The 72,089-nt window shown below is 38.7% G+C and overlaps 1 long non-coding RNA gene across 2 annotated transcripts; it reads right to left on the minus strand.

Annotated features, from left to right (window-relative positions):
* Positions 1 to 7,615: 7,615 nt before the first annotated feature.
* LOC120248284 lies at positions 7,616 to 52,936 on the minus strand. Of its 2 annotated transcripts, none has more exons than XR_005532544.1 (4): positions 52,676 to 52,936; positions 39,228 to 39,323; positions 22,099 to 22,330; positions 7,616 to 7,737 (listed from the first exon to the last, which is right to left on the minus strand). It is a non-coding gene; the product is annotated as an uncharacterized LOC120248284 (long non-coding RNA). The 2 variants fall into 2 exon arrangements; XR_005532545.1 differs by lacking the exon at positions 7,616 to 7,737 and adding an exon at positions 21,753 to 21,824.
* Between the last annotated feature and the right edge of the window lie 19,153 nt (positions 52,937 to 72,089).

The raw sequence follows: 72,089 nt of genomic DNA on the forward strand, positions 1-72,089 counted from the left end.
TAGTCGGTTAAGCGTCCGACTTTCGCTTAGGTCATGATCTCGCGGTTCATGGGTTTCAGCCCCGCGTAGGGCTCTGTGCTGGCTGCCAGCTCAGAGCCTGGAGCCTGTTTCAAGTCTGCGTCTCCCTCTCTCTCTGACCCTCCCTTGCTCACGCTGTCTCTCTCTCTCTCCTAGAAATAAATAAAAATATTAAAAAAAAAAAAAAAAAAAGAGAAGAAGAAGCCCAGAATAGCCCAGGATGTTACTGAAGTTGGTTTCAGCTGAATGCCAATGCTGATTAGCCTGGGCAATTTTTTTTCATTTCTCAAAATAAATGTACAGCCAGTCCACTTGAAGGATGAAACATAAGAAACAGGTCCTAGTCTGAACTCTGTGCTCTCCTTGAGAAGGTGGAAAAGGAAAAGAACCAGCAATAATTCTCCTAGAACAGAGAAGCCACTATGGGAAGCTTTGGCCAAACCTGGGCCAGTTGTGTGGCACCATCTACCCTTGAGGTATTATGAAATGAGACACTTGTTATGGGTTGAATTGTGTCTTCCAAAACGATGTTGAAGTCTTGCTTAACCCCTAGTACCTGTAAATGTGATCTTATTTGCAAATAGGGTCTTTGCAGATGATCAAGTTAATGCAAGGTCATTTGGATGGGCCCTAATCCAATATGACTGGTGTCCTTATAAAACAGGGAAATTCCGACGCAGAGACAAACATTTACAGAGGGAGGATGCTGTGAAGACACAGGGAGAACACCATCAAAAGCTAAGGACCATCTAAGGCCACCAAAAGCTAAGAGAGCAAGCACTGAACAGAGACTCTCTCCTAGCTCTCAGAAGGAACCAACTCAGCTGACACCCTGATTTCTGACTTCTGGCCTCCAGAACCAAGAAAACAAATCCCTGGGGTCTAAGCCACCAGGTTTGTTGTACTTTGTTACAGCAGTCCCAGGAAACTAATACAGTCATCAAAATACAGTATTGGTTTAACACCTGGTGAACCATTCAAAACCAGACCACTAATCCAGAGGACTAGGTAAAAAGAAGCACTGCAAGTGTAATGTCAAAGAAGGCAGGCACTCAACAGAAGTGATTAGAGAAAGTTAAAGGCGTAGAGGAAACAGAACCAGGAGCAATCACAACACCAAAGAGGAAATTAGGTTCACTTCATGAACAGGGATTTAGCACCCATTACAGGCCAGGCACTGCCCCAGGTGCTGGGGATTCAAGAGCAAATAAGGAGTTAGTTGTTATCTGCTAGACTTCTGTAGAGATGGTGTGCCAAGATAGTAAGCAAAGCACTTTGGGATTCAAGGGATGGGGGAGGCTCACAGAGCAACCTGGGATTTGGGGAAGACTTCCTGGAAAACAGGATATCTAAGCTCAATCTTGAAGGATAAGAAATTGGCAGGATGGACCAAAAGATGCCTATTTTCATAGGGAATCCAAGGGCTTCTTGATATTGTGCTGAGAGTGTCTTACAGGGTGTGTTTGTTTTTGTTTTTGTTTTTTTTAAGAGGAAAGAGGCACAATCGTCACATACACATCTGAACATAAAACATCACAAGTTTGTCATCTTCCGAGCTGGGAAACACCCTAAGTAATAACCAGCAGAAACAGTCACCACATTACAGAGCAGAAGAAACTGTGACCAGTGGGTGAAACTGACCTCAGCATGTGGGGGCACGAGAGCAGGAAGAATAAAAGTGCATGTGCCATGCTGTATTTGTTCATAATACACATGAGACACCCCACATCACTGCCACCTTTGAGAACTACCAGAAAAAACATAGAGAATTTTGCAGGGGCTCATGACACCAGGTGGCAGCAAGTCAGAGATACTGCAATAAAAATGAAAATAATAAGGACCCCATAGGGTTGTTGTAAGAAATGAAGAAAGAGTAAGTAATATTTCAAAGCAATTGGGATATACCATCCCCACTCCATCTATCAATGTTTGGTCCTATCTGCAACTGTGTTTATCATCTTATGTTAATTTGTCATCATTATCACTTACCAATATTCATTTTTTAAAAGCAACCTATTTGGGGAATGATGGCTCCATAACACAAACGAGATTGATTTAATGACTGGTGAGTAGCAATCTAATGGGGATCACGGTGGCTGCAAGCTTGAGCACAGACAGCATGGCATGGACCTCCTTTGTGCTGCAGAGCTCAGCTAATTGGGTCTAATGGAGGAGCTGGAGGTATTCTCCTTATGTTTTCCTAATGATATTAATGTCTTCATGAGGTTAATGAAACCGCTAATATGGGCTGACTGTGAATGGTTTCGTGTATAATACAAAGCCATCAGGGGCGCCTGGGTGGCTTAGTTGGTTAAGCGTCCGACTTTCCGACTTTCGCTTAGGTCATAATCTCGCGGTTTGTGGGTTCGAGCCCCGCGTCGGGCTCTGTGCTGACTGCCAGCTCGGAGCCTGGAGCCTGTTTCAGTCTGTAACTCCATCTCTCTCTGACCCTCCCCTGCTCACGCTGTCTCTCTCTCCTAGAAATAAATTAAAAAAAAAAAAATTAAAAAAAAAAAGCCATCTATTCTGAGTCTTATCCAAACAGTAGGAATTACTACTGTTGTGGCTGGTTTTGTCTATAACATCAAGGATGGGACCATTTTTCCTTCTTTTTTCTTCTAAGAGCCAGTATCAAAGACCACCAGGATCTGATCTGATTCAGAGATTCCTAGACTGCTAGGTGGACACCATGGTGGGGAGGTGGGGATTAAAGCTATAGCACTGGTTTGTTCGTATCCTTTATGGTCTCTACTGCCCCCTGCTGGCTAGAAGAGGGAGGAGTGGATCTCCAGCACCCCCACGGGAGATGGAAAGCACCTGAAGACAAGATAAAATATGAACAGCTATTTTTACTATCACTTACTATGTGCTTTCTCATAACATTCCTGTGGGGTAGGTCTTGTTACTGCCATTTTACAGATGAAGAAACCTAGGTTCAAGTAGTAAGCTTGTAAGTGGCAGATCCAGGACAAGGAATAAATCTCTCTGAGTCACAACTGTCCTTACATTCCCACCAAGGCACATAGTACAGTAAAATTACCCATACTTCAAAACCAGATAAATTTGAGTTTTGATTTTAATCCCCCAACTTCAGAGCTGTTTAAGATAAACTTTCAATAAGTTATTAAATCTATTTAAATTTGCTAGGCTTGCTTTCTTCATCTGTAGAATATAAATCGTACCTACCTTGGAGGACTGTTGGGAGAGTTAATAATATAGTAGGCAAAACATAGGACCTAGAGTGCAGTGACTGCCCAACAGATGGTGGGTCTCCCTGGGGCTAGAGCCAGAAGATGGACAAGCACCAGCCTTCCCGTGGCTCAGTGGTTCCTTCATTTGGGTCCCCAGGAGGTGTGCAACTCAAAGCTCAAAAAATACCAGAATGCGCAGGTAATGATGCCAATACACCTGAATGGCTCCTTAATACTTATAAACTACTTTTGTGTATATTTTATTTGATCTTCATAAATATGTACCAATAGGTGCATAAATATGCCACAATTGAGGAAACTCACAATATGCCCAGCATTACACTAAGCATATAAAATACAATGCTGAATTTCATCTTCATAACAATCCCACAGGTTGGTATTATTTTTCCCATTGTCTAGATGCAGAAACTAGGGATCAGAAAAGTCAAGTAACCACCCAAGAATCACACTATACTAAGTAGCTGAGCTAAGACTTGAACACTGGCTAATCTGACCATAGAGCTCATTTCTCATAACCATCAGGATATATACTGCCTTCTTCTAAAGCAGGCAGGGCAAGCATTACATTTTTACTACACACATGGAGATATTCTGATTCGCATTAAGGTAAACAACTTGTTTTAGTATTCACAAGTTGTATTTGTGAAAATTAGGCCTGAATGGTGACCAGGGGGGTCCAGGAGTAAGTTCCTTGTCTCTGAAGATCACAGCAAGGTAAGACAGTCATTTTCCAAGTATAATACAGATAACACTAAGGAATCAAATAAATTCCATGTCTTATTTGGCTGTGAGTTTCCTTTCAAACCTCTAGTCCTATAACCCCATTTCTAACGTAGAGGGACTCAAAGTCTTAAAACTAGAATAATTTTTTATTAAGATACATTTAGAGCAATGTTGGCACAAGAAGGTTCCAGGTGTGTCAGGCTTGCAATTTGACAGCCGGAGAAGAACCTTATGAAACTAGTCATTGTCCAAAAGTATTAACATCCAGATATAAATTCATTATAATGGGAAAAACCAATTATTCATTGAAACTGGAATGAGGAATGAGGTATGAAAAAAAATATATTATCTCTTTGCAAATATGGCCCAGTACTTTTACTATAAATTAAAATCTATGATAAATCACAAATAAATTAGATGGACATCTGCAGCAGAAATTAAACAACCAAAGGAAAACTGCACATTTGGGAAATTTTAAGAACATGGAAACTACCTAAGAGAGATGGCTTTCCTTGCAGATTGTGTAGTGGATTCATTTCCTATTTAAAATCTTTTAGCGGTGCCTGGGTGGCTCAGTTAAGCGTCTGACTTCGGCTCAGGTCATGATCTCGCGGTTTGTGGGTTCGAGCCCTGCGTCGGGCTCTGTGCTGACAGCTCAGAGCCTGGAGCCGGTCTTTGGATTCTGTATCTCCCTCTCTCTCTGACACTACCCTGCTCTCTGTCTCTCAAAAATAAATAAAAAGTATTTTAAAAAAATAAAGCTTAAAAAAAATAAATTAAATAAAATCTTTTAAAGAACAAATATGATGCCTCCCACTCACTAGCTCCTTTTGAATATGAAGGATTTTCTAAGAATGAGACTGTGAGGACAGGAACCTCCAGCAGTAAATCCAGAAAACACCATTTTCATAATGTCAGATACATAAGGACACTGCAACTCAGGGACTATCATACAGAACTATAATGTCTACATACAAATTTATCAAGTTATGAATACAAGTCTGAAACTTATAACCATAACATAGCAAATGAGAATGTAAAGGCAGGCCTTCATAAATATCAACTTCCTCATCTTTAAAAATGGCTTAGGTGTCTACATATATATCTCAAGATCAGCTTCGTATTTGAAATGAACAGTGAAAAGAATGTAAATAATATAAAAATATGAATAAACATTTTGTTTCTTAAAAGTTGTATATAAAGGGAAACACTTGTTAAATTACTGGAGATCTTGCTATTTAAAATAAACCTATGGCTTGTCCCTTTTCTTTTATAAAGTGAAAATAATTTAATGTTCTTTCAGTTCCTATTGTTTTATCTTTAATTTCAACTTAACATTTTTGTTTTATTCTAAATATTTCTATTCAACAAAGGCTTTGAAGTGAAATAAAGTGTATTAACTGAGTAAAGTCTGCCTTAAACACAAACCTTCCTGCTTTGCAAGAAGAATTACCCTTTCTTTGACCACAGCATGAACGAAGACACACTTGAACCTTCAGCAACATTGGGCCAGAAAGTTGCCTACATCTTATAAACCACTCTGAGTCACCACAACATAAGAACAAGACAGAGAAATAGCAAGTGTCCACAGCTAAGAAGGAAATCTCCTATCTACGGTGAGAGATGCTTTCATGTAGGGGGCAAGTAGAGTCCTCTTGCCAACCACTGGACATCCCAAATTCCCAGACCCTCCTCTCTAAACCTGTAGCATCTCCTGACCAATGGAGAAGCATGATTTTATCCCATATGCCTCCCTTCACAGGTTATTTTTTCTGCTCTCTTCCATTCCCATTGATGGTATCATGTGTGTAAGACTTTCTCCTATCCCCAATAGTGAGTCTCCTGGCAAAGCTAAGCGCTTTTCTCTGGTTGTCTCTTGAGACGTATAGAATCTGGGAGTTGGGAGAGCTCTGTTTAGAAGAGCCAAACAGGTGCTCTCCATACCCTGGGTTGGACCATGACCCCTGAAGCAGGCAAATGGGCCCAGAGTGTCAAAACAAATGTGTCAGAACAACGCCTTACCTTTCTCCTAGCAAAGGAGCTTTCAGAACCCAGGCAGTATAATAGCTGTCCACCAGACCAAAGGAAATGTCCAGCTTCAACTTTGTATGCATGTAGGAGGGCAATTTTCACATTTTACTGTGTCCTTTCATCTGAGTGAATAAACTCACTTCTAAAAAAGAAGGCTGGGGGAAATGCTTTTATTTTCAGAAATTCTTAAAGGGTAAAATCCACCCACACAGTCTAGGGAGGGAAATCAATCAATCAGACACCACAGCTAAGATTTCACTGTACAGCGGGTGTGAGCTGGAAGGGAAGCATGGCAGAGATTCACTGGCCCCCTACGTGGTCTCGCTGGGAGCCGACTGCATTCCACAATAGGATACTCCAGGCAGCCCTGTGTTCTGCCTCTGACCCAGGAAGCAAGACACATCATTCTACAGCACCTTCCTTAGCTGTAGTTTATAAAATGAAATTAGTGCTTTTTCTAACTGTATAACGCTGAATAAATGTTCATGAGGATTACTACTATCTGGAATAAATATACTAGAACTTAAAAGGGAAACGTGCCACAGCTGTAAGGTGTGCTGTGAAGACTGCCCCTGTATTCAGAAGACCTGGGCTCTCACCCTACCATACACTACCATGTTCTCAGCGTTCTCTCTGGTTCTCAGATTCCTCATCTATAAAAAGTTGTTTGGCAGCTCTTGGGATGACTGCCCTATTTCTCAAAAAGTTTAATTTAATTATCTTTAAATGGAGCAGATGCTGTCCAGGTGGCCAGAGCCCCATCACTTTTTTTTTTTTTTAAATCTAATATCTGACCCTCCTTTACACATTTATGATAACAACCTAGCCCTGAAGAATTTGGGCTAGAAATGCTAAAATCTCAAAGAGTATTTCCCAGTCTTAAAAAAAAAAAAACAATAAAAACTACAGTGTTTTGACCCAGGCAGCCACAGCTAATATTCCCTTGTCCCTTCCCTATTTGAATATCTCAGCTTGAGCTACATTTTGAAAACAAAGAGATAAAGGCAGTCCAGCAGGAGGAAGTAAAATATTGTAAAGTATGACACTGGGTAGTATCATTCCACATGGTGGAGACGCAAGCAGTCGGCGTGACTATACAGAAGAGTGTAGGAGAAGTAAAAGGAAGAGTAAAATTGAGGTGAGGTGCTTAGCAAGAGGCAAATACTGAAAGGAGTTGTGAGCTAAGCTGAAAACTCTGAGCTCTGTCCCAAAAACTGAAAAGAGATGGGGGGAGGGGGGGGGGGGGGGGGGAGGGGGGAGGGGGAGGGGAGGGGGAGGTCACAGAAGGTTTTTAAACTGTGGGATTTCTATTTTAAGCCTCTCTCCTCTAGAGGCTGCATGGAAGGCAGACAAGTACTTTCCCGACCAGCATAAAGTACTTTCCCCATCAGTAAAATAAGCTGGTGTAGAACAAGGGTTCACACTGATGGCTGCATATTAGAATCACCTGAGAAACTTGAAAAACACTGCTAACCTAGCCTGATGCTAAGAGATTTTTATTTAGTTGAGGGGGTAGAAACAAGTAAGATATTTTTCCTTAAATGTAAAAACCTTAAAGATTCCTTTCACTCTGAAATTTTATCAACTGTGTCAAAGGAGGTTCTTACTATTCAAAGTGAAGCGTGGTAAAAAGCCATTTCCTTTGTATCTTCAGACCCCAAATCTGGAACGATATTTGGAAAGCACCTCTGAACAATTTATATCACTCTTCTTCTTTAAATTGGTTTAATCCTTGAGCATATCAAGCTTCTCTCTGAAAAATCACAGGATTATTTCAGAGAATGATTTCAAACTCCTATTTTAGAATTTCACACTGTTAAATCATTTAGATGTGAAAGAATACCAGCACCTCCCAAATAAATGGAAAACTAAAATGAAATTATAACAAAACCTATTCACATCTCATAAGGGATTGTTTAAAAAAAAAAGTCAATGAGCATATACATAAAACCTAAGTCTGTACTATTTCCCAAAATGAGTTTCTCCAGCATGGTAGGAAAGCAGCTCCCTACTCGTTTTCTGCCTCTTTCTTCCCCTAGCTTGAACTTGAAGACATTTGCTTGTTTGCCGGATTTCAAAGCTATTGAGCACTTCCTATGGGCCAGGCATTGTGCCAAGGACACAAGTATATATCACCATTTTATTAACGTATAAACTGCAGAGAGGAAAAATAACCCCCTCAAGAACACAGAGCTGGTAAGAAGCAATGCCAGAAATTGAACCCAAGTTCATCCTCCCAAATCCATGTGCTCCACCTCACCCTACAGGGTATGGCCATTCCTCCCTACTCTTCAATGACATCTTGCCACCTACCCACACCCCCACACCCTCCCTGACCTGCTGAGCAGGATTCCACTTTTTGAGTTCACTCGAAAAGCATGTGGAGAGGTAAATTAAGAGGAGACACATACAACCCAGATCATCTGGTCCCTGCTCAGGGGGTGATCCCTCAGATTGCTGAAGCAGGGTGCCCTCTTCTGTTAAAGATGATGTAGATATGGGTTAAGACCCGAGGGCCAGGAAGATTCAGAGGGCCTCCTTATAATAGACCAAACCTTATAAACAAACAACTGTACCTCTCACTCACAAAGAAAACACTTCTGCTCCATAGGTCAATCCCTAAAAAAACCTTAAGCAAAAGACTTCCATCTCAGTTTTTAAAATTTTGTTCAATTCAAGGCACAGAATCATTACAGTGGTCCTGAAATTAGTCTCCACCCCTCTGATATGATGTTATTTTCCTGTGTTCACGCTGTTCACATTAAATGGAAGCTTAAACCTCTTTGGCTACTGCCCTCTTCTAAGTGTGATTGTGAGAAGGAATGTCTCCTATATTAGGCATTAAAATGATGCTGAACTTGCTGCTAAGAATCCACAGCCTTAGATGCTTTCATTCTTTACTCAGAAATTATAAAACATTTAGGGGTCCCTGGGGCAAGTTAATCACAAAATATTCAGCAACGTCTGTGCCCTATTATTTACTGACAGACTAAACCTAGAAAACACGGCTCCTGTATCGCTGGCTGCCCTGCACCTCGTGGGTGCGCACGTGGTGGCTGGAAGCTCTGTTCTGCAGTCCTTTGCCTCTTTCCGGCTCAGCCCTTCTCCCCAGCACCTCAGTCATGGGCTACCAGTACAAGCGGAAGATGAGAGTCTCCCCAAGCAAAGCCATTTCTAACAAATGGTCCCCAGTCCTGCGGGGATAGGAATGTGTGCCTCGCTTCAGGAACTTACCCAGGTGAGTGGCAGGAAGATTCGGTCACAGCCTGTGGAGGGAACTGCAGACCACGGTGAGAGTCCCCCCTCCCTCCCTGGAGTCTGTGCACACGCATGCGCACGCTCAAGCTTCAGGCTGCTCTGCCTCAGGAACAATCAACACCTTCTCTGTGCTGGGTGCAGTGTTAGGTAGGCTCTGGCTTCTGGTCCTCACTGTGTCGCCTTGTGACCCTAATACCTTCGTGATCTTCAGTGTAGGTTTCAGGATGGGGGCGGAGGGAACAAGATAGTCACTTTGAGCCAATGTTGTAAACTACATGCCTTCTAATCACCTAATTCTGATAAACAGCTGCCCTCTCTACTGTGCTCTCCTCCTGTTCCCAACTGCATGTTTATCTTGGAAAAAGTTCCTCAAAGTATACAGCCGGTCCCTTCAAGAACTATGAATTAAATCCATTGTAAATATGGGGCGCCTAGGTGGCTCAGTCGGTTAAGCGTCCGACTTCGGCTCAGGTCATGATCTCATGGTTCATGGGTTTGAGCCCCACATCGGACTCTGTGCTAACAGCCAGCTCAGAGACTGGAGCCTGTTTCAGATTCTGTATCTCCCTCTCTCTCTGACCTTTCCCTGCTCATGCGGTCTCTCTCTCTCAGAAATAAAACATTAAAAAAATAAAAAAATCCGTTGTAAGTAATCATACATCCAATTTGTCCAGGACAGTCCCAATTTACACCTGTTCTCCTGGCTACTTTATTAATAACATCCTTTTTCACTCTCAAAGGTGTCCCAGTTTAGGAATGTACATTATATGGCCACCCTTTATAAGGGTCTTTCCAGGTTTAATGTGAGTTTAACACACCCACACCAAAGATTTCAGGGCTTCTAGAAACTTCCCCACAAAAATCTCCCCAACTATTATTCTGAGAGTCCCAACTGAGATGTTTTATCACACTGCGTTTCTATTAGACAGCATTGTTATGGACCCTTGTTGCTCAAAGTGTCTTTCACAGACCAACAACTTAAATATCACCTGGAAGCTATTAGAAAGCAGACTCTCGGGGCGCCCAGGTGGCTTAGTCGGTTAAGCGTCCGGCTTTCACTCAGGTCATGATCTCGCGGTTCGTGGGTTCGAGCCCCGCGTCGGGCTCGGTGCTGACTGCCAGCTCAGAGCCTGGAGCCTCTTTCAGAGTCTGTGACTCCCTCTCTCTCTGACCCTCCCCTGCTCATGCTGTCTCTCTCTCTCTCTCTCCTAGAAATAAATAAAAAACATTAAAAAAAATTAAAAAAAAAAAAAAAGAAAGCAGACTCTCAGGCCCCATCACAGGTCCACTGAGTTAGAATCTGCAGTTAAACTATATCCCCAAGTGATTCATCTCTACACTGAAGTTTGAAAAGTACAGAGGACTGGAATAGACATTTTCCCAAAGAAGACATACAGATGGTCAATAGACACTTGAGCATCTCAACATCACTCATCATCGGAGAAATTCAAGTCAAAACCACAATGAGATATCACCTTACACCTGTCAGAATGAATAGAATCAAAAAGAAATAACATGTGTTGGTGAGAACGGAGAAAAAAGGAGAAAATGGGAGAAAAAGGAACACTCATGCATTGCCGGTGGGAATGTAAATTGGTGCAGCTACTGTGAAAAACAACATGGAGGTTCCTAAAAACTTAAACATAGGAATACCATATGATCCAGAAGTACCATATAATACCAATTCTACTATTTACCCAAAGAAAACAAAAACACTTAATTCCAAAAAAAATATGCAACCCTACCCATATTTATTGTAGCAGTATTTACAATAGCCAAGACATGGAAGCAACTCAAGTGTCCACTGAGAGATGAATGGATACACACACACACCTATTACTCAGCCATTAAAAAGAAAAAAATAGATCTTGCCATTTGCAACAACGTGGATTGACCTAGAGAGTATTATGCTACGTGAAATAAGTCTGACAAATACCATTTCACTTATATATGGAATCTAAAAATCTAAATGCACAAACAAAGCAGAAACAAACCCATAAATACAGAGAACTGACGACTGCCAGAGGAGAGTGAGATGGGAAAAATGGATGAAGGTGAGTGGAAGATACAGGCTTCTAGCTACGGAATGAGAAAGTCATGAGGATGAAGAGTACAGCATAGAGAATATAGTTAGTGGTACTATAATAGCTTTAAATGGTGACAGAAGGTAGCTACATTTATGGTAAGCAAAGCATAATGTTTAGAACTGTCAAAACACTGTGCTGTACACCTGAAACTAACAAAACATCGTGTGTCAACTATACTTCAATAAAAAAATTCTCAGTAAAAAAAAATTTGAAAAGCACCGTTCAGGAATCAAATTTTTTATTTAAAAGGCTGAATTGTGTGGCTTGGGTGGCTCAGTCGGTTAAGTAGCGCACTCTGGATTTCCCCTCAGGTCTGATCTCATGATTCCTTAGTTTGAAGCCCCATGTTGGGCTCTGTGCTCAAAGCCTGCTTCAAATCCTCTGTCTCCCTCTTCTGGAACTCCCCAACCTGCACTGGCGCTCGCGCGCTCTCTCTCTCTCTCTCCCTCTCTCTCTCTTTCTCTCTCTCTCTCTCTTAAAAATAAATAAACGTTAAAAGAAATTTTAAAAATAAATAAAAGACCAGATCGTAAATGATTCAGGCTTTATGGGTAGTAGAGTCTATCACAAATACTAAACTCTGTCATTTTACTATATATAAATGAATGAGTGTGGCTGTGTTCCCTTGAAACTATTTACAAAAACAGGCCATATAGCTTACCATGGGCTAGACCAGTGTTTTCTCAAATGTTAGCATTCATTAGCATCACTCAGGGAATCTGTTAAGACTTGCTTACTGGCCCTGCCCTCAGAGTTTCTGATCAGTAGGTTTAAGAAAGGGTCTGGGAATTTGCATTTCAAGCAAGTTTCCAGGTAATGCCAAAGCTGCTGGACCAGAAACCACAACTTGAGAATCTCAACTCTAGAGTTGTGGTTTTCAACTAGCTGTACAATAGAGTTATTTAGGAGTCTTTTTAAAAATACCCAAGCCTGGGTCTCACTCCAGACCAATCAAATCACAGTCTCTAAGGGTGGGCCCTGGAAGCACCGGTAACGTGTTAAAAGCTCCCTAGGTAATTCAAATGTGCGTCCCAGTACCTCACATTACAAAATTACCTTCTAGCCCCTAAATGACAATGGCAAAGCATTAGGAAGACACAAATGTTAATGAACCAATTTACAATTATCTGTGAAAAACCTACTCCACCTTAACACACAAAAGACAAGAATTTTACAAAGGGATTTCTTAAGACTCTCAAATTGGTAAAACCTATAATGTGACTAAGCACAATTTAAAACTTTGGGCAGTTTTTTTTTTTAATGTTTATTTATTTTGAGGGGGTAGATCATGTGTGATCATGATCATGTGAGATCATGACCTGAGCCGAAATCAAGAGCTGGAGACTCAATGGGCTGAGCCACCCAGCCGCCCCTGGGGAGGAGGTATTTTTAAGTGAACCGAAAGAAACACAGGTTATCAGGATTTGCTTCCCCATGCTGTTTTGGTATTCCATTTCACAAATAAACAACTCAACAGCAAGTACCAACAAGACTGGACTCCTAGTTCAAGGAGTGTATTGTGTGACCTCACCAGCTGTGTGACCTTGGATAAGTCTCTTGAGCTTATGGTTTCTTGACTATAAAATGAAAGGGTTTGGCTTGTGTCCTCTCTAGCTCTCCATGTCTTCGCTTTATGATTTGTATTTTATGAATCATGACTTTCTATAAACATTTCAAGATTTTTCTCTCTGGCGGCTGCAGCAGGTATTTTGTCAATAGGATCAGGCCAAGAATGAAAGCAACTGCCTATACAGAGATGCCCTGTGTGTGATTTTTGTTTATGGGGCAACAGATCCTGAGCACCATGGAATTTGCCATCTTTGTAGACCACTCTTAGAAATCAGAATCATGACCAGGGTCAGTATCAGGTGGAGATTTCGGCTACTGTACCATGTTCTCAGCTTCTTTTGAAGAGCCTAAATAACGCCATTTTAAAATTAAGACCCCCATTAAAAGCAACCTCGGGCTGCACATAGCAGCAGTCTCAGAAAAAAAAATGCAGATTGTTCAAGGCCGAAACCCCTCCCCAATTAGCCAATGAGAGGAGGTTAAAAACATTCCTGCGGGCTGAGACAGGGGCTGCTCCCCCGTGCCTAACTCACCTCATAATTGGTCATTTTCAAAGGAGTCTCAAAAGGCTATAATTGGGCTCCGCCAAAAGTAACGGACACCTCACAGGTACTGAATGGTCAAAACTGTTGCCAGGGATGCTATACAAATGTGATTGGAGTACGACCTGTGTACTGTAACACCCCCATCCCTTACCCCTTAAAAACCCTGCTCACTATTGTTCGGGGCTACCCCCTGCTGTTGCTGCTGTGTCGGTAGGCGGGTGAGACCCTGCTCGAGCTTGTAATAAAGACCCTTTTGTTCTTGCATTGGTATTGGCTTCTGAGGTCACTGGAGACTCGTGATTCAGGCACAACACTTTGAGATGTTGTTTTAAATTTTTTTAACATTTATTTATTTTTGAGAGACAGAGTGCAAGCAGAGGAGGGGCAGGGAGAGAGGGAGAGACACAGAATCTGAAGCAGGCTCCAGGCTCTGAGCTGTCAGCACAGAGCCTAAACCCACGAACGGCAAGACCATGACCTGATCCAAAGTCAGCCACTTTGATGAGCCTGAGCCACCCAGGCACCCCTCAGCTACTCTGAATAGTGATATTAGGGTATGGGAAAAGAGGAGAATAAATACTCTTAACCATGGACAAAGAGAATAAAAACAAAGTTTTAGGATATAGGAGGCTTTATCCTCGGACTGAGGAAAGAACAGATGCAAGAGAAGTCAACAGAGATATCTCAGCAACGGTATGAGAATAGAGGTCCCATGGGAAATGACAATTGCTACATTCAGTGGGAGAGGGAATAAGGACACTCATGTGAACCAGAGGAAAATAGAAGGAAAAGCAGTAGACCTATATATGACTTCCTGCATCTATGTTTCAGGCCTAACTCTCTTGAAAATAGTCCAAATGCCCTTAGAGAGACCTATAAATGTACAGTAATAAGATCAATCCAAATTCCAACCAGCAATGTACAACTACCCATTTTGTATTTTCACCAACACTTAGTGTTTCCAAAGTTTCCCATTTTTACCACACTAATTGTTTCTTATTTCCCTGAGTACTGGTGAAATAAGCATCTTTTCATGTTTTTACTAGCTGTCTGCATTCTTTTTGTGAATTGTCTGTGCACAGGCTTTGCCCATTTTTTAATTAGGTCATTTGCCTTATTCCTATCCATTTATAGGAAGCCTTTGTTTATCAAGCTTCTTAAATTCTTAAATTCTTAAGAAGTCTGTTACAGATGTTGAAATATTTTTTCCTGTTTGCCTTCTATCTTTTGCTTTCATTTATGTTATGTTTAAACATACAAATGTTGATGTTTTTTGAAATTTATATTAGTTTCACATTGTAACTGGGTTTCCTGTTTAGGAAGTTCTCTCTACCCAAGGTTATGAAAATATGCTCCTAAATTTCTTTATTCTATATTTCTACCCTGAAATCTTTATATATGTAAATGTAATTCATAAATTGATAGTACCTGCCTTCAGAGCAATTTGGCAAAGTATCAAATTCTCTTAAAAATACATAAACTTTGGGGTGCCTGGGTAGCTCAGTCTATTAAGCAACATGGCTCAAGTCATGATCTCACCAATCGTGAGTTCAAGTCCCATGTCGGGCTCTGTGCTGACAGTTAGCTCAGAGCCTGGAGGCTGCTTGGGATTGTATATCTCCCTCTCTCTCTACCCCGCCAGTGCTCACACTCTATATGTGTGTGTCTCTCTCAAAAATAAACATTAAAAAAAATATATATACATACATACATAAACCTTAAACTACCAATTTGATTTCTAAGAATTTGTGCTAAGGAAATAACTCATGTGCCCAAATATGTCCTTACAACAATAGTCAGAGGAAAGAAGTAATCTTAAAATGTCCAAAATCAGGAGATAGGTAAAATAAATTGTTCCATTTATAAAAGATTTTATAATGGAATTTTACACATATATCAAAATTTGGTTCATAAATGTATTACAACTCCATTGCTACATATTTGTAATTTATAGTAATATATATATTAAGTGAAAATAAGTATAAAATATCAAATATCATTTGACTACATTTTTGCACAAAGATAAAGTAAAAGATCAGAGGGATATAAACCAAAATGTTCTACTCTTAAAAGAGTGGTTTGCTCCTTGTCCACATTCATTATTTAATCCTCTGCAAAATTTGGGGTTGAGATTATAGGTCATGTTATTTTTCTTGTCTCTGCTTCCTTTTTTCTCTACAATTAGTATATGTTTCTTTTGTACTTAAAAAAAAGAATACAAAAATTTCAAAAATAACAAGAGTGAGCCTCCAAACCCAGTTCCTGTTTTGGTCATATGTTTCTCCTCAATCAGCTTCAAAATAGTTGTATTTCAGTTGATTGCTACTTCTCTTCTCTTTTCCCTAATGCAGATATCATGTGGACACATGGCAGATTTATAATTACTCACCCTCTGCTCAACACGTCTATTATTTTCATCATGACTCTAGTAGGTGTGTGTCATGTGGACAACCACAGAAAAACAATGAAGCAGCTCATCAACACTGCGGCAGTCAAACAGGACATAAAAGGCTAAGTTGAGAAGCATCATTTGTAGCCAGTATATCCAGAATTTGAGCTTTCATGTAGAAAGAAAAATTAGGAGAAAATTGAAATTGCATTTACTGTCCATGTGTCAGAATAAACAAAGAGGACCCATCTGCTCACCTACTCCCTCCCACCGCAATACAATTTGTGCTATCATTTTATACATTTGCTTTGCTTATGCAGAAAATAAAAGGGACATGCTGTTTCTTGTTTCTATGTCAGTAATGTAATTTCAGCCCTATCAACTGTCCCTATTTGACCAGTGCCTAAACCATGAGGATTCTCTTAAACCTTGAGGTAAAAGCACAATCACTAGGATCCATTGCCCTTTCCTGAAGTCAATTATTCTACTGGGAAAGAGTAGTTTGCTCCTAGATCCCATTCACTCTTTAGTCCTCCAAAGTATCACAGCACGTTGGAACTCAAAAGGTCTTTGATAATAATAGCTATCACTTAGAGTGCTCACTACATATTCAGTATTCTGAGAGCCATGCATAAAAATGAACACACTTAACCCTAAACACTCTAAAGCAGGTTCTATCTTCATTACAAAGATCAGAGAGCTGTGGCAGAGAGGATAGGTTAAATTGCCTGTATCACACAAAAAAATATTCTAGGATTGAAACACATGTTGCCTGGCACCAAAATCCCCTTGACTCCCATGCTCTGCCTCCCCATCATCATCTGTACATCAGGTCCTCTTAGAGACAACCAAGTACCATTCTCACTGTGGAAAAATTAGAAAGCATGGATTACAAAAGCAATACATCATTCATGTATCTGTCTTTTCTTTTTATTTATGGTGTTTCTGACATGAGGGAACAATTTACTCTTTATGTACCATATCTTTCCATTTTAAATTTTCTGCCTGTCGTGGCATACTTAGATTTTATGCCTGTACATGATATATGGATATAGGTACAGTCACCTATATGTACTTCAGTTCTTCTACATTTATTTATTTTATATCCTATATATTTCAGTCCTTTTGAAAAATTTGTATCTCTAATTCAAGTGGAATTTATTTTGTCTAGTATGAGGTAACATTTCCAAAACTGTTCAGTGAACATCTAGCCTGATTTATGATTGACTCAATCTTTTCATGCTGATTTTAAATGTAACCTTTATCAGATGAATCTATTTCAGGACTCTTCCTCTATTCCATCACTATGTCTCTCATTAGGACTATTTTTGTCCATTATCTAAATTTTAATACATTTTAATATTTTATTGGGGAACACCCATCTAAATTATCATTCCTTTATAAAATTTTCCTCAATATTTGGAAAATAATTGCCATCACTTAATATAACTTCTCATTCAAGAGGTCTGTGCATGTTTTCAAGCCTCACTTTCACGACCTTCAGAAAGAGCTTATTTAAAGGAACAGTTTTAGGGGAGCCTGGGGGACTCAGTCAGTTGAGTGTCTGACTCATAATTTCAGTTCTGGTCATGATCTCAAGGTTTGTGGGATTGAGCCCCATGTCTGGCTCTATGCTGACAGCATGGAGCCTGCTTAAGATTCTCTCTTTCTTTCTGCCCCTCCCCTGCTTTCACACACACTCTCTCTCTTAAATAAATAAATAAACAATAAATAAAGGACATAGTTATATAGTGTTTTACGGATTATTAGAGTAAACCATTCTTACTATGTTAAAAATCATATACCATATTGAATAAAAGTGGTGGAAGTGGGCAGCCTTGTCTCACACCTGACCATAGGGGGGAAACTCTTAGTTTTTCACCATTGAGTATGATGTTGGCAGTGGATTTATCATATAAGGCCTTTATTATGTTGAGATATGTTCCCGCTGGGCCTACTTTCCAGAGGCTTTTTATCATCAATGGATGTTGTACTTTGTCAAATGCTTTTTTGCATCTATTGAAATGATCATATGGTTTTTATCCTTTCTCATATTGATATGACACACCATATTATTTTGCAAATATATTTTAAATGTTTATTTATTTATTTTCAGAAAGAGAGAAAGTGCAACCAGGGAAGGGACAGAGAGAGAGGGAGAGAGAGAATCCCAAGCAAGCCCCACAACTCTCAGTGAAGACTCTGATGTGAGGCTCTATCTCATGAACCATGAAATCATGACCTGGGCAGAAATCAAGAGTCAGACACTCAACCAACTGAGCCACCCAGTTGCCCTAGATTGTTTTCCAAATATTAAACCCCTTGTATCCTGGGAATAACTCCCATTTCATTGTGATATATGATTTTCTTTAATATATTATTACATGTCTATTCTCACTGCTATTTAACCTAGAACTGAAAGTGCTAGCCACAGCACTGGAATATTATTCAGCCATCAAAAAAGAATGAAATCTTGCCATTTGCAATAACATGGATAGATCTAGAGAGTATAAGGCTGAGCAAAACAAGTCAGTCAGAGAAAGACAAATATGGAATTTAAGACACAAAATCAAACAAATGAAAAGAGAGAGAGAGAGAGGAGACAAACCAAGAAACAAACTAGTAACTATAGAGAATAAACTAATGGTTACCAGAGGGGAATTAGGTCAGGGGATGGAGGAATTAGGGGATGGGAACTAAAGAATACACTTCTCATGATGAAAAAAAAAATTTTTAATCATAAACTGTAAGAAGCACATAGAAGAGAGATAGCCACCCTGGTCTCCCTATGCAGAGATAACCACTGCTTTCATTTTGACAGATAGTCTTCCATTTCTCTTTTCTATGCATATAAACATACTGAAATTACATATTTTATATAGTATGAAATTTATTTTCATTTAATAATACATTTTGAGTTTATTTTTAAAAACTGCATTTATCTAGGTCCAACTTCTAAACAATTAAGTCCTAGTTCCACTGCCCAGTGTTGTCTAAGGCACACATTCTATAATAGTAATAATATAATGACTACATTCTATTCCATTGCATGGATATTCTATACTTTGTTTAACGAATTCCCTATATTGGAGAGTGAGATGACTACCCATTTTTATTACCAAATGTAATTTTGTAATATATACCCTTTATATGCATCTTAGAAAAGGTCTCCAATTCAAAGCAAAACTTTGAATGAATTTGTTAAATGTGGAATTAATGAGTATATATATAGTATAGTGTATATATACTGTTCAGACTCTTTGTGGATATTGCAGGACAATCCTGTAACAGCTGATTCCAAGCTCTACTCCCATGTAAATATTGAGAGTTCCTGTCTCTTTGCAGTCACATCACTAGGCATTAACAGAAGGTATTAAGACTCTTAAATTTTTGCCAATCCAATGGGGAAAATCAAGATTTCACCGTTGCTTTAGTCATTTCTTTTTTTTTTAATATTTTATTTATTTTTGAGAGAGATATAGAGGCAGCATGAGCAGGGGAGGATCAGAGAGAGGGAGGCACAGAATCTGAAGCAGGCTCCAGGCTCTGAGCTAGCTGTCAGCACAGAGCCCAACGCAGGGCTCAAACCCACGAACCGTGAGATCATGACCTGAGCCGAAGTCGGTCACTCAACCGACTGAGCCACCCAGGCGCCCCTGCTTTAGTCATTTCTATCCAGCACATAAAATGCCATGACAGTTAAGGCTTTATTCTAGAAATACTCTTTACAAATAAAATTAACCTTTTTCATCAAATATTTAAATTATCTGATAATATCACAAAGTGTTTTTTATTTTTACTCACAAAGTATTTTTGCCCATCTTTCTTCTTTTAACCTTAATAAGTCAATTTTTAATTGGGTATGTCTGTTGTAGATAGACACAAATAATTAGATTATATTTTTACATGCAATCTGATAGTCTTGGTCTTTAAATTTAAAAAAAAAATAATGTTTATTTTATTTTTGAGGGAGACAGAGCATGAACAGAGGAAGGGAAAAGAAAGAGGGAGACACAGAATCAGAAGCAGGCTCCAGGCTCCGAACTGTCAGCACAGACCCCAACGCAGGGCTCGAACCCATGAACCACTGGATCATGACCTGAACTGAAGTGGGACGCTTAACCAACTGAGCCACCCAGGTGTCCCAAGAATCCTATTCTTTTAATAAGGAGATTTTACTCATTTTTATTTACTATTATAACTGGCATGTGGCTTTACTTTATATTCACTGGTATCTTGGAAGCACTGATCTACTTATAGTTCCATTAAGTTACGCTTACTTTTTTTTTTTTAATGTTTTTTTATTTATTTCTGAGAGACAGAGACAGCGTGAGCAGGGGAGGGTCAGAGAGAGAGGGAGACACAGAATCTGAAGCAGGCTCCAGGCTCTGAGCTAGCTGTCAGCACAGAGTCCAACACGGGGCTCGAACACACAAGCTATGTGTGAGATCATGACGTGAGCCGAAGTCGGATGCCCAACCGACTGAGCCACCGCCCCATGTTACATTTACTTTTCAAAAATATTTTAAATTGACGTTTCTCTAGCTATAAACATTAAAATGAAAAACTATATTTAGAGTCCACCATAACTAAATTAAAAATTTTAGCATAATTTTAATACTACTACTTTTCTAATAATCTAACTTTCCATTCTTTGTATTTTCCATGTTATTATTTTTACCTTAATTTTGGTTTGACGAAAACTACTTTGACATTTGCATTCGGTTTTATAATCTGATTTGCTGTGTTTAATATGTTCCAGTGCTCACTACCAGACTTTGCATACTCCCACAGACATGGGACAGGCATGTTAATCATACAAAGCTGGGTTTGATAAAACTTGCTCAGCAGAACAGAGTTATCACCTAAAAGAGGTCTCAGCAGGGTCTCTAAAGGAAAGAGGAGCTTAGGGAGGAAAGTTTCAAGGTTTTGGAAGCTGGTGTTAGTCACAGTTTCAAGTGGAAGTAAGTATGATGCAGGCAGGAATTGGTCAGGATTTATAACTGAGTAAGTTGCTGGAATAATCAGTGGTCTTATTTTTGGAATACAAGTCTATGTGTAGTTACTGTGAAGACAGTTTGTCTGTGGTCTTATCAGTTTAGCTGTGGGTCTGAATGAACTGGTGTTAAAACACATTGGGCTCAGTCTTGCGCTTGGTGGTTTTATACAGTCAGTTTTGCCAGCCAATTATGTTTTCTGTTTCATTTATTACTGCAAATCACAATTTTTACTTCATCTATTTGCTATTTAGAAAATGCCCTCAAATATTATTTTAAAAGTAAAACATTCTCTGAGTTCATGAATACCTGAGTTTTGTTCTCTTTTGGTTTTTTCTTGGAAGATTGCTTATTTGGGTATAAATTTCTTGGTCACAACCTCTTTCCCACAGAATTCTATAAATGTTATTCCACTGTCTTCTAACATTTAATGATATAGAAAAAGAAACTCTGATGCCAGGGATTTTTCTTTTTTTTTCCTTGAATACTTGAGAATTTATTTCCTTTCATTCAGAAACTTTGTTGTATATATTTACGTATGGATTTCTTTTTCGATCTTGTCTGGAGCACTGGAGCCCTATTTTGTCCACAGACAAAGACATCTTTTCGAATGGGAACATTTTTATCAATTATAACTCTGATAATTGTTTTTGTTCTGTGTATTTATTTTCCCCTTCGGGAATACCTGTAGTTCCTAGGTTTGCTCATCAATCTCTGTTTTCTACATCTTTCCATTCTACTGTTTCTTTCATCCATTCCTTTTTTTTCTCTATATTCTGAATATAGAGAAAATGTTCCCAGGTTTGTCTTCTCATAACCATTTTAGTTATGCTAATTCAGTAGTGCTAATTCTGCTCTCACTCTCCTAGGCAGTAAGGCCCACTAGTTAAGAGCATGCTCTCTGCATCCCTGGATTAGAAATATGGGTTTTTCTAGTAACCAATTCTGTGACTTGAGTTGCATTTCTAATTCTCTCCATACTTTGGTTTTTTCATCTGTAAAATAAAGATAATAATAGGTACTATATCAGAGTTAAGTACAATGAGTTTAATACATTTAAAGCAAAGCTGACACTTAAAAATGATTAACTATTATTATCAATTCTGCTATTGCATTTTTTTACAATTATATCTTAATCAGATCTATTTACCTCTTCATTTTGTCCTCCTATCCTTTCATATCAATCTGTTCTCTATAATTTCTTCTCTTTTTTTTTTTTTTTTTGGTTCACAAATCTTATAAATTCTACAAAAGATATAAAATAAATACCTGGAATCTTCTTGTGAATCCCACCATATTTCACTTTCACGTATGTGCTCTTCTGAGTCTTCATCATCATATTTATTCTCCTCTGTTTTATAATCTTTTTCCAAATGTCCTATGTTGAATTTTGGGATTTTACCCTTAGACACAGTGAGATTTTTTTATGGTGTTTACTCTTTATTTAAGGCTGTTCCACTTTGGGCAAATACCAGGGCTGATTGGATCCTCTGGGCTTTTGCTTTAAAGGGAAATGGAAGAGGAAGAATATGAAGGGTACAATTAAGGGAATGTGACGCTTCTGATAAGTCTGTCTCTTCATTACATGTTTTGTTAGAGGTTCCATAAATACATTTCTATCACGTGTTCTCAAGGACTTTTAACATGGTAACTATCTGGGCAAATTACCATCCTATTTAAATTAAGCATCCTTAAAGAGATCAATCCACTGTCTCCAAGCTAAATTGCATGTAACAATTATTGCCTGAGAGATTTCATGAGAGCTCCCAGGTTTGTCAGTGCTTTGTAATAATGATCTCATCCCAGGACTCAGCATCCAATTTGTATCACATAGCCGGCTGGCTGAAGTTTGAGTTAAAAGAACAAAGATGACATCCAAGGTTGTGTTTGAACTGTCACTATGAATATCTCTGTTCTACAATGCCATTTGTATTTAAGACTTTGGATCCTGATATAAAACAGTTTTTTAGAAAAACATTGTTTCTTCTTGGACTTCTATATCAATGCCTCTCTCCAACAGTAATTTTGTGTGTGTGAGAGAGAGGAATATAGTGAAATAGCCTTTATATTTCATTAAGTCTTTTCAATACAATGATCTCTTTCATGTTATTGGAGGCCTGCCTCTGAAATGAAGGTGTCATCAGACATGATCAATCATTATTCTTATATTTATCCACAATAATCTTTCAGTTAGCAGGTGTTTCCAATATTACTGATTTTTAAAAGTCATTGGAGGGACAATATGGCAAGATCTGCTGTTTAATTAGGAAAGATACAATCCTAGAAAGATAAATTTCCCATGTACTTTTCCATCCAAACCAACCTCTTTAATTTCCCAGGGGCATGTTCACCCTACTGGAATCTTAATGCATGTAGGTTAAAGAACATCCTAGTAAAGAATGAATGGGTCAGCGAGGCAATTAAAGAAGAAATTTTAAAATATATGGAAACAAATGAAAATGAAAACATGACAGTCCAAACCCTTCAGGATGCAGCAAAGGCAGTCCTAAGAGGAAAATACATTGCAATTCAGGTCTATCTCAAGAAACAAGAAAAATCCCAAATACAAAATCTAACAGCACACCTAAAGAAACTAGAAAGAACCCCCAAAGCCAACAGAAGAAGAGAAATAATAAATATTAGAGCAGAAATAAACAATATAGAAGCTAAAAATAAAACCCACAGAACAGATTAATGAATCTCAGAAGTGGTTTTTTGAAAAAATAAACAAAATTGATAAATCCCAAGCCAGAATTCACAAAAAGAAAAGAGAGAGGACCCAAATAAATAAAATCATGAATGAAAGAGGAGAAATCACAACCAACACCACATAAATACAAATAATTATCAGAGAATACAATAAAAATTATATGCCAACAAACTGGACAACCTGGAAGAAACTGACAAATTCCTAAACACCCACACACTACCAAAACTCAAAGGAAGAAATAGAAAATTTGAACAGACCCATAACCAGTGAAAAAATTAAATCAGTTATCAAAAATCTCCCAACAAATAAGAGTCCTGGGCCAGATGGCTTCCCTGGGGAATTCTACCAGACATTTAAAGCAGAGTTAATACCTATCCTTCTCAAGCTGTTCCAAAAAATAGGAATGGAAGGAAAGCTTCCAGACTCATTCTATGAAGCCTGCATTACCTTGATTCCCAAACCAGACAAAGACCCCACTAAAAATGAGAATTACAGGCCAATATCCCTGATGAACAAGGACGCAAAAAATTTTTTTAATTTTTTTTAATGTTTTATTTATTTTTGAGAGAGAGACAGTGTGAACAGGGGAGGGTCAGAGAGAGAGGGAGACACAGAATCTGAAGCAGGCTCCAGGCTCTGAGCTGTCAGCACAGAGCCCGACACGGGGCTCGAAACCATGAACTGTGAGATCATGACCTGAGCCAAAGTCAGATGTTTAACCGACTGAGCCACCAAGGCGGCCCAAGGATGCAAAACTTCTTAACAAGATACTTCAACAGTACCTCAAAAGAACTATTCACTGCAATCAAGTGGGATTTATTTCTGGGCTGCAGAGCTGGTTCGATATTTGCAAATCAATCAATGTGATACGTCACATTAATAGAAGAGAGGATAAGAACCATATGATCCTGTCAATAGATGCAGAAAAAACATAACAAAATACATCATCGTTTCTTAATAAAAACCCTCAAGAAAGTCAGGAGAGAAGGAACATACCTACATCATAAAAGCCATGTATGAAAAGCCCACAGCTAATATCATCCTCAATGGGGAAAAACTGAGAGCTTTCCTCCTGAGATCAGGAACACGACAGGGATGTCCTCTCTCACCACTGTTGTTTAACATAGTGTTGGAAGTCCTACCCTCAGGAATCAGACAATAAGATGAAATAAAAGGCATCCAAATAGCAAAGAAGAAGTCAAACTTTCACTTTTTGCAGATGACATGATACTCTACATGGAAAACCTGAAAGAATTCACCAAAAGCTGCTAGAATTAATACATGTATTCAGCAAAGTCACAGGATACAAAATCAATGTACAGAAATCAGTTGCATTTCTATACACCAAAAATGAAGTAACAGAAAGAGAAATCAAGAAATTGATCCCATTTACAATTACACCAAGAACCATAAAATACCTAGAAATAAGCCTAACCGAAGATGTAAAAGATCTATATGCTGAAAACTATAGAAAAATTATGACAAATCAAAGACACAAAGAAATAGAAAAACATTCCATGCTCATGGATTGGAAGAATAAATACTGTTAAAATGTCAATACTACCCAAAGTAATCTACACATTCTATGCAGTGAGATTTTTTTAAATGACATATTTGCCAAAAATCAGGTAAATCAATTCTCTTGCCCACTTTTTACTTGCTGGAAGGTAGATTATAGGTTAGCAGTGGGTTATACTGTCTCCATCCTGGCTTCTAACAGACAGCTCCACTATTCTGAGATGAGGGGTTCTTCTTGCCTGGATCTCTGACATACTAAACAAATCCAATGAATAAAACCCACTTCCCCCAGCATGAACTACAATAAGCATCTATCTTCAAGTCTCCTCCTTTAACCATAATGCTTTACCTATTGGAATCTATACCTCCTCCTCATCATCATCATCACCATCATCATCATCAACTACTACTACCATGTCTTGAATGCTTACCATGTGCCAACACTGTATAAGACACTTTTTATATCAAATCTATAAGATAAATATTATTGTCTATGTAATATGTCATATTACAGATGTGGAAACAAGCTCCAGAAGAGTAAGTCACATTGCCAAAGCCTCTAGGCTATCAAGTGGAAGAGGTAAGATTCTAACCCTGCTCCCTCTGTTCATTCATTCCTCTATACCAAGCCATGTCCCTGCCAGCACCTACCCCATTCTTCACATTCTGGTGTTTTATACTAACACTTTGTGCTAGTGAATATACAAGGATAGAGAGGTGTAATTTTGTCCTTTTGTCATCTTAGAAATCATTGATTCTGGGGGCGCCTGAGTGGCTTAGTCAGTTAAGCATCTGACTTCGGCTCAAGTTATGGTCTCATGGTTCGTGAGTTTGAGCTCCATGTTGGGCTCTATGCTGACAGTTTGGAGCCTCTTTCAGATTCTGTGTCTCCCTCTCTCTCTTGCCCCCCCCCCCCCGACTCATGCTGTCTCTCTCTCTCTCAAAAATAAATAAAAACATTTAAAAATTTTTTAAATCATTGATTCTGAAGAAAAGAAGATCAGACACTAGATCCTGAAGACAGGACAGACGGTTAATAGGAAACAATCAGTATTTCTCTATCCTTTTTTTTTCAAATGGGTCTGTTCCATAAGGTAAAGTATGGGTGTGCCAGAAAGGGAAGATGAGGAGGTATTTCTTAATCTACCCTCTGCCAATAAACTTTCTTTCTTAAATCTTCTTAGGTGGTATAATATAGTTTTAGGATTTTCTTTGCACCTCATAGACATTTCCATGCAAAGATAGGAAACGCTATGTCTGGGGCGCCTGGGTGGCTCAGTCAGTTAAGTGTCAGACTTCGGCTCAGGTCATGATCTTGCAGTTCGTGGGTTTGAGCCCCGCATCGGATTCTATGCTGGGAGCTCAGAGCCAGGAGCCTGTTTCAGGTTCTGTGTCTCCCTCTCTCTCTCTTCCCCTCCCCCGCTCATCTTCTCTGTCTCAAAAATAAATAACTATAAAAAAATTTTTTTAAAAAAGGAAATGCTATGTCAGAGACAGCTAACCTCATACTATTTTAAACACTGCAATTTTCTATCATTAGGCCCAATTAGAGAGTCTGTGAGAGCCAGTGAAATACATGGCGCACACTGACCTTCCCACTCGTCTCCTACACGAGCCCACTCCAGCGTGATAGAAACACGAACCTGGGAACTCACACAGGTTAAATGCAGAAAATTGGCTACTGGCACTTAGCCACAATTTTTAAAATACCCCATGCATTAGTTTGAGGTTAATTAGGAATATGAGTTTTGTCATAAGGCCAAATACCTCCCCTAACCAGAAGGAATGATTATTCAAAGCATGTCATTCAAGGTGACAGAGAAGACCTAATATCACTCAGTTCTTTTCTGGGTGCTGATTGTAATTATCTTTATACGAGCTTTTTATAATTTTCTACTTGAATCAAGAGAATTTGAAGAAAAACAGAATAACTAGTATTCATGCTCAGCATTCCTTTTCATGTGTGAGTATGTTCCCTAATATTTTTCCTAGAGAAAATATGAATTAAATAAAAAAGAGTGCTGGAAGAGCAGAATATGATCTGGGTTATAAATTAACAACTTATACTATTAAATGATGAGGATCACTTATTAATGAACTAAATGCAACGGACAAAAAAATGCATTTTACTTCTTCCAGGTCATTTGGTGAAATATTAGAGCTTAATTAAGTGTAGCCTGAGAAAGACCATTCTCCAAAAAATTTTTGACTTGATTGTTCAATAACTGAAGGACACTATTTCATTTTCAGTCATCATAAATCTGTCCTTTATGCTCTTGCTATTAACAATTTTGTACTTGTAACTACAAGTTACTAAAAATATTAAAGGAATTAGCACAGGGTAACAACATGCACTGAAAGCTGAAATCCTATGCCCAGAAACTGCTGTTGATTTTGAAACCACCCATCACGGCTGAGTCAGTTGTTCATGTGTATCTCTGCTGGGGCGCAATGATCATTTTGTGCCAAATTTGGCAGGTGTTGTCCTCATATTCCAAAATAGGGAGAGCAGCTCTCTAAAAATATTTTTCTTCCTTTTTCACACAGGCACTGTATTATTCTGGTAATGAACGTGTTACTATCAACAATTGGATATGTATGTATTCATTTATCTTTTGTACCACTCCTTGTTCCAAAAAAAGATTTGTGTTTATGTTATATTTTAGGATGGAGCATCTAACCTGATGCCTGGAACACATTACCCAACAGATGCTGAAGGAATGAATGTTCTAGCAAAGCAACTCAAAATCTCTTTCCCAGGAATTATATTACAAAATATTCAGAGCCCAAAGCAATTGGCTTGTTTTTAACTACCATATATTTCTTGTAAATTTCTATTTGTTTCCATAATGCTCATCTTTATCTAGATATTTGACAGTCATTTATCAAAGTACAGCTTTCTTTGGCAACAGAGCCCCTCGGCTTCTCTCCTTCCAACCTTTGTTCTGTATTTCCCTAGGATCCTTCTCACTCTCTTTGTTCAAGACATTACCTCCTCCTCAGATGACGTTATTACTCACAATAATCTGAATCATTTATGTCCCAACTCAAAATTTGCCTCTTATAAGAATCTCTCCCCAGGACCCCCCCTCCCCACTGATCCTCACCCCTCAGCACACAGACACTAGGTCTGTGCTAGGTGTCCTGGTATCTCCAGTCTCCCCTTTAGTGGTTCTCAAGCTACTCATGGTGAACATATATTTTATCTCTCCTTAATGACGAATGTCTTCAGGAAAGCACCTGTTCCACCTTTTGAGTATCCTTCCTTCCACTGGCCCACTGTTGATTTCCCTACGTCACATCGTGTCATAGACAGTAAGAATTCAATCAGTGATTCACTGTTCAAAGATCACACTTCACAATGTATCAGCCTAAGCTCAGACCAGTTTTGTTCTTAGTAGTTCTTTGGCCAATCCATATGGTCCTTGGATTCTCAGCCTTCGCATCTGGCACTTCATAAATGCACATTTTACTAGGTCACAGGCTATACTCTGGTGATATATTCTAAGTGTGGGTATTCTATAAGGCCATCCTAACAGGACCTCACAACTAATTTTATGTCAAAGAAATCTGTATGGGTATTTCCTTCTATGTCAAGCACTTCCTCCTGATTGTCCAGTGTGACAATAAACCCTTTGAGAGAAAAGGTGTCACTCCATAAAACCATCTCTACTCTGGGAGAAAAATAAATCTTTGTATTTTGTTGTACAGGGTAGAAAATCCACCACTGTCCTCCTCCAAGTTCAAATGATCATGCCATAAGAACTCAGTAAGAGCTCTGTAAGTCAGAGGAGAGTGTTCAGATTTTCTTCTAGTGCATGGTAAGCCACTAGAACGCTTTAATCAGGGTGTGGCTTTCCGAAAGGTCACTAAGGCTGCAGGATGGAGAACAGCTTGTAGGGAAAAGGAGGATTACAAAAGGAAGCCCTAGAATTGTCCCTGTGAGGATGGCTTGGACCATGTCGGTGTTTCCTAAGAGCGTATTGAAAACTGACTGTAAATATATATAAAATGAAGGTGGATAATTACAAATAGGAAATCAAATATATCATTTACAATACCGCCTTGGTAAAAAAACAATAGAGTTGAGTCAACAAGCACAGAAAGCTGGGGCATTCCTTGATTGCTTGTGAGTGAGAAAGCAGAGGGGTGTGCATACAACTCTAAAAGAGCAGATAAGATCACCTATCTGTGCCCTGATGTTTGTCATATGTCACTGCCTTGCATAGGATTCAGGAAAGTCCTCCGTGTACTGAGAAAAGTTGTTGAGAAGTGCTCTTGGCTGCATGCCAATATTTCTCCCAGAGCTATATGAGCTGAGAAGGCTAATTAGAATCTACATAAGATATTTTCATCTCAAGCACCTGCTTACCGTCCACCCTGAAACCAGAGGCGCTGAGCACGTACAAGGACAAGTTCGTGTGTGGCCAAGAACCTAACTTGTCTAAGATTTAACCCAATATATGTGGGAAAACTATTTTTACAAAGGTGATGGGGATGCAAAATAATATTTACTAATCCCCTCTGTGCCAGGCTCCGGTAGCTATTATATATTTTATATTCATTGTCTCATTTATATTTCTTCCATCAAGCCAGCAGCATAGTTATGACCATCTCCAATTTATACAAAAGTAGACTGAAACCCAGAAAAGGCAAGGACATACAGCCACCCAGAAAAGGCAAGGACATACAGCCAATGAGCATAAGGGCTTGGATTTGTTTTCAAAGCTCATATTTTAAGGAAGCCAAGTATATAAGATAGCTTTGGTTTCTCTAAAAGAACAAAGACAAGTTGCTTTTTAAAGTAAACAATTGTGCCTTAAAATAAAATAGCTTTATTTTTGGTTTTGTAAAAGAAATACATCTTCAATGTAAAAGATTTAAATAACATAGAAATGTTTGCTCCTACTTCATGGCAAGAACTTGAGTTCAGGTGGAATTCCCAAAGCTTCGGACTCACTGGAGGTCTGGCTACACTGCTGTGTCCTCTGTGCCCTCTAGCAGGAACTCCCATCCACTCTCCACATTCCCTTCCCTCTCCGGTCAATTTATAAGCATCCTAAAATTCTTGGTCCAAATTTCCTTCAAGGCCTTCCCTGCATCCTTCACTTTATCCCCATGTCCCCCTAACCTTCCCCTAATCAGACAGAATCACTCCCGCCTCTGTCCCCTTCACTATGCCTCTGAAAACACTCCTCCTATAGTTTGCTGATTTTGTAGCTCTCCTTCCCTGAACTTGGGGCTCCAAGAGGGTAGGGGAAAATCATATTCATCTCCGTGCCAAGAGCATAAGTGCCATGGCACAACTGCAGCGTAATCTGGCAGCGGGGAAAAATACATTATCTCCATTGTTCCAGGGAGAAAGAACGCAATGCGGCAGTTAGGAGCAAGAACTCTGAAACCAGACTGCCTGGGTTCAAAATCTGGCTCTGTGCTTGCTAGTTATAATTTTGTACAAGTCAGTTAACCTGTCCCTGCTTTGGTTTTCTCACCTGTAGAATGGGAATTATAATAGCACCCACCTCACAGCGAGATCACAAGGATTAAGTGAAGCAGTATTTGTAAAGAACTTAGAAGAGGACCTGGAACTAAATACACGTTTTAAATATTTGTTTCAAAAATAAATATGATTCATGCCCTACACCTGTGCCACATCGTTCAAAAGAGAATATACAGCTCAAATTCAGACTCTTGAGCCTTTTTTTCCCTTCAGTTGTTTTCACCAAGTCTTTGTACAGTCAGTGCATAGGGACTGGTTAATATTGTTCCGTATGTTAAAAATAGGGATTTGGTACCTGGAATTGATTTTAGAGATGACTGAGCTTCAGCTTCTCATTTTATGGGTGAGGAAACCAAGGTGAAGTGGCTCTCCTAGGGCACAAGGCTCATCATAACGGTGCTTCATTTGCCAGCCCAGTGCTCTTTCCATGCATTCTCAGATAATACCAGAAAGCTTGTGCATTGTTAAAATTATTTGGAAAAACAAAATGTCAGCAAAACTTGCATGAGCACAGGGCCCTTGCTGATTAAGCCGCTGTTCTTATTCCAAATAGAGCTCATTGTCTTCTGACCAAAGTTGGATTCTACTCCTTCCAGAGAACTACTGGGCCCTTCTTCTTGGACAAAATTACCATAAATTTGAGAAAACGTCCCTAATTGCTTACTGAGTGGCAGAAAGAATTACAGAATGTCAAATTGCCTTGGTGTCATCTGGGGAGAATTTTCTCAATTTTATGCTTCTAGTGGCAGAGTACAGATGACTGTTACTATTACAACAAATGTGAGCATATCAGGGAATAGAATGCAAAATGTGCTTCCTTTTTTTTTTTGGTGTTCCAATGACATTTCTCACTCGTAGGGGGATGCTTCAGGCTACACCTCCACCCTCTAAAGATCAAATCCACTCTCTTCTACCCTCATGGGTACTTCAGGAGGATATTTTGAGATGCGGTGAAATGGCAGAGTCAAGGATAGGAACCGCTCAGTGGGTTCACATTCAAACCCTCATACATGCTGTCTAGCCCGAAAGACACAAACAAACAAAATCAAAACCAGCATGGCCTCTCTTCAGAGACGATTCCTGCTCCTTTACCTTCTTCCCTTTGACAAACATGAGGTGCTGCTGGGAAAGTGCCATTTTCATAAATGTTTCATTCCCCCTCCCCCAGGCACAGCATTGCTGGAGCATGAATTATGACCAGTCTGGCCGGCAAGCATCTTTCTACGAGCACATCTTTTCTCATTTGCCGTCACGGTTGTGCCTCCAATGAAGCTGCCGGGGTGAAAAGAGCTTGGTGTTGAAAAACACTGGCGGCTTCTGCGTCTGCTGACCAATCCCTTGCCTGAGTTTACCAGGCAGTTAATTTATGTTCTTTTCTCAAAGACAAGCTGCACAGGGGTTTTCTCTCCTTCCTGCTTTGTTGCAAACACAGGGAAATCCTGCTGCTGCTGACTTAACTCACTTAGGATTCCCCTACCGAGCACTATTTCCGTTGTGCTATATTTGAACAATAAATTATTGTTCGTTCTTTTTTTAAATGGTGAACAACTTCCATGCTTGCTGAGTGATAATATTCATAATTGTTGCCAACCAGGAGAATCTGTTTGTGGGTGTTTCCTACTGCCGCTGTAACCACAGCACTGCAGGGGACAAGCAAGGAGGAAAGAATATGATGTAGCCCCAAACACACACCCTCTGACAGTCTCATTCATCTTGCCGTGAATTCCTCTCCCTTACACATGCCTGCTTGGTAACATAAAACCATCCATGGAAGCCACTTAATTTACGGAAAGGCCCTCATAAAATACTTCCATAATATTCAGAGCATTTAATAAATGCTCTGGCAGGTTCTGATGCCTACTCATTTGAGGACTACCACTTCTTCCCTATTAATGACCTTCCTAAATGCAAATGACGTCAATTCCCCTGCTTAAAACTTGTCAGTGGTTCCCTCTGCCCTCTAGATGAAATTCTAACTTCCTAGAGTAAACATGCAAGGCCCTCTCTTACCAATAAGTTTCCTCCTCTTCTGCTGATACCCCTCCCCAAGCACCCTATGGTCTAGGTATATCAGAGAGCCACCCTGAATGTGTCTGTCCAAGGGCAGGCTGCCACCCTGGCTGGGGAAGATATGAAGAGATCAGAGAAGGTTTCACAGAGGCAGACTTCCTCATCTGGGTCTTAAAAGAAAGGAGATGAAACCCATTCCAAGTAGGGTCATGGTCTGATAGAGGTCATTGAGACATTACTGTACACTTAGGCCTATCTATTGCTGTAGGACCCAGGAACTTCTGGGTTCTAGAATTGGAGATGTTTTTACAGGGGCAGAACCTGATGTTAACAGATATTGCACTTTGTAAAATGCGAGGCCTGGCACCAATGGCTCTATTCAGGCTGTGGCTTTCATCCACAACTGGTAGCAATCCCCATGTGACAGTAATAAAGCAAAAATACAATATATTTTTGAAGACCTCTTGGGTGACTAGGAACCACCACAAGGTGTGGTTATTTTTCTGGAGATTTATTAAAGAGCAATCAAGGCTGAAAGAAAGGGCATAAAGCACTATTAATAGCTTGTCAACATGAGATAGGACTGGTTGTGAGACCTTGAGTAATGAATAAACTTTCTGTGTCTCAGTTTTCTCATTTGTAAAATGGATATAGTAAGGGTACCTACCTTACAGAATAGGAACTGACATTTTTAATGTAGAATCCTTAGCATAGTTTGGCATACAGTAAGCACTAAAAAATGTAATCATTATTATTATCAATATTGCAATTCTTGATATTTTATGAGCTTGTCAATGCCACATAGTATATATCTGCAGAAGAAGCATATACATGGGAACAAGACATGTTCCAGAAATTCTGAGAGCATAATAAGATTCAAACTGATTGTATCAATTAAGTCTTTCACTTGTCTCACTCCAATTCATTCTAGAGAGTAGGTCCTCTGGAGGACCACCTCACCAGTGAAGTTAGTTACTCAAGTTCCAAATAATGTGTTCCAAGAATTTGAGACGATCATGGGTCAAGCTTCCCTAAACTTTATACTACTTCCCAAGAATCCCAGCTGTTGAGATGGAGACAGAGGTGAGAATATTATCTGATGAGATCTAACTCACAAAATGAAACTCATGCAGGGCACCTACATGGCTCAGGTCATGATCTCATGGTTTATGAGTTCAAGTCTCACATCGGGTGAGCTTGTGACCCACTTCAGGTGAGCACAAGCCCCTCTCAACACAAGCCCCACTTTGGATGAGACTGCTTCTCTCTCTCTCTCCCTCTCTCTGCCCCTCATGAGATTGTCTCTTTCTCTCCCTGCCTCTCACTCTCGCTCATGTGCTCTCTGTCTCTCTCTCTCAAAAATAATAATAATAACAATGAAACTTACGCAAAAAGTTATCTGAATAGCTTAGTTTCCTTTTGACCAGGGACAGTATTACTCAACAGTATTTGATGATGACTCCCATACTTGGTGGACGAGTTGTCACTAGGTGACAAAACCAGAAGTGCTTCAATAAGAGAGAAAGATATTGTTCTCACTTCAAATGCTTGGCACAAGTGCCTTGTTTGAAAAGGTATTTATGATATAACCAAAATCAAAGAACATCACCCCATGTTGTTCTAACAGAGTATCTTAGGAACAGATCCTAGAAGCAATTATTTACAGTGAGGATTCTAAGTTTCTCCCAGGCTTCCTAAGTTTACTCCATTCATTTTAGAATGTGAGTTTCAAATACTGGACTCTATGATTTTGTGATTGAGAGACCTGGATAATGAAAACTGAACTGAAGCCACTAATTCCAATAGATGGGACTATCAACAAGAGAACTCATGACTATATTTAGTCAGAGTTATAAGAGCAATAATGAAAGTAATGATCTAGAAGCAATTTTGTCCCCATCATTTCAGTAACTGCTTAGGGGTCTTTGCATGATTAGCATATGTTTATTATGAGATTCCATCTAGCCCTAATTGGTCCAAATAATACATTTTGCTTCTCAGTAGGATTTGGAGCACCATAAACAAAGTTACTGAGTTATAGGCCCAAGGGGTCTGGCTTTAAATGAAGGGGTTGCTAACATGCTCATGCACCTTCCCAATGTCCATGGTAACAACTAACGTTCATGGAATACCAAATCTGTTTTCAAGACCATATTGAATACTTCCATGGATCCTCTCTTTTAACCTTTACAGAAAACCTACATGGAGTCTACTGTTAATATTAATACTTTATAAATGAAGTAAGTAATGTCTAGAGAGTTTTAATTTGCCCAAGCTATAACAGCTGGTCAGTGTGGAGTAGCAACCATCAAACTAGGCACTCTAACCGATGGAGCCCATGCTTTGAATCCCAGGACTCTACCGCTGCCATACTGAAAGCCTGGGTTTCAGAGCCAGTTCCTGAGATATTACAGTTCTTCTAACCAATCACCTTTTTCTCCTTTCTTTGGTTGCTAAGAAAGTCAGGACCAATTTTCAGTACTTCCTGGGGAAAGGCCACAAAGCACAGTGTTGAATGGCTCAGCTCTGATCAGTCAGATACAAGTGCATATCTCAGTTCCTCCCCTTAACTGCCATGTGGACATGGGCCAGTGATTTCACTTCCTGGAACCCTATTTCCTCATTCAGAAAACTACAACATAATACCGGCTGAGGGTTATCATGAGGATCAAATCTGGTAAATTAACACACATCATCTTGTCAGTAGACTAGTGGTGATGTTTGATGCAAAGAGATCAGTGAGGATAAACACTGTTTCAAAAACCATTTGTCTAGTGTTGTGTGCTTATGCACACCCTACTGAGTCACCATGTAAAATGTGTTTGATCTTGCGAGTTGGAGCCACAGTTTGAAGGCCACTGCTCTAACACTCCTCCCTCCCAATGTTTCCTCTGAGATATCTGGGGTTCCTTTACACCCTTTTTCCTCTTGCAATGAGAAGTAGAATCCCCTTTTCTTTGGGATTGACACTTCCTTGCAAAGACATTAGGAATATACTCAACACAAAAAAACAAACTGTTCTTATGAGTCCTTTCTGATTTGGGAAAAAGAAACCAAGAACTTTTCCCCTTCTAAGGAAAGCAGCAGATATTTAGTCTGATTCTCAAATGCTGCTCCAAAGGCATCTCTGGACACAGAAGCCCAACACAGTCCTCTGACCAAGTAGTTTATTAACAACTCTAAGTATCTAAAAAATTTCCCAAGTGTGTCTGATGATTGGGATTAATCCTATTTCTTTCTGGCCTTCCTATTTTTATCTCATTCTCTCAACCCCTTTTTGTTTATTCCTTTCCTTCCTCAAATCCTTCTATTCTACCTTCTAGCCAAATAGCCTATTGGATTGCAAAATGATAATTTATTATTCTTTATTAAGTACTTTTAACCACAATTACACAAAACCAACAGCTTTTAGTTGATTTGAAACAGTATTACTCTTTAGTAACTGTATGGTCATCGAAACTGTAGTTTTGGTAAAAATCGTCTCCACTTGAAATCTGTCATCAACTCATCATCAGGGGCATTAAGCTTGCACTGAATTTTCCAAGTTCAAGCAGATCCTCTACAAGTGACTTATGGGGCTGCCCTTTGATGTGTTAATCATGCAGGCTGACAGAATAGTCATATATTCAGAATGCATCCTCATGGAAGCAAACAACCCTATTAACAACCTGAAACACTGACAGTCATTCTGAGCCAGTAGTACAAAAAACAAGATGAATGGTACAGTACATGAGGCCAAGCAGAAGCCCTTCCAATACTGGATGGAAAAGACACCTGATTTAACATGAATTCAAGAGATTATTGTCATCCTGTGGTACACAGCTACTTTTCTTTACTGCAGACTTGTTTCAGTCATGTTAGCTGGGTTTTTTACTTTTACCATAATAATTATTATTGACAGATTCATTTGGGGTAAGAAATGGTCTTTCAAAAAAGCATGAGGGGTTTCAGTAGAGCCCAGGAGCAGATGTGCCTTATAAAGCAATATGAGGCATAATGAGAAAAGCATTCGTCCCTATCCTATTAATTGTTGGCACTACCTGATAATCAAGAATTACTGACCCCTCCCACCCTCCAGCTAGCAGATATTTGTGTATTGTAATGCACCATGGCCTAAACACAAGCTCAATTCTATGTAATGCTGAAAAAAGCACGTCATAACATTAATCTGAACCCTACCTATTTCCTCTGCATTGCTTATAACACAACTTGTGAATAATACATAAACCCTTCCAATAGGTGAATGACTGAGTAAATGATACAATGCAACTGATGAACTACTGGGTAAAAATGTTAATTGTCAATTATGAAGATGATTTTAAAATATGGAAAATGCTTTAGACTTGAGATTTAATGATAAAAGCAAAATGCAAAACTGTGAGAATACTAAGCTTACAGAAACATAATAATGCAGTTAGATGAGAAGAAAAAGCAAGCTGTAATATTGATAGAGGGTGATAAGCAATTTCTTTTTTCTTTTGAAAATACACTTTAATGTTCCTATAATATTCTAAATATAAAATCTATTTTATTTTATTTTATTTTTAAAGAATTTCTTTTTAAGCAATTTGAACACCCAGTGTGGGACTCAAACTCACAACCCTGAGATCAAAAGTTGCATGCTTTACCAACTGAGTCAGCCAGGCACCCCTAATAATAAAAGCTATTTTTAAATCAAAGCCCAACTCTCAGAAAAAAATTAGTTACCCTTACCATGCATCCATACAATGAAAACTGCATGTAATAAATGCTTAAACCTTTTTTTTTTTTTGGTTCAAAAATAGTGTTGGAATCTGCCAAGGAATCAGCTCACATTATTCAATGTCAGACACATTTACACTCATATGTATTAGTAATTCCTTTGGTTGACTTTTCCTTGCCGTTGTCATGGCAACCATTTCCACTGCCATTAGTACCTCTAGGGCCCTGCCTCGTTCACATATTTTTAGGCCATTTCTCTTGTAACAAAGCAATTAGTACTTGTGGCATATCTGTATCGAACCCCTGGTGACCTGTTCTGTCTCTTGGAACTGCTGAGCATTTGGTTTCCTTCCTTTCTGCTTCTGTAGGTGCTTCTGTTTCTCTTTGTGGTGTTTCCTCCTTTCACTAACTCATAAGCAAACCTATTGACTACTTCTAATTCTATCCTATTTGGATTATTTAAAGTTTCTTCTTTTCACATGTCCTCCACGTTTCCCTATCCATTGACATTCGTTCCATCACCAGCAAAATAGCACATTTTCATTCATGATCACGTTGGACCACCGTCATAGAAGAGAATCAAAATGCCATGGCAATCACTGAGACTCTAGAGTGATTCTCAATGGAAGATCACATGTCGGAGTAGTTGGGACTGCACACCTCCAGTCACAAGGCATTCACAAAAGCACAAGGTATCACCTTGCATTTTCTGACAGCTGGAATGAGTCATCTCATAGTCTTCTCTAATGAAGATGAAAGATATTGGCTACTTTTTTCATGCCAAATTAATTTTTTCAGAGTAATGACCAATGTGGTGAGGTTGCCATAAGATGAACTGATTCTTATACTGCTGTATAGAAAATAAATGTGGGCACTGTTTGCTAAGCAATAACTACTGTCAAATGCCTCAATGTTTATTTCCTTTGGCTCTATAATTCTTACAGAAATCTCTTCTAAAAAAATTATCTAAAATGTGGGGGGAAATAGGCATTTGTTTACTAAAATTGTTTACAACAGCAAAAACACTGGGATCCATCTAAATGTTTAACAGTAGGAAAAAATATGGCATATGCACAAGGTAAAATATTTACAGGTGATGCATCTATAATGGCATGGCAAGTGCATGTCATGTGATCATTTAAATCGTTAATGTGAGTAATCAGGATGTGAATATACAATTATAACTTTGTAAAAAGAATAAATGTAACCACAAACCCCATAAGAACAGGAACCATGTCTATCTTATTTATCTTGTATCTATATTATCTACCATAATATCTGTAAATATTTGTTGTATAAGCGAGCGAATGGATAGACAGATGAATAAAATGTGCCAGAAGAACATGGAGGACAATATACCAGATTTCTAAGAATGACTGTCTTTGAGAGATCATTTTTTGTGCTTTCTAAGTTGTTCCTTATTTAATTGTGTTTTCCATCTTATTAACTTTTAAAGACTTTCTAGAGGAGTTGAATTATTTTCTCCGCTTTATGCCTTGCATACAGAGACAATACAGAACAAATCTATACCCTTTCTACATAGAACTCTCCAAATAGTGGGCAGTTCCATCAATTTCAAACAAATTCTGTATGACATGAATTCCCAACCTCATGTAGGGCTTTATTTACTTCATTCTATAAGATAAAATGGTTTTAAAGTAGGTAGAAAAGCTATGTAAACTCTAGAACTCTGTACACATGAGAATTCTGTACACTAAAATTACCTTTACTATTTTATAAATTATCTTCCTAATGCATAGGTCAGATCAGTTCCATCATTATAAATCATCTTACCTAATGAATAAAATTCAACCCCTTACTCTGACATGCAAGGCCTTCCAAAATCTGGTTCTAATATATATCTCCTAGTTTATGTTCCATCTCAATATTACCCAAACTCTGTGCACTAGCCTTGCCAGATTATTTGCTATTTATTGTGTATGCAATACAATGTCTTACCTTGCTACCAGTGCTGACACTGTGCCCTTAGCTTGAAATGCTCTTTTTTTCCCTTTCCTCTTGACTTCTTCAACACCAACTCACACACCACCTTTTCTGGCCATGAAGATATGATCAGTGATGAGAGTCTATAGAATGCTTACGTTAAAGCCTTTTTACATTTTCAAATACTCAAGGGTTTGGTTTCTGTTATCAAATCAATCAGAAATCAAAGTATCTAATATTCATTGGCATTCTAGTTAGGATCTACTGTGAGCAAATCTCATTAATGACAATAGCCAGTTTATCTGGCAAAGTTACACTCGACTTCATCCTGACAGGAAAGTGAGAGTGTGTATGTGTGTTACATGGGGGTTTAGACTCAAGATGAATGTAACCAGCTTTCTACAGCGTGTGTGTGTGTGTGTGTTGGGGGTGAAGAAGAGTAGCACATACTGACTAGACAGAATTTCTGGGATTGTGGACCCTTTAATAACATCTGAAGAGTTACAAAATTTAAGCCTGGATCACTAGTGGTGAGGGAAGGAGAGAACAGCAATTTTCCAGCCTGGTGGATAGGCCAAAGATAGCATGTAAAAGGAGAAAAAAAAAAAAAAAAAAAAAGAAAACAACTTTAAAGGACATTTCCACCTTTTAAGGCATACTTGAGAAATTCAACAAAAGATGACATTTTAAAATGTTTCTCTTTTATAATGGTTGCCCAAACTAGCCTTCACTCTGCCAATGAGAGCAAGTAAGAGATAAAACCACCAACCCAAAAAAAACACCAGCTGTCAGAAGAGACTGGCACTGGCAACTTTGCTTAATTCAGGCACAGAAATGCCTTCACTGAAGTGCCGTTCTGTCTTCTCTCACTCCTTCTGTGGGGGACACTTCAACACAGCCAACCATTTTCTCTCACCTTGCAGTCACCTGTCTGTAGTCTTTTAAAATATTTATTACATTTCCAGTTTTCATAAGTGTTCAAATTTCCTTCCTCATCAATAAAAACCATATATAACACACCCTTCAATTTGTATGAAAACTCATTCAACCAGCTCTTTCCCAATAAAAATTGAGTGCACTTTTCCTCACTTTGTATTTCACTAATTCCCTCAATAAGTTCTAACAGAATTACACCTATATTTCATCTCCCAATGCCTTTTTCCCATTAATTTATTGGAGGATTGCTAGTTTAAACTATTTCAAGGGCCCAGATAATTGATTGATGCTGACTGGTGTTACTCCATCTCTCCAGAAGATTGAACAAAAAGAAATAGAATTAAATCACATCTGAGAGGAAATTCTGAGACAGAAGGAAAAAGCTTCTTAAGTGTATAAATCAAGTGCTACAAGAGTTTCTATGAAGGCTATAGAACACCAATCATCAAAATTCTTTTTAAAAAGAGTTAAGTCTATTTCTAAAGCCCAACCTTCTTGGAAGAAGTGATCTTGAATAAAGACTTCTTGATGCCTTATCCATCATAAAAATTCTATGATAAACAAATACTGTATTACAGCAGCAGACAATATTAACTGCCTGCCTAATATCCATTCTTCCCTTTCCTGACCAACAGACTCCTCTTATGCTTCTAGAGATGGCCATGTAACCTGGCTAACGAAATGTATGCTGAAGTGATTGGGAAAGAGCTTCTGAGGAAGCTTTACAAAAAGGAACCAGACTCAGCAGTCATTCTCCTTTTACCCTTTGTCCTTTGCTCTGTACCGTTTCCCATTCTTCTGACCCTAGAGATGTAGCCACCATCTTGGAAACGTGATAAAGGAAGTCAGTCACTAAACGCAGCAGAGGAGGAAGACATAGGTACCTTACACTAGTACCCCAGCCAAGGATAGCTTCTTCTAGACTTACTGTTACAGGACAAAAGTTAAAGCCCTTCTTTGGTTAAACCACTGTAACAGGGTTTCCTATTATCTACAGCCAAACCCAAAGCTAACTGATAGAATTATATTCCCTCTTTTTTAATGCTTATTCGTTTTTGAGAGAGACAGAGCAGGAATGGGGGAGAGCAGAGAGAAAGGGAGACACAGAATCTGAAGCAGGCTCAGATTCTGTGCTGACAGCTCACAGCCTGATGCAGGGCTCGAACTCATGAACAACGAAATCATGACCTGAGCTGAAGTCCAACACTTAACCAACAGAACCACCCAGGTGCCCCAATATTCCCTTTCTTAAAACTGCCTGCCCTGGGCTTCTTACACACTACATTTTCCTGGTTTTCCTCTTCTCTCACTCTCCCTTCCTCCCTTTCCTCCTTTGCTGGATCTTCTCTTTTCAGCCCCCTCAGACCACTCCAGGGATCAGTTTGGGCTCTTTGGTAGGCAAAATAATGGTCTCCAAAGTTGCTTGCATCCTAATCCTCAGATTATGTGAATATTCTACCTTACATAGCAAAAGCGACTTTGCAGGTATAATTAAGGATCTTGGTTCCTGGATCCCAGATTATCCTGGATTATCCAGGTGGGCCCAATGAAATCACAAGGATCTTTATAACAGAAAGAGGGTGGCAGGAAAGTCAGAGTCAGAAAAAGTTATGGTGATGGAAACAGGGACTGGGTGATACACTATAAACACTGAAGAAGGGGCCACAAACCAATAAATGCAGGTAACCTCCAGAAAGTAGAAAAGGTGAAAAGACAGATTCTGCCCTAGAGTCTCCAAACAGAACTCAGCTCTGTCAACACCTTGATTTCAGCCCAGTAAGGCCCATTTTGGACATCTGACCTCTAGAAGTATAAAATAATAAACTTGTGGGGCGCACATGAGTGGCTCAAGTCAACTCTTGATTTCAGCTCAGGTCGTGGTCTCACAGTTGTGAGATCAAGCCCTGTGTCAGGATCTGCACTGGGTATGTAGCCTGCTTGAGACTCCCTCTACCCTTCCCCAACTTGCACACATGTACTCTCTTTCAAAAAAAAGAAAAAAATATTTTAAAAAAATTTTTAAATATAATAATAAATTTGTGTTGTTGTTTTAAGCCACTGCTTTTGCAGTAATTTGTTAGAGCCTCAACTGGGCACTAATACAGATCCCATTCCTTTCTCTATTGATATGTTCTTCCTAAGAGACCTCAAGGCATCCTGTGGCTTTAAAAAACATCTATATCCCACAATTTCCAAATCTTTCTCAGCAAATCTCACCTCACCCCAGGATTCCAGACTTTATATACTCAAATTAATACTTGTGGGGAACAAAAGCAAATAGTAGTCCTTAACAAATGCAGACTTACCTAAGCCTATTTTTGTCTGAATGTGTTACTTTTTGAATTAGTCTTTCTGTGCTCCCCACATGTGATGATGAGGCAGCATCTGACAATAGTGAAGATACAGTGACAGAGTAGGCCACCATCTACTTCATTCATTCATCCCTTCATCCACATATGGTTGCTGACTCAACTTAGAATATGCCAGTGTGATGATAGTCCCAAAAGTGGAAGGCATGTTCTTTCTTGTGCATCTAATAGATATATCAAACTCCACACAGATATTTCAGAACACACCTCTTCCCACAACACCCCCCATCCCTATCAAAACATACTTTGCTCCTTTCCCAAACCCTCATCTTGGTAAAATGCACCATCATTCACCCAGTTGCTCATGCCAAAAACCTAAGAGCTTACCTTGCACCTATTCTTCCTTCACTCCACACATTCAGCCTATAAGCAAATCCTGTCAACTCTACCTTCAAAACACACGCAAATGCATTGACATCTCTCTGCCCCTCTCTATTGTTTCCCTTGCAATCCAAGCCACTGCCCTCCTTCATGTGGAATACTGCAACCACCTCCAACAATCTAGTCCCCACACAGCAGCCAGAAGTACATTTTTAAATGTAAATTGGACCACATCACTCCCCTGTTTAAAACCCATCAATGACACCTTGTTGCTCTTAGAATAAAAGTCAACCTGGCTTTCAAAGACTTTCTGCTCCCTAACTCTTGACTTTGTCCCATACCTGGCCTCAACAAGTAAAAGAAGATAGTAGCATCACTGTATCCTCAGATGTTGCCCCATCACACATAAGAAGCATATACAAGGTACAAACTAAATTAACTAGTAGCAAATTCAGACAAAAACAGACTTAGTTAAGCCCACATTCTGTAAGGGGGCTGCTTATACGACTAGTGTTCACCTTGATCAGTCCAATAATCAGGCGGGGTCCACCTGAACTAGCTTCAATGTAGAATAGCACCCTAAGGATTCTCTGCTTTAAAACACTATGAAGAGGGGCTCCTGGGTGGCCTAGTCAGTTGGTCCACTGACTTTGGCTCAGGGCATGATCTCACAGTTCATGACTCCAAGCCCCACGTTAGGCTCTATGCTGACAGCTCAGAACCTGGAGCTTGCTTCAGATTCTGTGTTTCCCTCTCTCTACCTCTCTCCTGCTCACACTTTCTCTCTCTCTCTCTCAAAAGTAAATAAACATTAAAAATATTTTTTTAAAAAAACTCTATGAAGAATATAAATGGATGGGTGGGGGATTCTTAAATCCCCATTTTGTACTGGGAACAAAACACAGTTCACTAAGTACACTAAAACACTAAAAGCCATAAAAAATCCCAAGGGGATTCTGATATGTCTCATTTCACTATGGAACTAATAATATAATTGCATTTGTATTTGTACAGCTAACATTTATGAGGAATTTACTTGGATCCAGAAACTTTGCTAAGAGCTCTACATGAGGTGTGCTATCATTATTCTTATTTTACAGATAATATGACTGACAAGCTCACACAGTTACTTCATGGTAGATTCAGCTTATAAACGTGATGACCTAACTCCTGAGCCCACACACTTAACCTCAGTACTAGCCTCAATTAACCAGCTGGGTCAGAGAGACTAGTCAGACTTTCTAAGTTAGTTCTCTCTGGGTCCTTTTCTGATTGGCTTAGACATGTGGCTCCCATCCCACTTATTCCTCTGCTGGGATGTCTGGAGGTCTTATGTTTGCTTCAGGACTCTTGTTATAAAGTCTTGAATCTTTGCTTAAGTACTTATTCAAAGAACTGATTTCACAATATCCTAAATCCCTACCCATATGGCTTTGCTTCCCTCCCACAGATTCTCGGTTATGTTAGAATGGCTGCTTGGTGCTAGAGCTCCCTGGCTCTCCAACTTGAGTGCTCTCTTGGCCCCTGCTCTGTAGCTGAGCACTGGCAGCAAGATTAACATATCTCAAAGTCCCTTTGACGTGAAGAGTATGTATCTGCTTGAAGTAGAAAGTTAAAATGACTTCCTCATCAGACAGAAACCTGGAGGGAATGACATTCCCTATGAAATACCATTTGACAACTCTACATTAAATGTTTAATTATTTCACGCCCAATTTTATATAGGTTATTCTAAAATACTCTAACAAGGAGCAAGACTTTTTAATCACATTTTGGTAGATTCTAAATTGAAAACTCATTAATAAACGAAACCTCCAGGGACTTTGATTTCTACAGCATTTCCACCCTGCAGCTCACAACAAGAGTGTCAGGTGTACTTTTTCTCCAAATGATATTCCCTTGGCGCTTGGGACATACGGTAATATGTTTGTCTTTCTATAATTCTTTTTTGTGTTGGCATTTGGCCATTTACCACAAAGGAAGTGAAGATGTCAGGGATAAAGGACAGGATATGTGTAGTTCTGTTACCTATTTTTCCTACAAAAAAAAAAAAGGCACATGCTCTCTCTTTGTCATGTGTCTTTGCTTTGGGTTCATATTATGGGGATATTCAGAAGAGCCTGGGAAAATTCTGGCCAAATTGAAAAGGAAAAGGCACCAATATAGTTATCAGTCATGTTTTCAATCGGGTATCAGCATATTTTCAACTGCTGAATAACGTAAGGAGTATATCAAAAATCTGAAATAAATGCATCTACATTTTAACCACTAACATCTCCTGCCTCACTAAACGTAATAGGTAAACTTCCAAATGGGAGCCATGTAACTTTAAGAAAATGAAGGCCCTAAACATAGTAGAAACATAGCCAATTATAGTCACCAAAAATAATTCATGTCTATGTTGCTCAGTGCACAAGACTGCTTATACCCAAAAAGAGATAGGGCTTTGCTGCATGGCAGCTCCTCACAGCTGTCAGAAGCCAGTTTTCTTATCAGTCCAGCAGGAGTGTAATTAAAGACAATAGCCAGAGCAGCTGTATTGAAAAAACAAGTCATTTGTCTTCCCCTTCCCCCACCCCTTCTGCTCACATAGCTAATCTGAACATAACATCAGCTCCATCGTCAAGGCTTCTTCAAAAGGCAGAATAATAGGAAACATATATCTGTTTCCCACTGTGGATTGTGAAGACTGAAGAAATACTTGCTCTTATCTTGCTATTACATTATATAAAATGCAAGTAATTTAAGTCTGGAAATTCAAAAGCTCCTAAGATAGGGCAAGTTTTTGGAGAATGAGAAAAATTATCTTCAGGAATAGAGAGAATATGAGGAAATAACCTAAACTCAATGGTATCCTGGAAAGTGTTTAACAACAGGCTGATTAGGAGGAAAGCCTCAGCTGGGTGGTTCAGGGGTTAAGCTTCTGACTGCGGCTCAGGTCCTCATATAGCAGTTTGTGGGTTCAAGCCCATGCTGAGCTCTGTGCTGATAGCTCAGAGCCTGGAGCCTGCGTCAGATTCTGTGTCTCCCTCTCTCTCTGTCCCTCCCCTGCTCACGCTCATGCTTGTGCTCATGCTCTGTCTCTCTCTCTCAAAAATAAACAAACATTTTTTAACTTAAAAAAAAAAAAAGGAGGAGGGGCGCCTGGGTGGCTTAGTCGGTTAAGTGTCCGACTTTCGCTTAGGCATGATCTCATGGTTCGTGGGTTCGAGCCCCGCGTCGGGCTCTGTGCTGACTGCCAGCTCAGAGCCTGGAGCCTGTTTCAGAGTCTGTGTCTCCCTCTCTCTCTGACCCTCCCCTGCTCACGCTGTCTCTCTCTCTCCTAGAAATAAATAGAAACATTTAAAAAAAAAAAAAAGGAGGAAAGCCCCAACTTGCAACATCTCCAATTTCTGTAAATACTCTCACTGTGGATGATGTTAGGCTACTAAGGTGACATCAATGAACACAGATTTGGAAAGAGATGCACAGGAGGATGTCAATACACAATATCTATACCGCACATACAAGAATATAGTTAATAAGATAATCTGTACATAATTTCAAGAAGGCAGATTTTTAAAAAAAACTAGAAAGTGGCAAATTTTGAATATTTGTTACCTTTGTTTTTCATGTAATTTATTGAAACTTTATACAATTTAATTTTTTAATGTTTATTTGTTTTGAGAGAGAGAATCCCAAGCAAGCTCCACACTCAGCACAGAGCCTGATGTGGGGCTTGACCCCACGATTGCGAGATCACGACCTGAGCCTATATGGATGCTTAACCGAGTCACCCAGGCACCCCTAATTTAACTTTTAATAATGACTATGTTTATTGCCTTGTAGAATTCCTGAAAACAATTACCTTTCACAAGCCAGTACAATCTGACCCCAGTCCACCACTATCTATACTATGTACTCTGGCTGCCAAGTTACTGGAAGTCATAAACAGCCCTTGAGTTATGACAATGGAAGAGAATGCAAAATAACAACACTGGGTTTTTTTTACAATGGAATTTAGTCACTTTTTAATCCTTTTCCTAAGACCTATCTTTCTAAAATAATCTCCCTGAAGCCAGAAAAAAAGAAAAATCTAGGAACATGCTTATGTGTTGTTATTAAAACAGTGAATACACAGGTGCTTTTCATAATCATGATTGTTAAGAATGCATTTTGTAACCCTTTCTTCATCACATGTATATAACTAAATGCTAACAGGAAATTCTGTCTGAGGCACCAACACATAAAAGCCATACTCCAAGTATTTTTGGAAATTTTTGCAAAATTTTGCTGAGAACTTACAAAAGAGGGATTAAAAAACTGTTACGTGGAATTCTACTTCTGGGAAGAAAGAGCTGACATATTTTCCCCTGTCTCTCCCACTAAGTACACTAAAAACTCTCGACATTATATATTAAACAAACAAAAGACTCTGAAAGGTGGAGAGAAGAGACAGACTAGCTAGGGAATAAACATGGTGGTGAGTTTCCTGGCTTATGTTTTTTGCTTCATAAATCCCAGAGTAGATCTGAAGAAGTCAGCAACCAAGAAACACCAATGGAGGTGACAAAAAAGCCCCCCAAAGTCTGTGCTCTCTAGCCAAAGAACCTTGTGAAAGATGGAACCATTCTGTATGTTGACTAAACTGATATCCGGGTCCTGGCTGTGATACTGTACTTTAGTTTTGCAAGATGTTACCATTGGGGGAAACTGAGTAAAGGGTACACAGAATCTGTCTGAATTATTTCTTACAACTGCATATGAATTTATAATTATTTAAAATCAAAAATGTAATTAAAAAAAAGTTACATGTCTCCTACTCCCTCAGCTATATCAGGATATAAAAGGGTCAAAGCCAGAGATTAGGGCATTAAAGAAAGTTACCTGTGTACCAAGAGGCCCAACCTCTCTCCCAAGGTAGTGAATTAAGGGCTGCTCCTCCCATCCTTGCAAATAATAGAAGACTCGCAAATAAAATTAAGAAGGCCACTTAGAGACTTTGATATTTGACCCCTAAAGATGAGGCCCCTATAGACTGACTCTCAACTGGAAAATCTAAAAGGCAAGAAACCAGTTAGCTAGAGAATTTGATAGAAAAGAAAAAGAAGGGGCGCCCGGGTGGCTTAGTCAGTTAAGCGTCCGACTTTCGCTCAGGTCATGATCTCGCGGTTCGTGGGTTCGAGCCCCACGTCGGGCTCTGTGCTAACTGCCAGCTCAGAGCCTGGAGCCTGTTTCAGAGTTTGTGACTCCCTCTCTCTCTGACCCTCCCCTGCTCACGCTGTCTCTCTCTCTCTCCTAGAAATAAATAAAACATTAAAAAATATATATATATAAAAAAAAGAAAAGAAAAGAAAAGAAAAAGAAAATGCAGCTTCTTGGAGCAGCCTACATTCCTGAGCTTGTGGAACCAGATACGTGAGTATCTGCTGTAGACCAGGTGGAGACCATGCACAAGAGAGCTACCACGGGTCTTCTTAGATCTTGTCCAAGAGAGTCCCTGGAGAGACAGAAAGGGCTCAGCAGGAAGAAACTAGGATACATCTGAGTTCCTATGGGATGAGGAAGCTTTCCTAGACCTGCATTAAAAGAATAGAAAGGCCCATGTTAATGGAACGATGCCTTTTCTCTTCTGAGGGATAAATTACCAAGGTCAGCAACATGGAGGAAGAGGAGCAGAAGCCCTCTGTGGGTAAAGAACACACAGCTGCAAATGTTGTAGTAATGTTCACATGTAGAACATTCTTGTGTTGCCTCAAGATGCCAAGCAATCATTATTGGTTCTCAAACTGAGCAATCCTGAGGACTTTGGAAAACAAGGACTTACAGATCATTTCATTTTTAAGAATCACATAAATAGGTCAGGGTCTTCACCGTTAACACGCACTGTGAGTGATTTTTTAATTAACATAATTACAACATAAACGACAAGAGTAAATTCATTAAAATTAAGGAATTCAATGGAATCGTTGTTTTCCCTTAAACATATTCTCTGATGTTACAGTCTTCTATGAAAAGACATACTCTTTTGGGCTTCTCTCTAACTTCCCCTGCCCACATCACACCCCTGCTCTGAACCCCACCCTCACCCCTTCTCGTCTCTAAAGAGGGAAAATCCTAATTATAAATCATATTCCAGGGCACAGATCATACGACATAAGCTAATGGGTGGAGCCACCATGCAGAAAAGGGTCAGCATGTAACTGTGCTTTTTGCTTTCTCTTGGTTGTTTACTGCTGAAGTGAGAGCTGATCCATGTCCTGGATATGCCCTGTCTTAGGACAAGATGAATCTCAAGAGATGTTAAAAAGGACAAAAGGAGGTTACAAGAAATTACTAGAGCATAGAAGATCTTGTTTCTGGTGTTTTTCATTTCATTCTATTTATTTTTTATTATTTATTTATTTATTCAGAGAGAGACAGAGACAGTGCAAAGGGCAGAGGGGCAGAGAGAGAAGAAGAGAGAGAGAATCCCCAGCAGGCTTCTCACTGCCACACAGAGCCTGACATGAGACTCAACCTCACCAACTGTGAAATCATGACCTGAGCTGATACCAAGAGTAGATGCTTAACCGACTGAGCCACCTAGGCAACCCTAATTCTTTTTTTTTTTTTCAGCATCTTAACATACTTAATTTGCACCCAATAACTGTATCATTCAAAATTCTTGAAGTTCTAAGTCTCTTACTTGTGTCTGGTGATTCTAACTCAAAGGGGATCATTTTGCGTGTGTGTTTTGTACTTATAGGTTAAGAGATCATGTTAAGTAGAGCTATGGGCATCCTTTGGGGCTGAGTGCTCAAAAAGGATAAGCATTTGCTTCTTTCAGGCCCCATGGGGCTCTTTCCAAAATTAGGACTTTCATAGTAACTTCTTGGCATGAGGATTACTTTGACATGAATTCAAATGCCCAATGTGAGTAAAAGAAGGACTGTGATTACACATTCTCAGAGAATACTTTTTCCTGCCCAGAGCTCAGACTGAGACACACAAATTACAACTTCATCTCCCTTTGTATGTGGGTTGATTTTTTACTAGTTCGCACTTTCCTGGCCATTCAGCCTTTAAGAACCATGGCCTTAGCCTGGGATTCCATTCCTTGGGTCCCACATCTTCAACACAAGCTCTTGTCCCTTGAGCTACTCAAACCTAAGCTCCTTGACTACCAGCAAACGCCCTCAGGGCAACTCATATTTCACCATCCACTTACTCCTGTCTTTAGTTTTTGCTTTGCTCCTTAACAATTTCTCTTTCTCTTGTACTCTGTAATCCTTCAAAGAAAAGTCTATTTTACATAGTTTCCCAGACATTCTGTAGCAAGAAAGTTTTCAGGTTATCTAATCTCTAAATTGCCAAAGAGAAATCCAGGATGTAGAGAATTCATTCAATTTGGTATATATTATACAATCCACCAGATCAATGCTTCTCAGAGTTTTATTTACATAAAAATCAGCTGAGGATCTTGATTAAAGACATTTCTGATTCTAGCTCTTGGATGGGGCTGAAGGGTGTACCTTTCTAACAAGTTCCCAGGTGAGGCCAATACTGTTAAACTGAAAACTACACTGAATAGCAAGTTTCTAGCAACTTTCTAGATGACCATATTTTTAAGTAGTAATCATCTACAGATACTCAAGTAACAATTGATATAATCTTACCCTTTACACTTTTCTATGTTTTCTGAATTTGTTTCAATAATCTGACTAATAATGATGCTATTTCCATTTTTAAGAAAACATAGTTTGTAATCACCTTATGATTTAAAATCTCATAATCCTACTAGATCTGCCTTATGCTTTCTGTATTTATTTTGTCCATGGCTATGCTGCCATATAGAAGAATGTGACTTCCCTAGAGGGAATCTTATTGTATCACTAATAAGATCTTACATGCAGAAAGCAATTAAAAATATTTCTAGAGAACAAACAACTCTGATCCTATTTTCAATCTCTACCTTGAAGACTAACTGTATGACAAGGGCATTCCCATCATTTACTCATTTAATGAACATTAATTAATATGCCAGTCTTTATCCAAAAGCAGCTTTAGAGTTATATCTGCCTCTACTGGTTGCAAAGTCAACATCTCAGTCATAATAATAATGGCTAACACTTATTGAACAACCATTGGATGCCAAGCATCTGACATGTATTACTTCACTTAATCCTTCAACAATTCTCTAAGGGAGTTACTATTTGTTTGTTGTTGTTGTTTTGTTTTTTTTTTTTTTTTGAGAGAGAGAGAAGCACACATATGCACACATAAGTGAAGGACTGATAGAGGGAGAGGGAGGGAGAGAATCCCAAGCAAGCTCTGTGCTGTCAGCACGGAGCCCAACTCGGGGCTCAATCCCATGACCATGAGATCATGACCTGAGCAGAAATCAACCAACTGGACCACCCAGGCGCCCCTATCCATTTTATGGATGAGAAAAGCTGAAGCTTGTAGAGAGGTCGATAACTTTCCCGTCATCATGCTATTAGTAAACTGTAGAACAGGAATTTTAAATCACGTCATCCTGACTCCAGAACCCAAACTCTTACCCACTGGGCTATATTACAGTCACACACACAGTCAAAGCACTCTGGCTCAGGCATGAAGCAAAGGTAACTATGTAAGGCCAACAGGAGAGGGACTACACAGATCCAGGGTTTCTTATTCACCTGGACATTAAAATAGGCTTGAGGGTAAAAAACCTACTGCGAACACCAGCCTCAGGGAAGACATGTCCACGGTCTGGTCTGAAGCAAAGTTTAATTCCAACTTGGATGAAATGAGGAGGCTGAGGCTGCTGCTCCCCGAGCCTGCATTAGAAGAGCTCCTGCTGCAACAGGCCAGCTGCAGGCACTTGAGGGAGACAATAAATTCCGGGACTCCAGGGTAGGGGCAGGTGTAAAAGCACAGAAGCCAGCATGGTTATGCCGAAGTTTACTGATGTGCTGATGCAGTGGTGTGCCAAGGCCCACCATTTACTAAACATTCTCTATTAGGGTGAAGAAATCAGGATTTTCACAATGTGCTGTGGTATTTGAAAATGCCATTGCATGGGTCTGGAAGACACAGCTCTGTATAATTTGCATTTCCTGGAGTTTAAACAGAAGACAAGTTCAGAAGAGGATTTGTCAAGTTGAAAGCATGAGGAGTGAAGGGTAAAGGGTTTGAGGAGTGAGCTCCTGAGTGGTACTTTTAAGTTGTTAGGTAGATGGATGATCAGTGCCAACAAACATCAAGGATGCTTGTGCCCACTCACTAGCAGATGTAACCTCTCCTAAAGAAAGGGGTTTTTATGTTTGTTTGTTTGTTTGTTTTCCAGGAAGCAACTTTATTCCTGCTGGCACCACTCAGTTGGTTTCATACCTGAAGAACTGAGCACTGAACGTCACGTGGCATAGTTTTTTATACATTTTCTATTTCTTTGTCTCCCATATATGGGAACACACACAAACATGTAGTCTGACTAAGTGCTCTCGGTTTACAAGGTCATGAGGGATGTTGTCATGTAGGTGCAGAGCCAGGTTACTTTGAAGTTTTGTGGGATTTGGGGGGCTTTTTTCCTCCTTTCCTCTTTTTTTCCTCTTTAAGGAGGGGACCCTACCACACTATGTTTTGAGGTAGACTGTTATACAGAAAAAGCTAACTGATTCACAGTTCCTGACTCAGCTTTATCCTTAACATATTATACGATTTTTAGGAAATTTATTTGGACTCATTTTATTATGTTTTAAATGAAAACGTTAGATTTTATGATTACCAAGGTTCTGTTCAGGTTATTGTTGTAATTTATGATGATATATAGAAAATATATATTGCAGAAATAGCAAAACAAACCAATGCTACTAAATACATAAAAATACTCACTATTCCTTAATTTTCAGATATAGGAGCCAACAGTGTTCTTCCACCTTATATGGTCACATTTATCTCGTGTCAAGACTATGTATGTTTTGTTCTACTTTCATGATTACCTTCACAAATGCTTAGATCAAAATCCTCCAAAACATTTGCTTAAATCAAATCTAAACAATAAATTCTTTGTAATAGGAAGAGGTCTCTACATTATAAGATGATTTAGATTAGAATAGCTCTGCTAGACCAAGTATTGTTCTTCCAAAACGTGTCTCATGAAAGTAATATTGAGTCATAGCCTTAAAATTCAATCTCTTCAGAGATTTTCAAGAATCAGATTGATCTGAAAAAAAGCAAATAAATAATAAACACAGTCAGAAACTAAAATCAGACTTACTGGTTATATAGTAAAATTCAAAATTAACTTGGAACTATCAGTGCCCCCAAATATTGGGAACCTAGAAAAAAAAGTTATAGGAATACTGGGTTGCCAAGGCAATGCCAGCCATGTAAATCTGAATTACCCAGCATTTCTTCCAAAAGAACAATAGAGAACAATAAAACAATATAGAAACAATAAAACAAATGAAACTATACAAAACCCATGCCTTCAGCATAATTAGAAGACAAAGAACATTCAAACTTCAAGTTTCGGAGAAGGCAAACTGATAAAACAGATACCAATACACTCTCTCCCATGCTTCTACCTCAAGTCTTCATGGAGAGGAAGGACAGTTCCAGAAAAAGTGTCTTATGTTTATTTTTGAAAGAGAGAGAGACAGAAACAGAGTGCCAGCAGGGGAGAGTTAAAGAGAGAGGGAGACACAGAATCCGAAGCAGGCTCCAGGCTTGGAGCTGTCAGCACAGAGCCCGACGCAGGGCTCAAACTCACGAACTGCAAGATCATGACTTGAGCTGAAGTTGGACTGTTAGCCAACTGCGCCACCCAGGTGCCCCAAGAAAGGGTTGTTTTTTTTTTTTAACTCAGACTAAATGGGATATAGTAAAATTCTTACATCTGAATAGAATGTTACGGAACCTTGAAAATCTCATTTTAGTTGTTTATATCACTGTTTGCCATCTGTAAAAATTCAGTCTAGAAAAACTAAGAGAAAAAACCTGTACACATTCTTTAATAATAACTCATGGTCTTGAGTATTATAAAAATAAACATTATGTAATTATAAAACTATTGGATTCTTGCCTGAGGCTGATTAATCTTAGAACACCAGACAAGGTGTAAATGAAGCCATGGCCAAGGGTCAGTTCTTATGAAGGCCATTCAGGGTCACTGTGTTTCATGACAGTGACCTGACCCCTCACTCCAGCTGGTGACAAGGGGGACAAAGCAAGATAGAGGTAGAAACAGTCCTAGTGAGAGCAGTGGAGTGGCACTGCTTTTCCATATAAAGGAAAACATATTATTAGGTCATGGCTGACATTTAGTAGGTAATTCACTCAAATGACTTACCACTTCATACCCTGTAATTTGGTGTGATTCTTCTTTACATTGCACACTGAACAGATGCACATTTCCCATTTACATTCAAAATGACAGCAAATTTTTTTTCTACCAATATGGCTCTTGTGAAGGATAAGGAAAGAGAAGGCGAGTGTTCTAGGGAACCACACAGATCTCTGGCCCTGGTGTCTCAGCATTCCTCTGCTCGGTCTGCCCTCTGTGCCTCTATAAACCCCTTCTCTATAGTCCCTTTATGTCTCTTGCTGTTCTTTCCTCTCTCAGCCCCTAAAACTGTGAATGTACTTATCACTTAATAGCTAGTGATGGATACATGTTAAATAGACAGATTTTAATATGAAGAATCTGAAGAGATCATCCAATTCCCAGGCATGAGAAAGATGACCCTTCTCTCTTTCTCTCACTGTAACTCATGTCATCTCCCATCCATCCATTAAAGGTTTGCTGTGATATTTAAATGTATTTTTGAAGTATAAAAGAAATACATAGACCCTAGATAACTAATTCCCATTTTCCCCCATTCCTTTTCCCCAACTCACCTCCACTTTACCCAGAGCTCTCCTCTCCTTGAAAACAAATTTTGGGGGTGCCTGGGTGGCTCAGTTGGTTAAGCGTCCGACTTCAGCTCAAGTCATGATCTCACAGTTCGTGGGTTCGAGCCCTGCATCGGGTTCTGTGCTGACAGCTACCCCAAGGCCTGGAGCCTGCTTCAGATTTTGTGTCTCGCTCTCTCTCTGACCCTCCCCTGCTCACGCTGCCTCTCTCTCTCTCTCAGAAATAAATAAAAGTATTTTTTAAAAAAGTATAAAAAAAGAAAACAAATTTTGAAGAATGCTCTTGAGGGATGTATAATAAATACCCTATTGATTGTTAAATTGACCTTTAAAACATTTTTTAAAGGGGCGCCTGGGTGGCTTAGTCGGTTAAGCATTCGACTTTCGCTTAGGTCATGATCTCGCGGTTCGTGGGTTCGAGCCCTGTGTCAGGCTCTGTGCTGACTGCCAGCTCAGAGCCTGGAGCCTATTTCAGAGTCTGTGTCTCCCTCTCTCTCTGACCCTTCCCTGCTCACGCTGTCTCTCTCTCTCTCCTAGAAATAAATAAAAATATTTTAAAAAATAAATAAATAAATAAAACATTTTTTAAAATGTGGACACATACCCTTTGTTCTCATGGCTTTTCATCTTCATATGAGTATGACCAGTAATATTTAACCATCTAAAGTTTAAACCTTCTCTGAGGATTAAGTTGAAGGCTTGAAAGTCTTCTTTCAGAAGATAAAAAAACAATAACAAGAGTCCCTCTTCCATCAAGCATTTTTTATAAAGAAATTAACATCCTCAAGTTTAGTAAAAAAAACTGATTCAAAGGAGAATTGATTGCTGCAGATGGTCCTCAAATTCTGTTGCAACTTTGGAAACATTCTTCCCAACTAACCAAAAATGATTAGTCTAATATGAAAAAATTGGAACTCAGTTTTGCCATAGAAAACATAGCAAGAGACAAGACCTTGCATTTCTGCAGAGCTGAAACAGAAAGAATAGCACTACATTAAAATATTTGGCACTATATTAAAATAAAGGCACCACATTAAAATATTTGTCAATTGTGCAGTTGGTCATATTATTGTTGGCAACTATTTGCTCCCTACCCTGCAAGAGAATTACACACCTTTGTTGTCTGCCCTGATTCCTGCGAGGCGGAGCAAATCTCACTGCCCATAGTCAGACTTGGTCATGGACCTGATTGGCCAATAAATGTCAACAGAAATGACAGTGTGCTTACTCCAAGCAGGAGCTTGTTTAAGAGGCCTGCTCTTGCTTTTTAATCTCTACCTAAAGAATAGTATATCCTTGAAGGAATGGTCCATTAGCCTGGATTCCAAAAGGAAGACTCATGGAAAAGATCCACATGGAACAGAGCCTTGGCCACAGCTGCAACTGCAGGCAGCCAACAGCAACAGGGGCAAGCTTCTACCCATCCACAGAGGACATGCATGTTATATGCCCCTGAGATTTGGGGGGTGCTTTTTATCACAGAGCAGATGATTAATACAACAAACAAATCATGATGTGTTTATCCCAAGAATGGGAGACTAGGTTTCTGTGTTCTAGAAAAAAAGGAAAAAGAAATGAACGTTTACAGAACATTTGCTCAAGGCCAACTACTGTTCTAGAAGTTTTCAGGAAATTGTCTCCAACCAGATGCCCAGAAAAACCTCTTGGGCCTCATCTATGACCTCTAAGTAAGTTTCCAGAGCTGGCATTCTATTATGAGTTCCTTACTGAAGCCATTCTGAAAAGTAAAATTTACTACAATAATTTATAGTCACGACATTATAAGAGAATGGATAACTGACCAAGATTAATCGCTATGTTTTTTTCACAATATGACTGATGTTTTAATGTACCACCGATTATTAACAGAGAAAATCTAGTTCACTAATGCTTGAAACTTTTTATTTCAAAACCATTTTTATTTCCTATATTCACCTACTTATTACCTAACTACCAAAAATGTTAGATTCTTCCATTTTTAAGGGCAAACTCCACTTAAATTTTAGCTTCCTTTTATACTGTCATGAATTTCAGTAAGGCGACTATAAACATAATGATAATAATGTGAATCTCACTAGTAATTTATCTGTTCCAAAAGTTTATAAGTGATAATAGAGCTATAACCAAAAGATGTCAAGTCATCAGAGTCTAGTATTATTAAAGATCAATAGCATCATCATAAATGAGACACAGGCACTGTTCTGGGAAGGGATATACATCAGGAGCTTGATAAATGGACTTCAAACAAAGAGTGGAAATAATTTATCCAGACAAAAATAAAACTTTTAAAGGCTAGCAAAGTCAAATATAATATTCTAAAACAAAATTTTCCTATGCTTCTTCTGATTTGAAAAAAATAATTGTAGAGAGATACCATATATACCCTCTAGTGATATTAATATTTTAAACCATTTTATTGAACATTTTAACTATATACCTGTTGGATAGAACAAGATATCTATAAACATGCCAATCTTTTTAGTTCTAAGCAAAGAATAAGATGTTGGACAAGAATTGGAAACAATATTTAACAATATTAAAAAATATATATATGAAGGCTATTTTTTTCCCAAAGTACATTATTAAAATTCACTGCTATGGGCACTCATTTAACACATGCACTGTTATATCTGTATATGAAAAAGGCACAGACTAGAAAATAAAAAAGGTAAGTTTAGGTAAGGGGATTATGGGTGATTTGTTTTATTTATCTTTTATTTTTATAATAATATTTTAATTTTTTATTTTTAAACATTTTTAATGTTCATTTATTTTTGAGAGATAGAGAGAGAGACAGAGCATGAGTCAGGGAGGAGCAGAGAGAGAGGGAGACACAGAATCCAAAGCAGGCTCCAGGCTCTGAGCTGTCAGCACAGAGCCCAATGCAGGGCTCAAACCCATGAACCATGAGATCATGACCTGAGCCGAAGTCGGACACTTAACTGACTGAGCCACTCAGGTGCCCCTATAATAATATTTTAAACAGTTACAAATAAATGCTGCTACTGGAATTTAATTATATGCTAATTTTAATATCCTATTTATGTATGTTAATTTTAGTAAATCTAAGCAATCCATGCTCTTTTCAGAAAACATATACATCACAAGGAAGTAAAAAAAAAAAAAAAAGCATCCATAATCCTACAAAAATTCTAAATTCTTTGAGTCTTTTCTGTGCATATTTATATGAATAGAGGGAAGAAACAAAGTTCCACTTCAAGGAAAGAATGATGCATGGTTTCAGAATAGCCATCTTATTGAGAAAAACTGAAAGATCGACACAGTGTTTTAAAATACATATTTGAGGGGCGCCTAACTCTTGTTTTCAGCTCAGATTATGATCTCACAGTTCATGAGTTCAAGCCCCATTTCAGGCTCTGTGCTGACAGCAAGGAGACTGCTTGAGATTCTCTCTCTCCCTCTCTGTTTCCCCCTCCCCCATTAATACTCACCTTTTCTCTCTCTCTCTCTCTCTCTCAAAATAAATAAATAAACTTTTAAAAAATGAAATAAAATATATATTTGAAATATATGTTGGCCTCAAAGAACTACCAAGGCAGTGAGAAGAGGTGAGACCAAGATTTAAGAGAAGAGGGAAACCAAGAGGGGTAATTCCAGAACTTAGGGCACTTTTCCCCTTGAGGTAAATTGCCAGTTCTGAAAATGAAAACCACAAATGAGAGGCTAAGGAAGTGAGCACAATTTTCTTCACACTCACAGAAGTAGAGGAATAAAAACTTGAGTACAAGGCATGCCAACAAGGAGGGACTCAGTAAATACCCTGAACTTTCAGTGAGATTTTGAAACGGCCTAAGTAGAATTAGGAACAGAACAGTCCTCACAAGAACTGAAGCTCAGGGGCACCTGGGTGGCTCAGTCGGTTGGGCGTCCGACTTCGGCTCAGGTCATGATCTCGCAGTTCGTGGGTTCGAGCCCCGTGTCGGGCTCTGTGCTGACAGCTCAGAGCCTGGAGCTTGTTTCAGATTCTGTGTCTCCCTCTCTCTCTGACCCTCCCCTGCTCACGCTGTGTCTCTGTCTCTCAGAAATATATATATAAAATATTAAAAAAAAAAAAAGAACTGAAGCTCAGTTTGAATCTAGTCTCAGTTTCTGATGGGATGAAATTGATTCTGTCTCAATAAGCTGTATACAAGAGCCAGAGGAAATCTTCCCGGGACAAAAAACATCACCTAGAGCCTCAAATTATCTCTAAAATTTTCATAAATAATATCTGGCCTTCAATCAAAAAAATGCATAGGGACACCTGGGTGGCTCAGTAGGTTAAGTGTCTGACTCTTGATTTCGGCTCATGTCATGATCTCACAGTTCATGGGTTCAAGTCCCACACCGGGCACTGCGCTGACAGCACAGAGAGTGCTTTGGATTCTCTGTCTCCCTTTCTCTGCCTCTTCCTTGCTCACGCTCTCTCTCTCTTTCTCAAAAATAAACATTTTTTAAAAAGAAAGAAAGCATATAAGAGGATAAGACTTATATGAAAATTAAGAAAAAACACAATGGAAATAAACTCACAGGTGATATAAATATTGAAGTATCAAAGACCAGATAAACTATCATGTTCAATCAATAACTGATGAAGATGGAGAATTTCAGAGAACTGGAAAAGCAAAAAATAATAAAACATAAAGTCTAGAATTAAAAATAAAACATGTTAAATTGACAACAGGAAATTACATACAACTGAAAAAAACAATTACTGAAGAGGACATCAGAGGGAAATATATACCCTGAAGCATAGAAAATCAAAATGAAAAAACAGAGAAATGATCCTAAAAGACACGTAGGATAAGGTGAAAGTGTCCAAGCATAAGAAAGAATAAAGCAAAAGGGATCTTTGAAGACATCATGGCAAATCTTTTTCCCCCAAAATTGTCAAAAACACCAAGAAGTGCTACAAACTCCAAGAAAAATAAATACAAAGAAAACCACACCTGAGCACACCATCATTAGACTGCTGCAAAACAAAGAGAAAGACAAAATCTTCAAATCAGTCAGAGGAAATGAGATGTATTACCTTTAGAAGAACAACTGGGGCCCCTGGGTGGTTAAGTTCTGACTCTTGACTTTGGCTCAGGTCATGATCTCACGGTTAGTGAGTTCAAGCACCACATCTAACTCCATGGTGACAGTGTAGAGCCTGCTTGGGATTCTGTCCCTCCATGTCTCTCTACCTCTCCCCTGCTTGTGCTCACTCTCTCTCTCTCTCAATAAACTAAAATAAAATAAAAATTAAAAGAACAACCCTAAAACTATCAGCTGAATGTTCAACAAGAAAGAAAAAAAGCAAGAAGACAACAGAATCATATCCTCAAAGTGCTAAAAACAAAACAAAACAACAATAACAAAAACACCTCCCAACACAGAATTCAATATCCACCAAGAATATCCTTCAAAGTTTAAGGCAAAATGCATTTAATACAAAAACTGAGAGATGTGATGTGCACAAATGCACTCATGGAAATACAGAAGGGAGTGCTTCAAGAGAAAGAAAAATCATCCCAGAAAGAAGCACCAAGATGCAGAATAGAATGCAGAACAATGGAAGGGTGAAGTATGTCAGTACGTTTAAGTAAATATTGACTAGAAAATGACTAAAAACAACATCATCTGGAGTTTAAAAGATATCATTAATAACCTTGACACTAGTAGCACAAGAAGCAGCTACCCTACCCTACCCTCTTTGCATTATCCAGAACTAGTAAAGGTAGTAATACATACAATATTTTAATAAATATTTTATTAACAGAAAGATGGTAAAAAAAGAACACAGACTAGTAGGACAAATAAGTATTAAGATAGTTTTACACCCAATATACACTGATTGTGAATAGATCAAATACATAATTTTAGAAAAAGGTGTCTGACTTTCATTAAAAATAAGCAACTCAATTACACAGAAAATATACAGCATAAATAGGTAAGGTTGGGAATAAAAGGATGGAAAATTATATATGCCATGCAAACACTCACTAAAAGAAGGTTGGTATATCTTCGCTGCTGTAAGATAAAGCAGACTTAAAGGCAAGAAGCATTACTCTTCATAACACAAATTTTATCAGCATAAATTCTTTGGACATTTTATGATGGACTTTTTCTTATAATAAAAGCATAGATCTAAAGGGGAAATACAATGCCTAAATTTGTATGATGCATCTAAGAACACTACCTCAAAATACATAAAGCCCAAAACTGGCAGAAATAAAAGAATAGAAAAACCCACATCATGGTTAGAGACTTTAACACATTCTTCTCAGTAACTCATAGAAAAAGCAAATCTACCATCAGTAAGGATAGAGCTTTAAACAAGATTAACAAAGGACTTAGTGGACAGACAGAGAACAGAGTACCCAACTAGTGTCAACTACACATTCTTTTCAAATACCACAGGATATTTACCAAATTAATTTCAAATCTGGTACAAAAAAACAAGTTTCAAACAATTTTCTGGATTTAAGTAACACATGTCACGTCCTGACTAACCACAGTGGAATTAAAACTAAGAATTAATACCAAAAAGATAACTAAAAAATCCCCATATGTTTGGACATTAACCAATGCCCTTCTAAATAGTTCATGGATTAAATAATGAAAGTGAGAATTCTCTGAGATAAATGACAATAATTTTTTTAATTGCATATTCATTTTTTACAGATGAAGAACTAATGTCACACTTAGGACATATATGGCCTCATGTGCATATAAGAAAATTGAGAAAGGCAAAAAATCAATGATCTTGGCACTCATCTAATGAAGCTAGTAAGAGAAAAGGATGTCAAATTAAACCCAAAAAAGCTGAAGAGAGGAAAAAATAAGGATCAGAAATTAATTAAGCAAAAACAATCATATAAGAGAATTAACAAAGCAAAAAGTTGGTTCCTTGAAAGGCCTACTTTCAATTAATAAACTCCCACCAAGACCAAGAAAAAAGGCAAAAAAAGAAAAAAAAGAATAAAAAAGGACATCAACTACAGTGTGTACAGACATTAAAACACAAGGAAATTTTAAAACTTTATGCCAAAAAATTTGACATAATAAATTGAGTGGACTAATTCCTAGAAAAATATAACTTAGCCAAAGAATCAGAAAATCTGAAGAGTCCTACATCTATTAGAGAAATTGAATATAGCCTGGTATTTTTTCATACAGCAATATATTATAAACATTTCCTTATGCCATTAAGTATACTCATTCAGTGATAGAGGACATTTATTACAGTATAGTTAAGATTGGGGTTTCATTTAAGCTTTACTAATTAACTGTGTGACCTTTGATAAGGTATATAACCTCTTTATATGACAATTTTTAAAATTATGACCTAATAGCTGAGATATTACATTTACTTAGTACAATGACTTGGATCTAGTAAATGTTTGATAATGACAGCAATGAGTATGTTTAATGATTGCATGGTAGTCTATTTTCCCCTCTTACAAATGCTGTAAAAAATCCTTATCTACTTTTACACACACCCTTAATTTCCTCAGGATAAAATCCTGGACATGAAATTAATGGATCAAGAGATTCATGACGCATAGGGTCCAACTGTCCTTCAGAAAAGCTGAATCAGCTTACACTTCCACAAATAGTAAAAAAAAAAAAAAAAAAAAAAAAAAAAAATCTCATTTTCCTACACCCTTGGCCACCTGGATATTATCTTTCTTTATTTTTGCCAATTTGGTAGGACAAAGTGGCAGATCAGTATTAGATTTATTTTGGATTATATCTATTATTTAGTAAGTATGAGCTCTTACTAGATCTATTGACATCTGAAATTGTCCTTTCATAAATGGCCGCTTCATATCTTTTACCAGAGCAGAAGAAAAGTCACACAGTCCTGGCAGTCAAGGGGTTCCAAAGCAAATACCTGTTGGTTTGCAAACAGAGGGTAAGGAAAGACAGGAGAAAGGGGCCACTCCAGATTGGCAGACGGCATGTTTAAAAAGCCAGGGAACTTACTTAGGAGGCTTGTCTTGGCCAGCTGTAAGAGAGATCGCCACACCTGCCCACCTGATTCTTAAGTTTATATAGAGGCTTTAATGGGGTCCTGGAGAACACACGATGTTCCCAACAGCACCTTACTCTCTCAAGAGAAAAAGAAAAGGGCTCCAGCTGTGGCAAGTGTGGGCAGAATGGACCTGCCAGGGAAAGGGGAGGAAGGAGCCTCAGATAGCCCATATCCAGCTCAAGGGTCAGCTGGCAGTCACTTCCTCTTGATGACCTTCTCCAACCATACCATCCAAAAATTTTTTAGTGTTTCCTTTCTAAGGACCCTAAAAGTTTGCATATAGGCCACCTTCTTGACAGCCATTTTTCTCCTGGGATATTTGTGCTATTTCATATTGACATTGTAAGAGTTTGTTGTTCACCTTTCAATTCTGTTTAGGTTCATTTACTTTCATTCTCCATAAGGAAAGTATTAAGGCCATGGATTTGTCTCTGCAATTTTGGTTGTATCCTGTGGGTTCTTACAGGGAAATTTTTTCATTATCAATTTTTTGCATCTGCAATGTATTTTTCTTAGGCTCTGGATTTAGCACATAAATACAGAAGAGAAAACAAAATCGGGACAGCAAAATTACCAACTCAAATTATCTGTTAGGTTTTGATTCTTGAATAATTATAGAATATTAAACAAAGAACATAAAAACCATACCACAAGGATATTCTTAACTGGAGTAACTGAGTTTTTTCCAATTCAAAGGTTAAAGAAAAAATAAGGGAGTAGGGAGAGAATGTAAATTCTAAAAGGCAAAACTTATTCATCTTCACTGTCAGAAGTTGCATGTAGTTGAAATGATAGTGCACCCATGATCCGATAATGCTTTAACATGCCATATGTAATCCGTAACACACAGGTCTCAGGAAATGAGACACAGCCTATAGTTGAGTCTTTGGCGATTTCAAGCAAAAAACATGTCACCACAACAAACTTCTCTGAGGTCTGTTTTAGTAGGACTAGAAATTAACCTCCATGATTAACAGTATATGTAGCATTGTTTATATTATAGCTCTGAAAGTTTAGAAATTATTGACATTTCCAAAAGAGCCATCTGATAAGAGAATTTGAAATTATCTGAATTGAGGATAGCACATGGCTTCTTGTCAAATGAAGCTCCTATTAAATGCCTAAAGGGACAGGGCACAAGAAAACCCAGAACAAAGCCTGTAGGGATGCAAAATTTACTTAACTGATGCTGGGGCACTGACTGAATCAAGCTATTTACTGAAATTTTACATGACACCTTTTCAAGTGAAAGCTGCATATAAAATCTGTGCAAACTATGAGAAAAACAGGCAACCCTGATTTTGCTTCATCATATTTGTCAATGTTTATCAAAAAGATTCAAATTATGCCCGATCCGATGAGGTACAGCAGTACGTCTTATCCGTGGGAGATACATTCTGAGACCCCCACTGTGTGCCTGAAACTCCCCACAGGACCAAATCCTATATATATAGTGTTTTTTGCCCATACAAACATACCTATGATAGAGTTAAATTCACAAGTTAGGCATAGACAGAGACTAACAACAATAACTAACAATAAAATATAACACCTGTTAACAATATACTGTTGAAGATCCTGGTGGCTCAGTCCGTTAAGGGTCAGACTCTGAATTTTTCTGCTCAGATCATGATCTCACGTTGCCTGAACTGGAGCCCCGCATCACGCTCTGCACTCACAGTACCAGGCCTGCTTGGGATTCTCTCTCTCTCTCTCTCTCTCTCTCTGGGTCTCTCTCTCTCTCTCCCTCTCCCCCTCCCCCTCTCCCTTTCCCTCCCTCTCTCTCTCTCTCTCTGCTCCCCGTCACACGCACAAAATAAACATTAAATATACATATACTGTTACACTATACACTTATAATAAAATACACACTATAACAATAAAAGTTATGTGAGCGTGGTCTCTCAAAATACCTTATCATGCTGTATTCACCCTTCTTGTGATGACGTGAGACGGTAAAACGCTCCAGTGATGAGACGAAGGGCAGTGAGTGACGCCATTATTATGACGTAACTTGACGCTACGTCAGAAGGAGGAGCATCTGCTTCCAGACCCGGAAAGAGTGCGGACGGAAGGAGCGGAAATCTTGGAAGGCGGAACCACGGATAAGGGGTGCCACAGGGCAGTAGAGATCTATAGAGCTTGAAAAAGCAAAGCACCAAACAATGGACAAAATATACAGCTGCAAAAGGGAGATTGGGTCTAGCCTCCGTTTGGGCACAAGTAACCCTCTTCCTGTCAAAGCATAACTAGAGGAGTCTGAGGCACTGACTTTTTTCAAATGCCATAGATTTTTTTTTAATTTTTATTTTTTTGTTTATTTACTTTTGAGAGAGACGGAGCACAAGCAGGGGAGGGGCAAAGAGCTGGGGAAAAACGGAATCCGAAGCAGGTTCCAGCCTCTGAGCTGTCAGCACAGAGCCCAATGTAGGGCTCTAACTCATAAACTGTGAGATCGTGACCTGAGCCGAAGTCAGACTTTCAACCAACTGAGCCACCCAGGTGCCCCAAGAATTTCTTAACATCGGCATTTTCCAAACTGACTTCCCAAAGAATCCTTATAACCCAGTGCACATTCAACATTGGTCTGGAAACCACCATTTGGAATACGTTTTATAGAAAAAGGTTTTTTGACATGCATACACTATATTTCCAAGTAGTTCAACACTATGTATAAGATAGTAACAATTGTATTGTTATATATTTATACATTATTTATTTATCTAATTATTTCTTTACCTAAATATATGTAAAATACAGTGTATTTTGTTATATATACATATACAATTGATCTTCATTATTCTTAGATTCCATATTTGCAAATTTGTCTATTTGCCAAAATTTATTTGTAACACCAAAATCAGTACTAAGGGAACTCTTGCAGCCATTCACTGACATTCAAAAAGGAAGGAAAAGTTTGAGTTGACCAACGTTTATATTGTCAGATGAGGTTAAACAGGCAACATTCTGCCTTCTTGTGTTAGCTCTCCTACTACACACAGAGGTCCTTTTCATGGTTTACTTAGTGCCATCATCTTCACATTTTTGTGCTTTTCACATTTTTCACATTTTTGTTGGTGATTTTACATGGACCCCAGACATAGGGCTAAAGTGCTAAGTGCAAGAAGGCTATGATGTGCCTGATGCAGAAAATCCATATATTAAACAAGCTTCATTCAGGCATGAGTTATAATGCTGCTAGCTATGAGTTCAATATTAATAATCAGCAATGATATTAAATAGTGTCTTTAAATAGAAACACTTATAAAACAAGGTTATATATTGATCAGTTGACAAAAATGTGACCAGAGGCTCACAAGAACCTAACCCTGTATTTGCCCTAGGGACAATGATGCAGTATTAATTCAGTGTTCAAAGCAACTTTATAGAATATAATTACCAGCAGATAACAAGACTGAGTTTTATATATATATTTATATATATATAAATGAGTTATATATATATATATATATTTGAGATCCACAGAGGAGGAAGTCTTTGTATTCATATATACATATATATATTATAGTTATATATATATATAACAGAAACTTTAGGAAATTTAATTTTTTTAATAATGTTTTTATTTATTTCTAGGAGAGAGAGAGAGAGACAGCGTGAGCAGGGGAGGGGCAGAAAGAGAGGGAGACACAGAATCCAAAGCAGGCTCCAGGCTCTGAGCTGTCAGCACAGAATCCCACATGGGGCTTGTACTCACAAACCATGAGATCAAGATGCTTAACTGACTGAGCCACTCAGATGCCCCTAGAACTTTAATTCTTTAAACTAGAGAAATGAGCCTGAATAAGATCCATGTCTGATAGTTATTCATTTTTTTCAGTGAATGAATATTGGGTATAAAAGTGGTGCACAAATATGGACATTGCCATGACTTTCTGGACATCTGTGGTTTAGCAGAGAAGGGCCACCATTTAGATATGTTGTATAATGCACAACCTGACTGGAAAATACAAATGCAACCAAATAGTCACATTAATGAATTGATAATCACAGACTTAGTAAGTGCTCTGTGAGAGAAGAATATGGTTCTCTAACAAAGAAGTCACCCGCGGGGATGCCTGGATGGCTCAGTTGGGTTAAGCATCTGACTCTTTGATTTCAGCTCAGGTCATGATTTCATGGTTCACGAGTTTGAGCCTCATGTCAGGCTCTGCACTGACTATGCCAATTCTGCTTGGGATTCTCTCCCCCTCTCTCTCTGCCCCTGCCCTGCTCACACTCTCTCAAAAATAAATATTTAGGGGCGCCTGGGTGGCTTAGTCGGTTAAGCGTCCGACTTTCGCTTAGGTCATGATCTCGCGGTTCGTGGGTTCGAGCCCCGCATCGGGCTCTGTGCTGACTGCCAGCTCAGAGCCTGGAGCCTGTTTCAGTCTGTGACTCCCTCTCTCTCTGACCCTCCCCTGCTCACGCTGTCTCTCTCTCTCTCCTAGAAATAAATAAAAAAATAAAATAAAATAAAATAAATATTTAAAAACATATATACATAAATAAAATTTCTAAAGAAGTCACCCAACTTAGATGGAAGGTAGAGGATGAGGAGAGTATTCCAATCAGGAAACATGGCCTGGGCAAAGCCTTGTAGTAGGAGGGAGCATGACTTTCTGTAGACACTATAAGAAGGGTACTGCGCCCACATCAAAAGAAAGAAAAAGAAAAATGGTCCAAAATAAAACTTGAGAGACAGGTAGGGGGTGAACCATCCAAGGCCTTGTAAGCCAAGCTAAAAAATGGTGGCTTTATTCTGAGTGCAATGAGAAACCACTAATGGGGGATGATTAGATTATTTGCCCTAAAAAAAATCACTCTGGCTACAGTGTAGCCAAGGTGGAAAGGGGTGGTCAAAATCAATGTGGGGAGAACATTTAAATTATCATAACCTCCTTCAAGTGTCTCCTACAGTATAATTATAGCCTAGCAAATATATAGCTCTAAGTATGCAGATTGGACCTTACATGGAGGGAAGAATAATGAGAAAGATCAGCAAAACAAAAGGGCTTCATATGTCTCATTATAAAATTTGTAAACCATGGGAATACTGTGACTTCTTTTCTTTCCAAATATATATGTGAATTTCCATTCAGAGACACATTTAATCTTCTTTACTATGACTTCTCTTATTTTTCAAGAGGTACATTTGTGTCTCCATACAAATGTATACTTCATCTTGTTTGCCATTATTCTCCTAATTGCACAACGTCTGCTTCAGTCGCTTTTTGAATGTATGATATAAGTATTCTTATGAATACAAAGACTTCCTCCTCTGTGGATCTCAAAACAATTTCTGGAAAGGAAGGAGGTGGCAGGGAACCTCGAGTTATACTCAGTAATTACAGGTAACCCAGAAAACTCACGATGTAAAACATCTAGCTCGTGGTTGTGGACACTCCCCTCACTTTTTCCTGTTTGCAGATTTTTAAATAAATGGTAAAAGTTCTATTTCAAAAGTGGGAGGGATGAAGGATAGGGGAAAAAAGGAGAAAAAGCTGGACCAGGAGAAGGGAAAAGAGGCGACATTATCTCCTACCCATGTGAACTTGTCTGATCCTTGTCAAACCAATGATTGTAAGATCTGTTAAGTGTAGTGGGGAAATCTGAATAAGGACTGTGCATTAGGTAACATGGGGACATTTTGTTAGGTGTGATAATGTGATAGTGGCATGTAAAAAATATATTTAAATGCCATTATTTTTTAGTGATATATACTGAAACATTTTTGAGTAAAATGACATGATGTCTAGGACTTGCTTTCTAATTATCCAGAAAGGGAATAAGATAAATGAAATGTGATTGACAAAAGATTAGTAAATGTTTAGTCTAGGTGATAGGTACTTAGCAATTCATTACCCTTTTCTCTTAACTTTGGTATATTCTTTAAAACTGAGGGAAAGCAGACAGGGGCCAAATTTCAGTGGGCTGAGGAGTGACAGGGAAATACTTTGTTTTCTCTGTCTCAAAGTCTTTATTTAGTACATTTTTACAAAATGCTTCACTTTGTTTTAATTAGGATTCAAGAAGTTAAGAGAATGAATGCATTCGTAACTGGGAAGGGATATTACGCAGCCTCATTTCTCAGGAGACAATGGTCCCGGTACCATAGAGCATGGCCAGTAAGGCAGCAGTTCCTGGTAGAGCACTGGGTACCAGGCAGAAGCCCTGCAACCCTGGAGAGGCAGACAAAGGTGATAAGCAAGAGCCGAGATGGATTTGTGGAACTTGTAACAATTCCTTTGAAGCCCAGAAAGGACTTGGGAAGGTGAACCTGATAAATGGCTGCGGTTGCAGTGTTCAACAGAATGAGTGCACAGACTCAGTATTGGGGCTTCAAAGGGAAAAGCCAAGACTTTAGGCTGGACAACTGGGTGCAGAGAACACACACACACACACACACACACACACACACACACACACACACAGAAATGCTGACGCTTACAAACCACTTACTTACCTTGAGCTGTGTACTGTTCTTTACACCCACTCATTTCATCCTCTAAACATCTGTGAAGAGATATTGTTATAAAATGCAGAAACTGAAAGACAATAAGGTTCTCTAATTTGCCTTCTCCAGCTAATAAGTAGAAGAGCTGGAATTCTAACCCAGCCAATCTGACTTCAAAGTCTATGCTCTTTACATCTGTTCTATACCACTGCTTATGCGCCTCTCTCCCTCCCTCTCTCTCTCTCTCTCTCTCTCTCTCTCTCCCTCTCTCTCTCTCTAAGGGAAACCAACCAGGCAGACATTCACTAGTATGTTTGTGGTGGAATATATTTTTTCCTTTGCACTCAATCTATGTTCTAGGTTTTGTGAGTTAACTATGTGTTACTTACATCTTTATTTTTTAAATCCATAAATGTATATTTTAAACAAGGACCCTCCTTCTTAGAAAACCTTCTAAATATTAATATGAGATTTTGCTCAGATTACGTAAAAGAAGAAGTGTCTTCTGGGAAGCATTTTTGCTTCATGCTCATGGAAATATGTTCCCTAAGAATAGAAAAGGACTATGAGATAGAAACTGTGGCTGTTAACATGGAAAAACATCAGGAGAACCCTCCCATGACGGCCAATACCTCCTGACACTACAGCAGGGAAATACAGGATGAACAGAATGTGGTGAATTGCAAAACTGGCCACAGATTTTTCTACCCCAGTATCCACACTCCTTTGCAATGGGACATTACTCTTCCCATCAAGACATGGAGATTCTGGGGATCAAATGCACAGCATGGTGACTACAGTTAACAATACTATATTGTGTACTTGAAAGTTGCTAAGAGAGTGGATCTTAAAAGTCCTCATCACACACACACACACACACACACACACACACAAAATGCTAACTTTATAACATAATGGATATCTCAACTAACCTAATGGTGGTCATCATTCCTCTATATACACATATATTAAATCATCACATGTCACCTTAAATTTACAGAATGCAACATATCAATCATATATCAATTAAGCTGAGGCAGGGGAGAAAGAGATCTACTTTTTCATCACCTTGTATCTGGGCTTGGCCACAGACCTTAATTTAGCCAACAGACACTGGCAGATGTAATATAAGCCGAGACCTGAGAAACACTTTTTCTCTGCGGCTTGCTTCTTGCTGATCCTAAAAGCTTGAGCTACCATGTAAATGAACCCAAGCTAACATGCTAGAAGATGAAAAGCCAGATGGAAAAAATCATGGCTCTCTGGTTTACCATCTGCCAACCACCAAACATGTGAATGAGGCCCACCAGCTGACCAGAGTTGCATGCTTCAGTTTCTTCATCTGTAAAATAAAGTTAATTTTGTGAGAGTTTAATGAGTCAGGTATAATAATGTATTTATAACTATACCAAGCATAGTGAACATTACCAAATGTTATTATTTTAGGGAAAAAATTATTAAGGACATTGAAATGGACCAATTACTGAGTGTAATTCCATATAACACACCCATCCAGGTTATATCAACCTTTCGTTGTCAATTGAGCTATTTCACAAATCTGTAGAAAATGGGGAATAATGTAAATTATCCTTTTCCATAAAAATGCATAATTGTATCTAGTGGAATATAATTGACTATTGCCTCATAGATAGACCTGTTTTGAATCTATTTGTAAATCTATTCCAGCATTCCTTATTTGCCTATATAGTATGTGGTTCTTCAAATTTCCATTGGAAACAACCATAACATTTTACTGGTTCTCTCACTAACTAATGAGTTAAATAAAATCTTTGATACATGTTTATTGTATGTTTGTATGTGAGTCAAAATTCCCATTTTTAAAGTATCTTTCAACACTATGATTATAGTGTTTTTAAAAAAAAAACTGTTGTGAATCAAAAATATTGTGCCCACTTTCTTTTAGATAAGAAAAAAACACAAAGGTATTCTCACACATGCAAGGGCACAGATATACATATCAAATATAGAATACACATACCTTATTATAAAAAGTGTTTGAAGAAATCAACATACTGACACATAAATCAACATTAAGAAATCTGGAACAGCAAAGCACTGAAATTAAACACTGAAATTCCTTAAATATAAGTCATACAAATATATATGGCTAGACATTGCAAAAATAGGAAAAACGTGGTTTGAAGACAATACAATATTTTTTTTATTGTTGAGACAGAGAGAAACAGAGCATGAGCAGGGGAGGGTCAGAGAGAGAGGGAGACACAGAATCTGAAGCAGGCTCCAGGCTCTAAGCTGTCAGCACAGAGCCCGATGCAGGGCTCGAACTCACGAGCTGTGAGATCATGACCTGAGCCAAAGCCAGCCACTTAACCAACTGAGCCACCCAGGCACCCCGACAATACAATATTTTTAAAATAAATTAAACTACAATAATCTAGGAAGGATTTGGGGAAATGTGGTGAAAGTATAACATTCTGAAAACTTCTCATGCCCAATTCTCTTATTTTTTAAGATTTTTAAAAATATTTTTAATGTTTTATTTATTTCTGAGAGAGAGATAGCATGAGAAGGGGAGGGTCAGAGAGAGAGGGAGAATCCATAACAGGCTCCAGGCTCTGAGTTACCAGTCAGCACAGAGCCCGACACAGGGCTCAAACCCACAAACCGTGAGACCATGAGCTGAGACAAAGTCAGACGCTTAACCGACTGAGCCACCCAGGTGTCCCTATTTTTTAAGATTTTATTTTTTTTAAATACTCTCTACACCCATTGTGGGGCTCGAACCCACAACCCCAAGAACAAGAGTCACATGCTCTACTGACTGGGCCAGCCAGGCCCTCTAACCGACCCCCAATTCCATAGATAAGGAAATCCTATTCCATAATTACCTTGCCATAAAGAAGGGTTTCCTCTGCATACCTGAAAAACTT

The sequence above is a fragment of the Hyaena hyaena genome, unplaced genomic scaffold, assembly GCF_003009895.1.
Source record: "Hyaena hyaena isolate Hyena2069 unplaced genomic scaffold, ASM300989v1 scaffold_572, whole genome shotgun sequence".
Classification (NCBI taxonomy): Eukaryota; Metazoa; Chordata; class Mammalia; order Carnivora; family Hyaenidae; genus Hyaena; species Hyaena hyaena.